The 72,089-nt window shown below is 45.8% G+C and overlaps 2 protein-coding genes across 4 annotated transcripts in view; one reads left to right on the plus strand and one right to left on the minus strand.

Moving 5' to 3' along the window:
* Positions 1 to 3,908: 3,908 nt before the first annotated feature.
* Positions 3,909 to 44,087, plus strand: AGPAT2 (1-acylglycerol-3-phosphate O-acyltransferase 2). The gene is made up of 6 exons (XM_077284792.1): positions 3,909 to 4,659; positions 22,701 to 22,834; positions 23,861 to 24,036; positions 24,943 to 25,038; positions 32,441 to 32,513; positions 41,949 to 44,087. The coding sequence occupies exons 1-6, from the start codon at positions 4,472 to 4,474 to the stop codon at positions 42,110 to 42,112; spliced, it is 831 nt and encodes a 276-aa protein (XP_077140907.1). The 5' UTR covers positions 3,909 to 4,471; the 3' UTR covers positions 42,113 to 44,087.
* Positions 44,088 to 56,312: 12,225 nt separating this feature from the next.
* Positions 56,313 to 72,089, minus strand: part of EGFL7 (EGF like domain multiple 7) — an 18,993-nt gene continuing 3,216 nt past the window's right edge. For 2 of the 3 annotated variants that reach the window (XM_077284793.1, XM_077284794.1), the window contains exons 3-10: positions 69,680 to 69,842; positions 67,246 to 67,368; positions 66,969 to 67,075; positions 66,136 to 66,231; positions 63,117 to 63,299; positions 62,176 to 62,240; positions 60,573 to 60,732; positions 56,313 to 56,919 (exon numbers count right to left, since the gene is read on the minus strand). In XM_077284793.1, coding sequence (XP_077140908.1) covers positions 56,897 to 56,919; positions 60,573 to 60,732; positions 62,176 to 62,240; positions 63,117 to 63,299; positions 66,136 to 66,231; positions 66,969 to 67,075; positions 67,246 to 67,368; positions 69,680 to 69,842 — 920 coding nt within the window. In that variant the 3' untranslated portion in view covers positions 56,313 to 56,896. Of the gene's footprint in view, positions 56,920 to 60,572; positions 60,733 to 62,175; positions 62,241 to 63,116; positions 63,300 to 66,135; positions 66,232 to 66,968; positions 67,076 to 67,245; positions 67,369 to 69,679; positions 69,843 to 71,233; positions 71,401 to 72,089 lie in introns of those variants that run through there. The other variant, XM_077284796.1, reaches the window with a different exon arrangement.

Genomic DNA, 72,089 nt, shown 5'->3' on the forward strand with positions numbered 1-72,089 from the left:
GGCACACAGGCCCACTTGCCGTATGGTGGTTACACACTAAGGCTAAGTGCACACGTTCAGGATTTTTCACGTTTTTTTCATGTATAGATAACGCGAAAAAAATGCTTACATTAAGCATCCTATTAATTATTATGCAATCCACAATTTTTGTGCACATGCTGCGTTTTTTTCCAGGGCGAAAAAACGCATTCCGGAAAAAAATGCAGCGTGTTAATTATTTTGCGGAATCGCAGGGATTCCAAACACATAGGAATGCATTGATCTGTTTATTTTCCTCATGGGGCTATGTCCACCACGCGAGAAGTAAGTGGATCATGTGCGGTTGGTACCCAGGGTGGAGGAGAGGAGACTCTCCTCCACGGACTGGGCACCATATCCCTGTAAAAACAAAAAAATTAAAATAAAAAATATTGATATACTTACCTTCCGATGGCCCCCGGAGTCCTCCCACCTCTCAGCGGTGCACGCAGCGCCTTCTGTTCCCAGGGATGCATTACGCGAAGGACCTGGGATGACGTCGCGGAGGTGTCAGTGCACGCTTAGTGGAGTAGGGATTTCATAAAATCCCATCCACTATGCTGTAACATCTGGCCGCTGCGGATAGGACACTGCATCAAATCCACAGCAAATCCGCCAAGTGGAAACATACCCTCAGCCATAAGATCCCACAGGTGCCATCTATGTCCCATGGTTGACTATTAGGCTATGTGCACACGTTGCGGATTTTGCTGCGGATCCACAGTGGATCTGCAGCTGCGGGTCCGCAGCAGCTTTCCATGCATTTACAGTACCATGTAAACCTATGGAAAACCAAATCCGCAGTGCACATGCTGCGGAAAAAAAACGCGCGGGAACGTAGCGTTGTTTATTCCGCAGCATGTAATTTCTTTGTGCGGATTCCGCAGCGGTTTGCACCTGCTCCATAATTGGAATCCGCAGCTGTAAAACCGCAGGTGGAATCCGCACAAAATCCGCATAAAAACTGCGATAAATCCGCGGTAAATCTGCAGGTAAAATGCAGTGCCTTTTACCTGGGGATTTCTGAAATCTGCTGCGGAAAAATCCGCAGCCATCAAAACTACGTGTGCACATTGCCTTTTCCCAGCTTTTGAGAACTATAACTCCCAGCATGTACAGCAGCTCCTATGGCATGCTGTGAGTATAGTTCACCACAGGAGTGGTGATTTTTTGAGGGAAGAAGAGTGGACACAGCATTTTTTTCTTAATTCTATTAGAGCTTGCCTCTTAGCTAGCTCCAGGTACAACTCTGGGCTTTCTGTGCTTCTAATCTGCTCCATGCACTCAGGGTAAAGTTATCAGCAGCTCGTAAATCCTTTCTCTCCCTGCCGCCTCGCTGAACAGGAGGAAGTGGGCGTCTGATGTCCAGACTCCTGACCCCAGGCTGCAGTAAGTGGCAGGGTCCCAGCAGCACAGAAGAGCAGAGCGCGCCTCTCCCTCTGCTACTTGCCCTGTGTCTATGTTACCTCATCACAGCTGGTGTTCAGAACATCAGACCGCGGCCATCAACTTCATCCTGTCTAGTGTGGAGGCCGCAGTGATTTTAGAAGTGCAGCGCGATCCTGTGCGCAAGGCAAGCTGATGCTGCCTAGTGTGCTGGCTGCAGAAAACAGAACGCCGGCTGACAGCATGAAGGGGGCGACAGATCGAGCGGCCCTCTGCAGGCACCGGCCCTTCTGGCATTTGCCAGAAATGCCCGATAGCCAGTCCGGCCCTGGGTCTGGTATACAAAGGGGTTGTGGTGGTTGAACAATGAAGACTTGCCTTGTTTGGTCGATCTTATTTCTAAAGTGTGTGGCAAAGTCCTCAGCAGAGATGAGGGAGGTTGGAGGGGGCAGTGGGGGGCGGAGGAGGGAGTTGAAGGTTTTGAATAACTGTTTGGGATTGTAGGATAGGGAAGATACGAGGGTTGTGAAGTAGGCCTGCTTAGCAGAGGTGAGAGCAGATTTAAAAGCGAGTGTTGCCTGTTTGAATGCAGTGAAGTCGTCTTGCAGGTGTGTTTTTTTCCAACGCCGCTCCGCAACCCTGGACACTTGCTGGAGCTTTTTAGTGGTGTTATTGTGCCAAGGTTGTCTATTGATACGTCGCACTCTGCCATGGACGAGAGGGGCAACTGTGTCAATAGCTGATACAAGAGTGGCATTGTACAAAGCAGTGGCAGTGTCTGTGTCGTGGAGTGAGGATATGGATGCCAGTGGTAGGATAGAGTCAGAGAGTGTGTGGGCTTCTAGGTGTGCAAGGTTTCTGCGGGGGTGCGCATTTTGCTGGACATGGATGACCAGGTGAGGAGGACAGGGATGAGAAGGTGAGCAGGTGGTGGTCGGATCGAGGGAAGGTGGTGTAGATAGAGAGCAGAGACGGGTGAATACCAATCTAATGTATGTCCGTCTGTGTGGGTGGCTGCGGAGGACCACTGAGTAAGTGCAAAGGATGAGGTAAGGGACAGAAGTTTGGAGGCTGTTGACTGAAGAGTATCAATGGGGATGTTGAAGTCACCCATGATGATGGTGGGAATGTCAGCAGAAAGTGAAGAAGCCAGATGGAGAATTGGTCAATAAAGGCAGTGGCTGGGCCTGGAGGTCGGTATATGACGGCCACTTGGAGGTTGGAGGGAGCGTAGATGCGGACAGAGTGGACTTCAAAAGAGGGGAGGATAAGGGAGGGTAGAGGTGGGATTGGGTTAAAGGTGCAGTTAGAAGAAAGGAGAAGACCCACTCCTCCACCATGTTTGTTGCCGAGTCGAGGGGTGTGGGTGAAGTGGAGGCCTCCGTAACACAGCCCAGCAGGGGAAGTGGTGTCAGAGGGTGTTAGCCATGTTTCTGTGAGGCCAAGGAAGGCAAGATTGCGAGAGAGAAAAAGGTCATGAATCACGTGAAGCTTATTGCAGATTGAGCGGGCATTCCAGAGTGCTCCAGAGAGAGGGAGCAGGGGGGTGGGCATCAGGGGCATGGATTTTATGTTGGAAAGATTGCGGTAGTTCATATTAGATAGGGAGCGATAGGAGGGGGTAGGAGTGGGAGGTATGAGCTGTGGGGGTCCCGGGTTGGTAGATCTGTCTCCAGCAGTGAGGAAAAGCAGAGAAAGGGAGAGCAGGTGGGAGAAAGAGTGGCCGACTTGTTTTATGTTTTCTTAGGACAGATTTGAAGTTGAGGAGCAGGTCAGCAGAGGAGGACAGGTGGAGAGGTAAGAGGGAAGGGGAGATAATTATTAGGTTAGAGAGTGCTGGGGTTTGTTTGGGAAAGGAAAGAGAGGGTTAGTGGAGCAAACACTGTAAGGGCGTAGGTAAACATGGTGAAGGAGTAAGATGGGTTAAAAGAAAAGCTAGATCCAAGTAATAAGACGTGCTTACTCAGCAGACATGCCCAAAAGAGACAGATCATAGAGGTTGCTGCTCTTTGGAAGCACACATCAGTCTGTCTTATTAGACTTCTCCCAGACACTACCTCAGGACATCATGCTCTCAACACAACTAAACTGCACCCTCTCTTATTAGACTGCCCCCAACCTGTCTCTTATGGGATGGCATGGTCTAATTACATTTTATGGTCTCTCTAATTGTACTGCACTTTCTTTTACTAGACTGATCCTGTCCACTCTTAAGAGATTAGGCTCTCTATAAAGACACTGGACTTCTCTCATTAGACTGCTCCCAGCTTCTCTCTAATTACACTGCACTCTCTTATTAAACTGCTCCTAACTTTAGTTATGAGCCTGCCCCCAGCTTCTCTCCTGAGACTGTACTCTCTCATTAGGCTCAGGCCTTCATGACTCATGTGACTGCTGCTACATGAGCTCAGTCCTGTCAGGCTTGTGTCACTGTCCTGCTCTTGACTCTCCTCTGTTGCTGACACTCCCCATGTGACAGTTTGCAGCCTCCCTCTCATTAGACTGCTCCTCCTCCTCCTCCTCCTCATGCGTCTTCCTGATCTCAGCAGCACAACTTTTCCTTTCTTGTGTTTTATGTTTTCCAGTCCCAGAGTCACTGGAGATGAGAGCAGTGCCCCCTTTATGCCAGAAGCCCACCCTGACCTTCATCTGACAGGTGACAGTTATTCTGCTGAGTGGAGAGGGGGCCTGCACCAGCTACCTGACCAGTCTCCCACCTTGTTCTCCACCCTGAGGCTTACTTTCCTGCGGACTTTATACTTGCTATCTTTTTTGCTAACACCAGTACCCTAAATCCTCTGCCAGCCCCCAGCACTATTATAGTCTGTAGTGCCTCTCTGCTTGTACAGAGTGCACACACCTTTCCCCTGCATTCCTGCCCCACCTGCCTGCAGATTTCCATCTCTCCTCCCAGCTGCCCCTAATCACAACTTGTAACTGTCAGTGGCCAGGCTCTGTCATATGACAAGCCTTTACTGCCTGCTTCCTTCATTGTGCCAGCTCCTAACTCCTCCAGTCCATACACTTGCACCTTACTACCCCTTCTCCTGTGGGTTCAGGTCCCAGGATGGATCTGTGGTGGGTATTTTTGTACACCATGGTCATCCTCGTCCCCTTCCTACTGATGCAAATCAGCAGCACCTTTAAATTCCACTTTAAAATCATCTCCTATTGCATCTTCTGTCTTACCCTGTCTGCGCTGGCAGCGCCCGTGTGTCTGCTGAAAAATGGAGGCCGAACAGTGGACAATATGAGGTGAGCCAGTAGAAATAATGTGTTGGGTTTTTTTTCACAAGGAAAATGATTTAGTTTGCTCATGTGTAGAAGAAGGTGTAGGGTTTTACATACAGTGTTATGGAGGTAAACATAAGAATAGGATCAATATCAGTGGACAGGTGAGCAAGTGATGCCTTTGGTTTGTCATCTCCATGCACATTGATATTTCATGATGATGTGGACACTGGTTAGTTTATTGCTATGGTTAAACAGGGCAGCAACTTTTGGTGATAACTTGTGAAACAGTAGGTGATCCAAATGCTGGGACCTCCACTGTTCCTATGAACGGGGCTCTGAAATGCCCCCCCTCAGGATGGAGCTCTGTATTCTGTTATACTTGGCAGTCCCACTGTCAATAAATGAATGGTGAAGTGCCTTATCATAGGGCATTCCAGAGCCCCACTTTTGGTGTCAGCAGGGGTACCATTGTTTGGACCCCACAAGCAGGGCCGTCTCCAGGTTTTTGAGGGCCCCGGGCGAAAGAGTCTCAGTGGGCCCCCCCTTTAACACATACCACGATTCATGATCGCATATAACACAGCCATGTAGTATATAACACAGCCCACATAGTTTCTAGCACAGCCACGTAGCATATAACACAGCCATGTAGTATATAACAGCCCACGTAGCATATAACACAGCCACGTAGTATATAGCACAGCCCACGTAGCATATAACAGCCCATATAGTATATAGCACAGCCACATATTATATAACACAGCCCACGTAGTATATAGAACAGCCATGTAGTATATAGCACAGCCCACGTAGCATATAACAGCCCAAATAGTATATAGCACAGCCACATAGTATGTAACACGGCCCATGTAGTTTATAGAACACTCATGTAGTATATATCACAGCCCACGTAGCATGTAACAGCCCACGTAGTATATAACACGGCCCACGTAGTATATAGCACAGCCATGTAGTATATAGCACAGCCATGTAGTATATAGCACAGCCCACGTAGTATATAACACGGCCCACATAGTATATAGCACAGCCATGTAGTATATAGCACAGCCATGTAGTATATAGCACAGCCCATGTAGTATATAGCACAGCCCACGTAGTATATAGCACAGCCCATGTAGTATATAGCGCAGCCATGTAGTATATAGCACAGACATGTAGTATACAGCACAGCCCCCCTCCCCCCAAGAATGGCCCCATAATCTAGTATTCACTGTTATAGTTAAAAAAAAAACACTCCTCACCTCTCTCAATGTTCCCGCACCGCGCTGCTCCCTCCCTGCTCCGGTCTCGGCGACTGCCGCTACACTGCCTGACACACAACGAGTGCGCGATGACGTAATCGCGCACCCGCAGTGTCAGAAGCAGAGTGGGGAATGATGGGAGAGGGAGCGTCAGGTGACGCTCTCTCCTCCATCATTTGCTTTGAACTTTGAATTTGCGTCTGCCGGTAAAGTTCAAAGCGGCAGCGGGGGAGTTGGCGCTTGCCACAGGCGAGCCCCCCCTGCCTCACAGGGGCCCCATAGCAGCTGCGTGATGTGCCGCTAGCTGAGGGCCCCTGGGGGAGCGGAGCCCTAGGCACTGGCAGCTGCCCCTAACGCCGGCCCTGAATGGTCCCCCCTGTCTCGCCAGGGCCCTGGCACTTGCCCGGGTACGCCGGGTGCTGACGCCGGCCCTGCCCACAAGCTATTACTTATTCAATGCACATGTGATATGTTTAAACGCTGCAAATAGCCCTTTTACCCCTTTCCCAGGTACAGATGCATGGCACAGGCTCAGGAACTGTTATACAACCAACAACTGTATGCATGCTCTGATTTCTGCCATCAACCCCTTCAGTGCTGCTATCAGTCCCTGACAGTAGCATTTAAGGCATGCAGTCTAGGGGACATGCCATTCCAGGAGCCCACTGACTCCCTCATGACATGAATGAGGGTTGCTGATGGGTTTTACCTGTGTACTGCAGTACAGCTCTCACTGAAATTTTGCTTGGTCGTCGAGACCTTATCTTGACCTCTACTATTCCTATTAACCGACTTTTCATAATTATATTTCGAACTGAGGAGAGGGCAACTTAAGGTACCGTCACATTAAGCGACGCTGCAGCGATAGCGACAACGATGCCGATCGCTGCAGCGTCGCTGTTTGATCGCTGGAGAGCTGTCACACAGACCGCTCTCCAGCGACCAACGATGCCGAGGTCCCTGGGTAACCAGGGTAAACATCGGGTTGCTAAGCGCAGGGCCGCGCTTAGTAACCCGATGTTTACCCTGGTTACCAGCGTAAAAGTAAAAAAAACAAACAGTACATACTCACCCAGCGTCCCCCAGCTTCTGCTTCCTGACACTGACTGAGCTCCGGCCCTAACAGCACAGCGGCTTTCACTTTCACTTTAGGGCCGGCGCTCAGTCAGTGTCAGGAAGCAGACGCTGGGGGAGGTATGACGCTGGGTGAGTATGTACTGTTTGTTTTTTTTACTTTTACGCTGGTAACCAGGGTAAACATCGGGTTACTAAGCGCGGCCCTGCGCTTGGTAACCCGATGTTTACCCTGGTTACCAGTGTAAAACATCGCTGGTATCGTTGCTTTTGGTGTCAAACACAACGATACACGGCGATCGGACGACCAAATAAAGTTCTGGACTTTATTCAGCGACCAGCGACATCACAGCAGGATCCTGATCGCTGCTGCGTGTCAAATTAAACGATATCGCTAGCGAGGACGCTGCAACGTCACGGATCGCTAGCGATATCGTTTAGTGTGACGGTACCTTAAAAGACGCTTTGCTATCTTCTTGTAGCCTTCTCCTGCTTTGTGGGCCTCTATCATTTTCAGAGTGCTAGGCAGCTGCTTAGAAGAACCCATGGGCCATGGCTGCTGTTTTTTTGGCATAAGGTTAGGAGGCTTTTATCCACTTAAAAGTCCAAATATTAAAACATTTTTAAAAATATACATTTTTGGTATCATCACGTTCATATAAATGTGAGCTATCTAAATATCCAGGCTCGCATGCACGGATGGTGGGCCTTATGCAGTTGTCCTATTCTGATTGATAGTATAGGTATGCTCTCTCTGCTGAGCTGAACCTAAAACAAGCGAGTTGCCATTGCGAAAGTTGCGTGTTTGTCCAGATCTCCAGGGTGAATCTAAATACATGATTGTGGCGCAGTAATAGTGCCATCAGCAGCAGGTGTCATCCCTACTATACAGCTGCCATCCTGCCGTGTCAGCCGCTCTGCCTTAGGCTATGTGCCCACGATCAGTATATAGTGGCGTTTTGGACGTAGTATATTTTCTCTGCATTCAAAATGCTGCGTTGTCATCATGCAGGTAAATCTGCATGTGTTCATTGAACCATGTGGATTTACCGCATCTAATGAACAGCTAGGGGTGCCACTACTAAGCGGAGACTATTGTCTCCTCTGCAGATAATTGCCATGCTGCTGCCTGTTAAGCCGCACCGCAGGTGATTTTCCACAGCGTCAAATAGATGCACAGTGACCATGGGATTTGTATAAACCCCATCCACTGTGCTTGTAACCTAGAACGCAGAGTTTTGGTCTCAGTGCAGGTAAGCTGTTTCCAAAACGCGCCCATTCTGGATTGTGGGCGGCACATACCCTTAGTCTGCAGCATGTAAGTATTGCAGAAGTATTGAACTCATTATTTCACAACCAAGAGATCAGATGTTAGTTTCCTCATAAGACTGAAAAATATAAAGAAAAAAAAAAGTTACAAATCTGAGAAGATAGAGCCACTTATGAACAACCTGATGGCAAGCACTACCTGGAAAAGGGTGGTGTGGAGTCACAGTATAAAATAAAAAAGAAAAAAATTACAGAAGGTTTTTCACCTTCATCAAGTTTTGTGATAAAAAAGAAAAAAACAGTTATTTATAAAAAAAAGTATTCCGACGAAACAACCAGGAAACTCTCACAAGTCGGCAAAGCCATAGAGCAAATTTTTGATGCACAACATCCTCCAAAAAACGCCATTTAGAAAAGTAGGGTTATCCGACAATAAATAATATTAAAATAATAAATATCTAGAAATTAGGCCTAATTCACATTTCTTTTAAAATGTCCTATTCAATTAGAAATTACAAGTGTAATACACACTGCTCAAAAAATAAAGGGAACACTAAAATCCCACATCCTAGATATCACTGAATTAAATATTCCAGTTGTAAATCTTTTTTCATTACATAGTGGATTGTGTTGAGAACAGTAAAACCTAAAAATGATCAACGTAAATCACAACTAATATCCCATGGAAATCTGGAGTTGGAATTATGCTCAAAATCAAAGTGGAAAATGAAGTTACAGGCTGATCCAACTTCAGTGGAAATGCCGCAAGACAAGGAAATGATGCTCAGTAGTGTGTGTGGCCTCCACGTGCCTGTATGACCTCCCTACAACGCCTGGGCATGCTCCTGATGAGGTGGTGGATGGTCTCCTGAGGGATCTCCTCCCAGACCTGGACTAAAGCATCCGCCAACTCCTGGACAGTCTGTGGTGCAATGTGACGTTGGTGGATGGTGCGAGACATGATGTCCCAGATGTGTTCATTCGGATTCAGGTCTGGGGAACGGGCGGGCCAGTCTATACAAACATTTTTCCCAAAGTGCATTGAATCCATATTTAAGGCCGGTTTCACACGTCAGTGGCTCCGGTACATGTAGTGACAGTTTTCTCACGTACCGGAGACACTGACACATGTAGACCCATTCAAATGAATGGGTCTATGCACATGTCTCCGTGTTTTCACGGACCGTGTGTTCGTGTGCAAAACACAGAGACATGTCCGTTTTTCTCCGCAGCACGGTCCGCAAAGCGTCCCGCACACGTGCACACGGAGAACAGTGTGCACTCTCCTCCATGTGCACGTACCGCCGCAGGAGAAACAGCGCTACAGTAAGCTTGTGCTTGTGGTGCTGAAGGCAGCATTCATCCCTTCTGTCCTGCTCGGCTGAAAGCAGCGCTTGCAGAACAGAAGAGATGAAAAATTACGTTTTGCTTTTTTTCTTTAAAAATAAAGTTTGGGGGTCACCCCCCACCCCCTGTGCGCCCGCCCGCTTGCAGAAAAATACTCACCAAGCTCCCGCGATGCCTCCTCTCAGCGCCGGCTGCTTGTCCTGTGTGAGCGGTCACGTGGTACCGCTCATTACAGTGATGAATATGCGGCTCCACCTCCCATAGGGGTGGAGCGGCATATTCACCACTGTAATGAGCGGTACCACATGACCGCTCACACAGGACAAGCTGCCGGCGCTGAGAGGAGGCATCGCGGGAGCTGGGTGAGTATTTTAATGCAAGCGGGCGGGCGCACAGGGAGGCGGGAGGTGACCCTGAACTTTATTTTAAACACAAAAAAAATAACAAAACCTTGATTTTTCATTCCTTCTCTCCAGCGAACGCTGCTGGGGAGAAGGAATGAATGCCGGCTTCAGCACCAAAAGCAGGGGACAGCACTTAACTCTAGCGCTGTCTCCTGCACGGTCCGTGTGGTCCTCAGTCGGCACACGGGCGGCACACTGCTGCCGCACGTGTGCCACACTGATGTGCCACGTGAGCACACGGACACGGATAACTCTGGTACCGATTTTTCCAGTGCCGGAATTATCTGGACGTGTGAGACTGGCCTCACTCTGCGCAGTCAAGTGTCAGAATTAGCATTTTAAAAATCGTATTCCAGATGTTCTTTTTCAGTATTTGCTTTTCTTGTCCATAATAATAATAATAATAATATTATTTATTGTTATAGCGCCATTTATTCCATGGCGCTTTACATGTGAGGAGGGGTATACATAATAAAAACAAGTACAATAATCTTAAACAATACAAGTCATAACTGGTACAGGAGGAGAGAGGAGCCTGCCCGCGAAGGCTCACAATCTACAAATGAAGAAGTCTGTAGTACTTTGAAACTACAGAATAACCGCATGTACTTTCTCTCTGGATTTGGATTTATTATATGGGATACCAGATTATCCACAAATCCTCCTTATCTGTACTTTTCAGTATTTGACGTATGCTATTGGTCTGCGGACCCGCTTTCTTCTGGGTGTTTCCCGGATTTTTTGCCAGATTACTTTTTTGTAATTGTAAAAGAACCTGATGAAGGAGCAAAACCCACACTGATGCGTTTTTGGTGTGTTTTATTCTATGAATAAATCCTTTTTCTTTTATGCCACGAGTCCATGCCAACCCCATCCAGGCATCACCTGCCATTGGGCCATCTACACGTTGCTCTATTCACTCTTGAAACACCTTCGGATCCCAACGGCAGCGGGAAGTGGAGAATTACAACCTTACGGGGCAGTTGTGACTATTTGTGCACAACTGGGTAAGATTACTGCCACTTATCCACTTTTCATGCGCGCCAGTCCTAGATGATATTGTACAAGGCAGTGCCCCCTCTCTCGAGTTAGAAATCTATATAAAAATTGTCATCGCCTCCTTACTAACCCAAAGCCAAATCTGCTCTACAAAAGTGAATGGTGCGCCTCCAGAATAAGCCCCCCACATTACAGCCATAGATTCTGTCCAGAATGGTGAATCCCTTCTTATCCCCCTAAAATCATGACATAACTTTGGGAAAGTGGTGGATCACTAATACGGAGGACTGTCACAGCCAGTCTCTTATGAAAGATACGGCATTATTTATGGTGTGTGATTTTCCAGTGGCACATTCCGGACACAACATATTGGACACTGAAAGGGTATAGAAGTTGAAAAATTGATTTTTTTTTTAAATTATTATTTCACTTTAACAATGCTGTGTAAATAACTAAAGGGATGTTCCCATCACTGTCATTCATGGCTGGGATGTGAATATTTGTGTCTATTTCCTACAGAAGGGCTGTGTTAGGGTATGTTTCCACTTTCAGTTTTGCTTCAGGCTTTGGTCAGGATTTTATGCAAGTAAAATCCTGACCAAAACTGCACCTGAGGTCACTGGCAGGTCACCTGCGGTGTGCCTGCGTGTTTTGCTCATTGTAGCAACATGCTGCGTTTCGAAAAAACGCACCACGCATGCGTTTTCGCGGCAAAAACGCATGCGTTTTTTAACGCATAGTGGAGTCTGGATTTCATGAAATCCCCTCCACTATGCTGTAACATCTGGACGCTGCGTTTTTGACGCAGCGTCAAAAACGCAGCGTCAAAAACGCAGCGTTTCCTGAACGTGGACACATACCCTTACTCTGCTTCCACAAGTCCCATGTTACCTGGATACACCAGAATCACTGGGATAAGTCCATGCATTCCATAAAGTCACACATGGCAGCTCCAAAACGTGCTGCACCCATAAGGGGTTACGTAGGATGTATAAATAATTAGTCAATGACAGATTCTCTCCGATTCCTCTGCCCTGGCAGTGATCTTACTTATGGCAGGTGGTGTGGAGGCTTCCATATGGAAATCATGATTATTATTACTTCTACACCTCTCTCGTCATCTCTCTCATATACGTCTGCTTTCATTTCCTGACTATTCTCAGTGACTCCAAAAGATCTAGTTCACCCCATCAGGCTGTCCTGACCAGGTCCTGCTCCCACAGCTGAGGGCATGTTTCATTGTGTCGGTGCGGAGAATCCTGTCTGTTTTGTTCTCCTACAGGACTATTCCTAACTGTGCAATTTATCATCTACCCAGGGGATTGCTGGGATTCGACTGCAGGGATCCCATGGTCCCGGAATTAGAGTGGTGGCCCTGTGTTAGGATCGGTGAGGATAATTGACAAATATTTAAAGGGAACCTGACAGGTGATCCATGCTGCCCAAACCGTAGGCTGCGGCGTTTCAGAGAAAAACCTACCTTTTAATAGCTACACTGTGTTGTAAATGCGGGTTCCTGGCAGCTTCTCCCCGCCGGCTGACAGTGACTGACAGTTCTCTGCCTATACGCCTGTACAGCCAGAGAGGAGACTTGTCAGTCACTGTCAGCGGGCGGGGAGAAGCCACTAATGCACAGTGCGGCTCAGCCCCCGGCAGCTAGTAACACTATGTTTTTCCTCTGAAATGCTGTGATTGTACAGCCAGTGGCTGATGTACGGAGCCCACGGATTGTGCGGCAGGTATCCGCTCAGCTGACAGGTTCCCTTTCACCCCTTTTCCCTACAATGACACATTATAACAAACCCAATTGCTGTTGAAAGTTTTCTTCATGTGTATGCCTGATGTCAGCTCTGACTTTCCCACAGAACGAGCAGAAAGAATAAGCGATGACAGAAAATCGACAGTCTTGAATGCAGCTCTGGATGTGTCTGGAGTATAAGATGTGATTTTTTTTTTTAGGGTTGACTCATGTCATTGGCAAATAGAGACTCTTTCATGCTGATGGTGTTCACATGACGAGCAGGTATTTGTACAGATATGTGGGTGGACCAAGGGGGCGAATAAGTGCATCTGCCCATCCCGTGTGATGCGTCCCATCCCAGCGAGACTGGTGGGAGATGACTCACAATGGCAGCCTCCCTGATGTCACCTCATAGCTCCAAGGCCTTATGCACAGGAAAGCCCTGTGGGCAGTCACTCTGTATGTTCTTTCTCCTTAGATTCGGCATGAACCTTACACTAAGTGACGTTAGTTATAGTGTGACCCATCAATGTAAGCCATGTATTGCAGCCATAAGCTCTGTCAATGTTGGGCACCCCTACTTAAAGGGATTGTTGAATCTTCTGTATTCTGGAGCACACCTCTCCTCCACCTCACAGCTTCCTGTTCGCTGAAGGGCGGTGCGCTCATATAGATTTTATTACACTAGGATGTCTCTTAAAGGGGAAGTCTGCCACCTTATAAACTAGTCAGGAATTTAAAAAAAAAAAAAAAAAAAAAGAATGAACACTTATTACTAGAATAACCCCCCTCCAGTGTTGCAGCTCTGGTGATCTCTGACATGACCACTGCAACCTCACCCTGCAGCCAATTGCTCCGTAGCAGTCGGGTGACTGGTTTCAGGATGTTCCTACTTCCTGTCCCGGCAGAGACTACCGATGGAGGATTCTAGTTTCATTAAATAATCAGCTGTATCTTCTTAACATGATCGTTATCTTATCTAAAGTTTTGAAAAGTAGTCAACAATCCTTTTTAACAATTTTTTTTTTTTTGCACACAATCAGTATTTGCTGTGGGTTTGACGCAATGTACTTGTGTAACGCCAAACCCGCAGCGGTCTGATGTTTCAGCATAGTGTCCAGAGACACCTGCGGATCACCCGTGGAGACGGACATGTGGCGCGACTCTCCAGATTGCAGCATGTAAATTTCACCCATAGAATGTATTGGATCTGGTGAATCCACACGGTTCAGTGAACACATGCAGATGCACCTGTGTTCAATAGACGCCAGTTCTTTGGATGCAACGACCATGCATTGCGTCCAAAGCGCTGCTACCTCCGGATGGCTTTCACACCATTTCTCTTAGGCCAGCAAAAGCGTTCGGCAGGGCTGCGGATGGCAGCCTTCTTCCTCCGTGATGCCCTGCCCACTGTCGCGCCTCTTCCTTCAGCTCTGCCTACGTCTGCATGCGTCCTGCGTACCCTAGCTTTAACATTGGGTACGCAGGCCAATTATGCCCACCTGGTTATCCCACTGATAAAGCTGGCCATCGTACTACTGGCTAATACATGTGAGATTCCTGTCCTCTGGCCGACAGCTAGCTCTTGCGACTCCCCATGTACATGAGTGCTTGGCCGAACATCTATGTATTTTTCACGGGAAGAGAGGAAGAAGCCATTGCATAACTCATCTGGCAGAGGCACATCTCCCCTGCAAACAATAGGCTTCTGTACACAGTCGTTCAGTCTCCCCGAAATTGGTGGGTTTGATCATTGTTCATTTAACGTGTATGGGGGGCCTTCAGTGTTAGAAGGGAGAGGTGATACAAGTAGCATCAGTGGGAAAACTAGGCCAACAACACTCTGTACAACAGATATAGAGATGCCAGATATTCCAGGAGAAGCCAAGTAGGCTATATTCACAGGATCAATAGAGATCAGTAAGATCCAGCAGCAATGCAGTTGGCAAAAAAAAGTTTTTTGAAGTCTATGGAAAATAGATCCATTAATTAGGCACATGTTTTCTTCCATTTGTAATGTATCTAGCAAAAAATAGATCCTTTAAAAATTAAAGGAAAACGGATGGCAAATTAACAGATCCATTTTCCACAGACTTTATGTTAACAAAGCAGCTATGTTCCCATGCCCAGTAGTGATCAGAAAGGATCCTGCAGCAATCAGTTAGCAAAAAAGTTGTGTAGACACAACTTTTTTGTCCAGCGTAATAAAAAACCCGTTTTCAAGTGAATTTTTTTTTTTACATTGAAGTCTATGGAAAAATGATCCGTTACGTAGTCATCAGTTTTTCTTTCATTTCACTGTCAACAAGAAAATGAACCCAAACATAAAGCAAAATCCACAATGGAATGGTTCACAAATGTATCCAGATGTTAGAATGGCCAAGTAAAAGTCCAGACCTCAATCCAATCGAGAATCTGTGGAAAGAGCTGAGAACTGCTGTTCACAAACGATCTCCATCAAACCTCACTGAGCTCGAGCTGTTTGCCAAGGAAGAATGGGCAAGAATTTCAGTCTCTCGATGTACAAAACTGATAGACATACCCCAAGAGACTTGCAGCTGTAATCGCAGCAAAAAGTGGCGCAACAAAGTATTAAGTTAAAGGGGCAAAATAATATTGAACGCCCCACTTTTCAGTTTTTGAATTTCCACAAAAATTTAAAATAAGCAATAAATTTCATTAAGCTTCACAATTGTGTTCCACTTGTTGTTGATTCTTCACCAAAAATTTACATGTGGTATCTTTATGTTTGAAGCATGATATGTGGGAAAAGGTTGAAAAGTTCCAGGTGGCCGAATACTTTTGCAAGACACTATATCTGGCTCTCCTGTCGGTGGTGCGATTGTTTGATCTTATAATTACTATTCTGCTATAAGGTGGGTCAATTACAGAAGGAAATGTATTGATTATTGCACAAGTTTGTACCAAAATCTGACTTCTCCCAACATTGCCAAGGAGTTTGGCTAATGGGCAATGAAGGAAATAGTCGCGATGTGGCTTCCAGTTGAGATACGAATATTATCACTCAGTTCCAGTTAGGTCGGCTCCATGCCTTATAGCGACTCCATGCCTTATAGCGGCTCTATGCCTTATAGCGGCTCCATGCCTTCTAGCGGCTCCATGCCTTATAGCGACTCCAAGCCTTATAGCGACTCCATGCCTTATAGCGACTCCATGCCTTCTAGCGGCTCCATGCCTTATAGCGGCTCCATGCCTTATAGCGACTCCATGCCTTATAGCGACTCCATGCCTTATAGCGACTCCATGCCTTATAGCGAATCCATGCCTTATAGGGACTCCATGATAGCGGCTCCAAGCCTTATAGCGACTCCATGCCTTCTAGCGGCTCCATGCCTTATAGCGACTCCATGCCTTATAGCGGCTCCATGCCTTATAGCGACTCCATGCCTTATAGCGGCTCCATGCCTTATAGCGGCTCCATGCCTTATAGCGGCTCCATGCCTTATAGCGACTCCATGCCTTATAGCGACTCCATGCCTTATAGCGAATCCATGCCTTATAGCGACTCCATGATAGCGGCTCCAAGCCTTATAGCGACTCCATGCCTTATAGCGGCTCCATGCCTTATAGCGACTCCATGCCTTATAGCGGCTCCATGCCTTATAGCGACTCCATGCCTTATAGCGGCTCCATGCCTTATAGCGACTCCATGCCTTATAGCGGCTCCATGCCTTATAGCGACTCCATGCCTTATAGCGACTCCATGCCTTATAGCGGCTCCATGCCTTATAGCGACTCCATGCCTTATAGCGGCTTCATGCCTTATAGCGACTCCATGCCTTATAGCGGCTTCATGCCTTATAGCGACTCCATGCCTTATAGCGACTCCAAGCCTTATAGCGACTCCAAGCCTTATAGCGGCTCCATGCCTTCTAGCGGCTCCATGCCTTCTAGCGGCTCCATGCCTTCTAGCGACTCTATGCCTTCTAGCGGCTCCATGCCTTCTAGCGACTCCAAGCCTTATAGCGACTCCATGCCTTATAGCGGCTCCATGCCTTCTAGCGGCTCCATGCCTTGTAGAGGCTCCATGCCTTCTAGCGACTCTATGCCTTCTAGCGGCTCCATGTCTTCTAGCGACTCCAAGCCTTATAGCGGCTCCATGCCTTCTAGCGGCTCCATGCCTTGTAGCGGCTCCATGCCTTCTAGCGACTCTGTGCCTTCTAGCGGCTCCGTGCCTTCTAGCGACTCCAAGCCTTATAGCGACTCCATGCCTTATAGTGGCTCCATGCCTTCTAGCGGCTCCATGCCTTCTAGCGGCTCCATTTCTTATAGCGGCTCCATTTCTTATAGCGGCTCCATGCCTTATAGCGGCTCCATGCCTTCTAGCGGCTCCATGCCTTATAGCGAATCCATGCCTTATAGCGACTCCATGATAGCGGCTCCAAGCCTTATAGCGACTCCATGCCTTCTAGCGGCTCCATGCCTTATAGCGACTCCATGCCTTATAGCGACTCCATGATAGCGGCTCCAAGCCTTATAGCGACTCCATGCCTTCTAGCGGCTCCATGCCTTATAGCGAATCCATGCCTTATAGCGACTCCATGATAGCGGCTCCAAGCCTTATAGCGACTCCATGCCTTCTAGCGGCTCCATGCCTTATAGCGACTCCATGCCTTATAGCGACTCCATGCCTTATAGCGACTCCATGCCTTATAGCGGCTTCATGCCTTATATCGACTGCAGACCTTATAGCGGCTCCATGCCTTATAGCGGCTCCATGCCTTATAGCGACTCCATGCCTTATAGCGACTCCATGCCTTATAGCGGCTCCATGCCTTATAGCGACTCCATGCCTTATAGCGGCTCCATGCCTTATAGCGACTGCAGACCTTATAGCGGCTCCATGCCTTATAGCGACTCCATGCCTTATAGCGGCTCCATGCCTTATAGCAACTCCATGCCTTAGAGCGGCTCCATGCCTTATAGCGACTCCATGCCTTATAGCGACTGCAGACCTTATAGCGGCTCCATGCCTTATAGCGACTGCAGACCTTATAGTGGCTCCATGCCTTATAGCGGCTCCATGCCTTATAGCGACTGCAGACCTTATGGCGGCTCCATGCCTTATAGCGGCTCCATGCCTTATAGCAACTCCATGCCTTATAGCGACTGCAGACCTTATAGCGGCTCCATGCCTTATAGCGACTGCAGACCTTATAGCGGCTCCATGCCTTATAGCGGCTCCATTCCTTATAGCAGCTCCAAGCCTTAGAGCGGCTCCATGCCTTATAGCGGCTCCATTCCTTATAGCAGCTCCATGCCTTAGAGCGGCTCCATGCCTTATAGCGACTCCATGCCTTATAGCGACTGCAGACCTTATAGCGGCTCCATGCCTTATAGCGACTGCAGACCTTATAGCGGCTCCATGCCTTATAGCGGCTCCATGCCTTATAGCGGCTCCATGCCTTATAGCGGCTCCAAGCCTTATAGCGGCTCTTGTCAGTCACACGTCTCTCCCCATTTCCTTCGCTCCTGCCATGGCGCTGTATCCTAATAGCAGGGGTGTCAAACTGCATTCCTCGAGGGCCTCAAACCATGCGTGTTTTCAAGATTTCCTTCTCATTGCACAAGGTGCTGGAATCATTCTGTGCAGGTGATTAAATGATCACCTGTGGAAAAAAAAGGAAATCCTGAAAACATGACCTGTTTGCAGCCCTTGAGGAATGCAGTTTGACACCCCTGCTAATAGCCTCCTGGGCCTCTTGAATATTTACTGCATAGCTGTGGGCGTCCATAGATTAAACTCCACCTGAAGGTGAGAGGAAACAAGCAGTAGTTACAAAGGTCTAAAGCCAAGGCTGCTGCTCTAAGAATAGTCAGGGCTGGAGATAAGCAGCAGAGTATTAATGATCTCCGCTCAACTATGCCGCGTCACTTTACAATTAGTGGGGCTGATCACGTGAGCGCTGACTTCACAACTTCTCCGCACACTCTGCAGACTTTATATCGAATTTCTGCATTTTATAGGTTTTGCTAGAGCTCTGGAGCTGGACGAGATAAGACACCAGGATGATGCGAGTTATCCTCAGTGAAATTGGAGCATTCAACCTGAAATTGGTTCCTGTTCTTGTTAAGTCACCCAGCTTTCCCAGAAACAGATAGAAATGCCATCCAGAAGTTTCTTTGTTATAGCTATTAAATGAGCACACATGCCTCACCACCTCAGGATCAGTGGGGGTCTCCATCGTGATTTGATGTGTGATTGGCATTTTGGTGGCAGCCGCTTTAAGTACATCTCATGCCAAAGCCACTTCCTCTATTGGCTTCTTATCAGGCCCAGTGGCTTTATATTGAGTTTCTAAGCAGTGAACACACAATCCACTTATCTGCCTTTGTCAGCCATTTGCTGTGCACTCTCTGCAGGAAAGCAAATTCACATCCAGTGTAGTCTGTGGTGATTGTTTAATGATAAGATTGTGGCCAAGTGTCATCACTGGACAATAAAAGGTTCAGCATATTGTCCTGACTATTTCTAAAGGCCCCGTCACACATAGCGAGATCGCTAGCGAGATCGCTGCTGAGTCACAAGTTTTGTGACGCAACAGCGACCTCAGTAGCGATCTCGCTATGTGTGACACGTACCAGCAATCAGGCCCCTGCTGCGAGATCGCTGGTCGTGTCGGAATGGCCTGGACCTTTTTTGGTCGTTGAGGTCCCGCTGACATCGCTGAATCGGTGTGTGTGACACCGATCCAGCGATGTCTTCACTGGTAACCAGGGTAAACATCGGGTTACTAAGCGCAGGGCCGCGCTTAGTAACCCGATATTTACCCTGGTTACCAAAAAAACAAACAGTACATACTCACCATCTGATGTCTGTCAGGTCCCTTGCCGTCTGCTTCCTGCTCTGACTGAGATCCGGCCGTACAGTGAGAGCAGAGCGCAGCGGTGACGTCACTGCTGTGCTGCGCTCTCACTGTACGGCGGCAGTCAGTCAGAGCAGGAAGCAGACGGCAAGGGACCTGACGGACATCAGATGGTGAGTATGTAGTGTTTGTTTTTTTTGGTAACCAGGGTAAATATCGGGTTACTAAGCGCGGCCCTGCGCTTAGTAACCCGATGTTTACCCTGGTTACCCGGGTGCTGCAGGGGGACTTCGGCATCGTTGAAGACAGTTTCAACGATGCCGAAGTCGTTCCCCTGATCGTTGGTCGCTGGAGAGAGCTGTCTGTGTGACAGCTCCCCAGCGACCACACAACGACTTACCAACGATCACGGCCAGGTCGTATCGCTGGTCGTGATCGTTGGTAAATCGCTATGTGTGACGGGGCCTTAAGATCTCTGCTTCATGTCAATGAATGGGAGTTTGTTTCTAAACCTGCCCTGTCTACATCCTGTTTACCCAGCACCCGAACAAATCTCTGAGGCGGCCACTAATACCTCATCCTCTATAAAGGGCTGCCGAATCCCATAAATATAGGACACCTCTTGCTCACTGTCTGGGCAGATGTGGAATGGGTACACGTTGGCTTTATAGGCATTTCTTATGCAGCAAGTGAGAAATTCTCTAAGCTGCTTTTTCTCGTCCAGGGTAAAGCCCAGGAAAAATCTACTATAAAGTCATCAACTTGGTAGGTGATTATGATTATCCAAGGATCCGTATAGAATCGGGTCAAGTCCAGTCGCTGTTCACCCATTGTTTGCCAAGCTCCCCACCTGCCAATGTGCTCCTTTGTGAGTGAGACATTTTCCTGGAATAATCTAAAGAGGTAACGGAAAATATCCCGTCAAATGACAAATTGCTGGAAAAATACAACTTTCTCACATCCTTGTCTCCAGAAATCAATTCACAGTTCGAGAAGAGAAAAAGATGAAATATTTAATGGTCATTTACTGAAAGTAATTGGGCAAACATTCTTCTGCCGAGTGTCTGCAAATTTACACAGCGTGAAGGAAATTATTTGGAAGGCAATTAACGTTCCAGGCTTTATGCAGTTCTGTAAGAGCTCAGTGCCCAGTTCTTCAGGGATCTGAGTATGACATAAAACAAGTTGAGAAGTCACCGGTGGCAGTGAGCCGTCACAGAACTGGTGGTCAGGGGCAGGTAGGTGGCCCAACAAAGTGTCCTGATAGTTGGGTGCCACTAAACGTTTCAGTTAAAGCCAAAAATTAATTGAGATTTCTGTTTTCTGCAAATGAAGTTTATTCAAAGTATACTGAAAAGATATAAAAGTCATAAACATAAATGTCATGTGCCTCTGATACTATCCTACTCCAGAAGCCAAGTACCTATGTTATCATCTTACCCTAGGAGCCAAATGTCTGATACCATTGTACCCAAGAGCCAAGTGTCTGATACCATTGTACCCGAGAGCCAAGTGTCTGATACCATCGTACCCGAGAGCCAAGTGTCTGATACCATCGTACCCGAGAGCCAAGTGTCTGATACCATTGTACCCGAGAGCAAGTGTCTGATACCATCCTACCCCCAGAGCCAAGTGTTTGATACCATCCTACCCCCAGAGCCAAGTGTCTGATACCATTGTATCCGAGAGCCAAATGTCTGATACCATTCTATCCCCAGAGACAAGTGCTTGTGATACCATCCTACTCAAGGAACCAAGTGATGGTGATACGATACTACCCCCAAAGCCAAGTGTCTGATACCATCCTAACCTAGAAGCCAAGTGTCTGATACCTTACTTACCCCAGAGCCAAGTGTCTGATACCATCCTAGCCTTAGAACCAAGTGCTTGTGATACCATCCTTCTCTAGGAGCCAAGTGCTTGTGATGCCGTCCTACCCCCAGAGCCAAGTGTCTGATACCATTGTACCCGAGAGCCAAGTGTCTGATACTATTTTACCCCCTGAGACAAGTGCTTGTGATACCATCATGCTCTAGGAGCCAAGTTATGGTGATACGATACTACCCCCAAAGCCAAGTGTCTGACATCATCCTAACCTAGGAGCTAAGTGTCTGATACCATCCTACCCCCAGAGCCAAGTGTCTAATATCATCCTACCCCAGAGCCAAGTGTCTAATATCATCCTACCCCCAGAGCCAAGTGTCTGATATCATCCTACCCCAGAGCCAAGTGTCTGATATCATCCTACCCCCAGAGCCAAGTGTCTAATATCATCCTACCCCAGAGCCAAGTGTCTAATATCATCCTACCCCAGAGCCAAGTGTCTGATATCATCCTACCCCAGAGCCAAGTGTCTAATACCATCCTAACCTGGGAGCCGAGTGTCTGATACCCTCCTCCCAGAGCCAAGTGTCTTATATACCATCGTATCCTAGGAGCCAAGTATCACTTATTCTTAAAAGTGCCCTTGTTTTATCAGGTTGCACATTGTGCATCCCTACCTGTATTGTGAAGAAAGCCCTCAGTATATCAGCCTTACTGTCCATATAGACACCATTTAGTCCTACCTGGGTTCATATAAATGCCAGATACAATTATCTCTGGTTATTGAAGGTTTTCCTCATTACTCCTATGTGAGGTAACAAAAGTACCAAGGAAAAACAGTTGTATCAACGGTTACTTTTTATCCTTTAATAGTGCAGAGAAGATGTGTTGTCTACTTTACCTAAAGTATTCTAATGATGAGAATTATTATTTATTATTACAATGTGATACATATGTACCACACTGGACCACCAGGTGGCAGCAGAGATGACTTCTTTGTCATTGATGTCATATGGTTATTATTGTACAGTGCACACGAGTCCTGCATATATTCATCACCAATGAGCCAGGATTTACCATTTGAGAATTCCAATATTCCTTTTGGGAATACCGTCTATGGGAGGAGTTATGCCTATTATAATAATGGTATAACGTCTGATGATGAATTATTAATGCGGGCTTATTCTATTACATGACACACGTGCAGATTTCTCTTGATTGGATTATTTAATTTGGGCAAGAAGCATCTGGTAAATGAGACCTACAATACTCCGATACTGAGATATTGAATACTCGGACTTGCTTCCTCCCATAGGATAATCCGGGCATTTGTTCGTACCATGAAGTATGCGTTTGGCGTGCGCTTTGAGGTGAAAGGTTTGGAGAACTTTCAGATTGATGAACCCTGCGTTATCATCTCCAATCATCAGAGCATCTTGGACATGATGGGTAAGACTGGAGACTCTGATATAACTTCCAGACATTACATCATACATCATATATGACTGATATAAGATCTCTTATAACGCTCCAGTACTGATATAATTGTAAGTTGCAGTACCGCTTATCACCACTATCAATAGTCATCACTTTTTATAAACCGCTATACAACAGTGTCCCCATCTCTGTCTTATGACTAAGCACACATTTATGGAATTAAGGCTCCTATGTGTCCATATAACAAGTCATAAATAAACCCTTTCCATTCCACATCACTGCACATTTCCCGTTATCCTGCAGGACGAGCAGAGCCAACTCGCATCCATCTCCGGACCTGACGTGTTTTTCTTTTCTAAGTGCATTTGCAGTATCCATTGCCCTTGTTTTCAGTTCAATGCTTCACAACCAAAAAAATATTGGTCTCCTATTCCCCAGTATTATGATTGTGTCGCCTTCTCTGGTATTTAGTAGATACATTATGTGCCCCCTCCCCATCATTTCTGCCCCTACTCTCGCCCCATTTTATTAGATTGTGCTGATTTATACGGGCCACAACCAACATTTTAAGATATTATCTGTCCAGGTGATTAAAATGAATGCGTCTCCGGAGGGCGCAGCTGCTGTAATCGCTACATCCTGGCTAGGAAATTATTGACTTTATTTTCTGAGTTTTGAAGGGTATTTTGTTTTTAGCAAGAAGGAAAACAAAATCTAACGGGGCTGCACTAGGCAACATGCAGGGAAGACCTGAGGCAGAAGGCACCATTTTATTAGGTTCTGCGGAGGATGATACATTGAGGACTGGATCGGTTTCACAGCTGGATATGTTATGGTAGCAGTACTCTAATCCAGAAGGCCGGGTAAACCGATAACGGGTAAAATATAAAAAATAAATAAGAAAATAAAATGATGACAGTGTTGGATCAGCTCATTGATTTTTCCATCATGATATGCTGTAATCGCGACCTGATAGGTGACGAGGATGTAAATGTGTCTCCTGGAGGAACTGATATTGTATCTTTATGTTTCATGTAGGTCTGATGGAAATCCTGCCTGATCGCTGTGTACAGATCGCCAAGAGGGAGCTGTTATTTGCTGGCTCTGTGGGGCTGCTCACCTACCTCGGAGGGGTCATTTACATCAACAGGAAGCAAACGCGTGATGCCAAGTCAATCATGGCCGGCGTAGCGAAAGCCATGACAGATGACAATGTAAGCGAAGGGTTGATTTGCTCTGTACAGCTGTATATTCAAAACACTCTCCACCATGTGGGGAACATGAACTGTGGCGACACAAATCTTAACATGGCATAATATGTCCATGTAATCGCCACACACTGACATCTGCCTCTCAGCGCTCTTGACGTCTGCCTCTCCGCGCTCTGACGTCTGCCTCTCCGCGCTCTGACGTCTGCCTCTCCGCGCTCTGACGTCTGCCTGTCTGGGCTCTGACGTCTGCCTCTCCGCGCTCTGACGTCTGCCTGTCTGGGCTCTGACGTCTGCCTCTCCGCGCTCTGACGTCTGCCTCTCAGCACTCTGATGTCTGCCTGTCTGGGCTCTGACGTCTGCCTCTCCGCACTCTGACGTCTGCCTGTCTGGGCTCTGACGTCTGCCTCTCCGCACTCTGACGTCTGCCTGTCTGGGCTCTGACGTCTGCCTCTCCGCGCTCTGACGTCTGCCTCTCCGCGCTCTGATGTCTGCCTCTCCGCGCTCTGACGTCTGCCTCTCCGCGCTCTGACGTCTGCCTCTCCGCGCTCTGACGTCTGCCTCTCCGCGCTCTGACGTCTGCCTCTCCGCGCTCTGACGTCTACCTCTCCGCGCTCTGACATCTGCCTGTCTGGGCTCTGACGTCTGCCTGTCTGGGCTCTGACGTTTACCTCTCCGCGCTCTGACGTCTACCTCTCCACGCTCTGACGTCTGCCTCCCGCGCTCTGACGTCTGCCTCTCCGCGCTCTGACGTCTGCCTGTCTGCGCTCTGACGTCTGCCTCTCCGCGCTCTGACGTCTGCCTGTCTGCGCTCTGATGTCTGCCTCTCCGCGCTCTGACGTTTGCCTGTCTGCGCTCTGACGTCTACCTCTCAGCATCATCTCAGCACTTACACTTCTGTATTTCCTGCAGCTGAAGGTCTGGGTGTATCCTGAGGGGACCCGGAATAACAGTGGAGATCTGCTGCCATTCAAGAAAGGAGCTTTTCATCTCGCTGTTCAGGCGAAGGTAAAACCCGGTGATAATCTCCATGGACACTTTATAGGATTCAGGATGGAGACAGTTTATGATCAAACCTATGAATGGGGTGCGGACAATGTCATGTATTATGCAAGTAACACAGGGACAGAGAAGACAGGCTGGTGTTATGACCCCAATGGCGAGGGTCTCAGAGGAACGTGGAAGTCTGCAGAATACAAAAATCCAGCTCATAGGGCAGTGGTAGCTGGGTTGACCATATATCTACTCCTAACGCCAACACTAGAAGTAGCCGGGGATCATTCCTACGTTGATTCTAGATGACACGCTCCAGCCGGAGAATCTAGCTACCCCTAGTAGAGGAAAACAAAAGACCTTTCTTGCCTCCAGAGAAGGGGACCCCAAAGCTGGATAGAAGCCCCCCACAAATAATAACGGTGAGGTAAGAGGAAATGACAAACACAGAAATGAACCAGGTTTAGCACAGAGAGGCCCGCTTACTGATAGCAGAATAAAGAAAGGTAACTTATATGGTCAACAAAAACCCTATCAAAATCCACACTGGAAATTCAAGAACCCCCGAACCGTCTAACGGTCCAGGGGGAGAACACCAGCCCCCTAGAGCTTCCAGCAAAGGTCAGGATATAGATTTGGAACAAGCTGGACAAAAATACAAAACCAAAACAAATAGCAAAAAGCAAAAGGCAGACTTAGCTGATATAACTGGAACCAGGATCAGTAGACAAGAGCACAGCAGACTAGCTCTGATAACTACGTTGCCAGGCATTGAACTGAAGGTCCAGGGAGCTTAAATAGCAACACCCTTAACTAACGACCCAGGTGCGGATAAAAGGAATGACAGAAAAACCAGAGTCAAAAAACTAGTAACCACTAGAGGGAGCAAAAAGTAAATTCACAACAGTACCCCCCCCCTTAGTGAGGGGTCACCGAACCCTCACCACGACCACCAGGGCGATCAGGATGAGCGGCATGAAAGGCACGAACTAAATCGGCCGCATGAACATCAGAGGCGACCACCCAGGAATTATCCTCCTGACCATAGCCCTTCCACTTGACCAGGTACTGAAGCCTCCGCCTGGAGAGGCGAGAATCCAAGATCTTCTCCACCACGTACTCCAACTCGCCCTCAACCAACACCGGAGCAGGAGGCTCAGCAGAAGGAACTATAGGCACAATGTACCGCCGCAACAAGGACCTATGAAATACATTGTGAATAGCAAACGACACAGGAAGATCCAGACGAAAAGATACAGGATTAAGGATTTCCAATATCTTGTAAGGCCCAATAAAACGAGGTTTAAATTTGGGAGAGGAGACCTTCATAGGAACAAAGCGGGAAGAAAGCCATACCAAATCCCCAACGCGTAGTCGGGGACCCACACCGCGGCGGCGGTTGGCAAAGCGCTGAGCCCTCTCCTGTGACAACTTCAAGTTGTCCACCACATGATTCCAGATCCGCTGCAACCTATCCACCACAGAATCCACCCCAGGACAGTCAGAAGGCTCCACATGACCCGAAGAAAAGCGAGGATGGAAACCAGAGTTGCAGAAAAAAGGCGAAACCAAGGTGGCGGAACTAGCCCGATTATTAAGGGCAAACTCAGCCAACGGCAAGAATGTCACCCAATCGTCCTGATCAGCAGAGACAAAACACCTCAAATAAGCCTCCAAAGTCTGATTGGTTCGCTCCGTCTGTCCATTAGTCTGAGGATGGAAAGCAGACGAAAACGACAAATCAATGCCCATCCTACTACAAAAGGATCGCCAGAATCTGGAAACGAACTGGGATCCTCTGTCTGACACAATATTCTCAGGGATGCCGTGCAAACGAACCACGTTCTGGAAAAACACAGGAACCAGATCGGAAGAGGAAGGCAGCTTAGGCAAAGGAACCAAATGGACCATCTTTGAGAAGCGATCACATATCACCCAGATAACGGACATGCCCTGGGATAGCGGAAGATCAGAAATGAAATCCATGGAGATATGTGTCCAAGGTCTCTTCGGGACAGGCAAGGGCAAGAGCAAACCGCTGGCACGAGAACAGCAAGGCTTAGCTCGAGCACAAGTCCCACAGGGCTGCACAAATGACCGCACATCCCTTGACAAGGAAGGCCACCAAAAGGACCTGGCCACCAGATCTCTGGTGCCAAAAATTCCCGGGTGACCTGCCAACACCGAGGAATGAACCTCGGAAATGACTCTGCTGGTCCACTTATCCGGGACAAACAGTCTGTCAGGTGGACAAGACTCAGGCCTATCAGCCTGAAATCTCTGCAACACATGTCGCAGATCCGGAGAAATAGCTGACAAGATAACTCCATCTTTAAGAATACCAACAGGATCAGCGACTCCAGGAGCATCAGGCACAAAGCTCCTAGAAAGAGCATCGGCCTTCACATTCTTTGAACCTGGTAAATACGAGACAACAAAATCAAAGCGGGAGAAAAACAATGACCAGCGGGCCTGTCTCGGATTAAGGCGTTTAGCAGACTCGAGATACATCAGATTTTTGTGATCAGTCAAGACCACCACACGATGCTTAGCACCCTCGAGCCAATGACGCCACTCCTCAAATGCCCATTTCATGGCCAACAACTCCCGATTGCCCACATCATAATTTCGCTCGGCAGGCGAAAACTTCCTAGAGAAAAAGGCACAAGGTTTCATAACAGAGCAACCAGGGCCTCTCTGCGACAAAACGGCCCCTGCTCCAATCTCTGAAGCATCCACCTCAACCTGAAAGGGAAGTGAGACATCGGGCTGGCACAAAACAGGCGCCGAAGTAAACCGGCGTTTCAACTCCTGGAAAGCCTCCACGGCAGCAGGAGCCCAGTTAGCTACATCGGAGCCCTTCTTGGTCATATCCGTCAAAGGTTTCACAATGCTAGAAAAATTAGCGATAAAACGACGGTAGAAGTTAGCGAAACCCAAAAACTTCTGTAGACTCTTAACTGACGAGGGCTGAGTCCAATCAAGAATAGCTCGGACCTTGACTGGGTCCATCTCCACAGCAGAAGGGGAAAAAATGAACCCCAAAAAGGGAACCTTCTGTACACCAAAGAGACACTTTGAGCCCTTGACAAACAAAGAATTTTCACGCAAAATTTTAAAGACCAACCTGACCTGCTCCACATGCGAATCCCAATTATCAGAAAAAACCAAAATATCATCCAGATAAACAATCAAAAATTTATCCAGATACTTCCGGAAAATGTCATGCATAAAGGACTGAAAAACTGAAGGCGCATTGGAGAGCCCAAAAGGCATCACCAAGTACTCAAAATGACCTTCGGGCGTATTGAATGCGGTTTTCCATTCATCACCTTGCTTAATGCGCACAAGGTTGTACGCACCACGAAGATCTATCTTGGTGAACCACTTGGCACCTTTAATCCGGGCAAACAAGTCAGACAACAGCGGTAAAGGATACTGAAATTTGACAGTGATCTTATTTAAAAGCCGATAATCAATACAAGGTCTCAAAGATCCGTCCTTTTTTGCCACAAAAAAGAATCCCGCACCAAGAGGGGAAGAAGACGGACGAATATGTCCTTTCTCTAGAGACTCCTTGATATATGAACGCATAGCGGTATGTTCAGGTACCGACAGATTAAACAGTCTTCCCTTAGGAAATTTACTGCCTGGGATCAAATCTATAGCACAGTCACAGTCCCTATGAGGAGGCAGTGCACTGGACTCAGACTCACTGAAGACATCCTGATAATCAGACAAATACTCCGGAACTTCCGAAGGCGTAGAAGAAGCAATAGACACAGGCAGGGAATCCCCATGAATACCACGACAGCCCCAACTTGAGACTGACATAGCCTTCCAGTCCAGGACTGGATTATGGGTCTGTAACCATGGCAGCCCTAAAACAACCAAATCATGCATTTTATGTAAAACCAGGAAACGTATCACCTCGCGGTGTTCAGGAGTCATGCACATGGTAACCTGTGTCCAATACTGCGGTTTATTTGCTGCCAATGGCGTAGCATCAATACCCCTAAGAGGAATAGGATTTTCTAATGGTTCAAGAGTAAAACCACAGTGCTTAGCAAATGACAGATCCATAAGACTCAGGGCAGCACCTGAATCTACAAACGCCATGACAGGAAAAGACGACAGTGAGCAAATCAAAGTTACAGACAGAATAAATTTAGGTTGCAAATTACCAACGGTGACAGGACTAACAACCTTAGCTATACGTTTAGAGCATGCTGAGATAATATGTGTAGAATCACCACAGTAGTAGCACAAGCCATTCCGGCGTCTATGAATTTTCCGCTCATTTCTAGTCAGGATTCTATCACATTGCATTAAATCAGGTGTCTGTTCAGACAACACCATGAGGGAATTTGCGATTTTTCTATCACATTGCACCGAATTAGGTGTCTGTTCAGACAACACCATGAGGGAATTAGCGGTTTTGCGCTCCCGCAACCGCCGGTCAATTTGAATAGCCAGTGCCATAGTATCATTCAGACCTGTGGGAATGGGAAAACCCACCATAACATTCTTAATGGCTTCAGAAAGGCCATTTCTAAAATTAGCGGCCAGTGCACACTCGTTCCAATGTGTCAGCACGGACCATTTCCGAAATTTTTGGCAGTACACTTCAGCCTCATCCTGCCCCTGAGACATAGCCAGCAAGGCCTTTTCTGCCTGAATCTCAAGATTGGGTTCCTCATAAAGTAAACCGAGCGCCAGAAAAAACGCATTAATATCAGCCAATGCCGGATCTCCTGGCGCCAGCGAAAAAGCCCAATCCTGAGGGTCGCCCCGTAAGAACGAAATAACAATTTTTACTTGCTGAGCAGAGTCTCCAGATGAACAGGGTCTCAGGGACAAAAACAATTTACAATTATTCACAAAATTCCTAAACTTAAACCTGTCTCCGGAAAACAGTTCAGGAATCGGTATTTTAGGTTCTGACCTAGGATTACTGATAACATAGTCTTGTATGCCCTGCACACGAGTAGCCAGCTGGTCCACACTTGTAATCAAGGTCTGGACATTCATGTCTGCAGCAAGCATAGCCACTCTGAGGTAAAGGGGAAGAAGAAAAAAAAAAAAAAAAACTCAGAATCTTCTTTCTTATAATCCCTCTTCTGCAATGCATTAAACATTTAATAAGGGCCTGGCAAACTGTTATGACCCCAATGGCGAGGGTCTCAGAGGAACGTGGAAGTCTGCAGAATACAAAAATCCAGCTCATAGGGCAGTGGTAGCTGGGTTGACCATATATCTACTCCTAACGCCAACACTAGAAGTAGCCGGGGATCATTCCTACGTTGATTCTAGATGACACGCTCCAGCCGGAGAATCTAGCTACCCCTAGTAGAGGAAAACAAAAGACCTTTCTTGCCTCCAGAGAAGGGGACCCCAAAGCTGGATAGAAGCCCCCCACAAATAATAACGGTGAGGTAAGAGGAAATGACAAACACAGAAATGAACCAGGTTTAGCACAGAGAGGCCCGCTTACTGATAGCAGAATAAAGAAAGGTAACTTATATGGTCAACAAAAACCCTATCAAAATCCACACTGGAAATTCAAGAACCCCCGAACCGTCTAACGGTCCAGGGGGAGAACACCAGCCCCCTAGAGCTTCCAGCAAAGGTCAGGATATAGATTTGGAACAAGCTGGACAAAAATACAAAACCAAAACAAATAGCAAAAAGCAAAAGGCAGACTTAGCTGATATAACTGGAACCAGGATCAGTAGACAAGAGCACAGCAGACTAGCTCTGATAACTACGTTGCCAGGCATTGAACTGAAGGTCCAGGGAGCTTAAATAGCAACACCCCTAACTAACGACCCAGGTGCGGATAAAAGGAATGACAGAAAAACCAGAGTCAAAAAACTAGTAACCACTAGAGGGAGCAAAAAGTAAATTCACAACAGGCTGGTCTATGACCATAATCATGTTCTAGAGCCAAATCGACAGATAGATGACAGTATTATTTACTGTTCAGTGAGCGACAGTGGCAGCCATATTGGTTGTAAATCTGCTTTCTTTTGAACACATAGGTTTATTTGTTCTGTCATAAAATTCATTAACATTTCATGATGGGGAATGTAGTACTGTGTGATTCTCCACAACTGAATCTTCCATGCAGGTACAGACTGGGGCTGAAATTCAGTCCTGGCATTTGAAATCACACAGGCCCATGTTGTCCCCGTCCCCAAGCACTAGATGGGGATATATTACTAACTAGATGGTGGCCCGATTCTAACGCATCGGGTATTCTAGAATATGTATGTCCACGTAGTATATTGCCCAGCAACGTAGTATATTGCCCAGCGACGTAGTATATTGCCCAGTCACATATGTCACGCCACAGGTTAAAAAAATAAAAAATAAACATATATTTACCTTCCGCAGGCGTGTTGTAGTTCTGTTGCCTGTGTGGGGTGCAGGCGGCTGCTTCCGGTCCCAGGGTGTGATGACGTCGCGGTCATGGCAGGTCCTTTTCGCGCAGGACCTGTGATGACGTCGCAGTCACATGACCGTGACATCATGGCAGGTCCTTCTCCCAGACCATCCTTGCCACTGGCACGTGCCGCTTGCATGGACCGGCCGGTGCATCGCTAGGAGCAGGAAAGGCGGCGGAAGGTGAGTATCTAATGATTTTTTAATTTTTTAAATTATTTTTAACATTAGATGTTTTTACTATTGACGCTGCATAGGCTGCGTCAATAGTAAAAACTTGGTCACACAGGGTTAATAGCGGCGGTAACGGAGTGCGTTACCCGCGGCATAATGCGGTCCGTTACCGCTGGCATTAACCCTGTGTGAGCGGTGACCGGAGGGGTGTATGCGGGCGCCGGGCAGTGAGTGCCGGGAGTATGGAGCGGCCATTTTCTTCCGGACTGTGCGCGTTGCTGATTGGTCGTGGCAATGGTCGTGGGCGTTTTGCCACGACCAATCAGCGACTTGGATTTCCATGACAGACAGAGGCCGTGACCAATGAATATCCGTGACAGACAGAAGGACAGACAGACGGAAGTGACCCTTAGACAATTATATAGTAGATATTACCCTGGATGGAGGAAAGCAAGATTTACTACAAGACCAATATTTCTAATGATACCCATGGCCTGCTGGGGTAAGTGACGAAGTCAGCAACTTTGTGCTCCATCACAACTCTTAACAGTATGGGTGTCTTGAGAACACCGATTCTGTTAACATAGCAGACAAGGCGGCCCATGAGCAGACAGGCCCATCTGGCATTTGCCAGATGGCCAGTCCAGCTCTGCTTCCATGGTTGGATTAGATACACGGCTCAGCAGACAGTATCACACAATAGGATTAGATACAGAAGTTAATTAATATTGTATCACACACTTTCTTGTTTTAGATTTCTAGTCACTTTAATTCTTCCTGGTTCCTTGTGCTTTTCTAGGCTCCCATCATCCCAGTGGTTTATTCTTCCCTCACCAGCTTCTATGACAGGAAGAAGAGTTTATTCACAGGCGGTATGTGACAAGACGCCAAGATTGTATGTGACAAGACGCCGAGATTGTATGACCAGATTGTATGTGACGAGACGCTGAGATTGTGTGTTACCAGATTGTATGTGACGAGACGCTGAGATTGTGTGTTACCAGATTGTATGTGACGAGACGCCGAGATTGTGTGTTACCAGATTGTATGTGACGAGACGCCGAGATTGTGTGTTACCAGATTGTATGTGACGAGATGCCGAGATTGTGTGTTACCAGATTGTATGTGACGAGACGCCGAGATTGTGTGTTACCAGATTGTATGTGACGAGACGCCGAGATTGTGTGTTACCAGATTGTATGTGACGAGACGCTGAGATTGTGTGTTACCAGATTGTATGTGACGAGACGCCGAGATTGTGTGACCAGATTGTATGTGACAAGACACCGAGATTGTGTATTACCAGATTGTATGTGAAGAGACACCGAGATTGTGTGTTACCAGATTGTATGTGACGAGACGCCGAGATTGTGTGACCAGATTGTATGTGACAAGACACCGAGATTGTGTATTACCAGATTGTATGTGAAGAGAAGCTGAGATTGTGTGTTACCAGATTGTATGTGACGAGACGCTGAGATTGTGTGACCAGATTGTATGTGACGAGACGCTGAGATTGTGTGAACAGATTGTATGTGATGAGACGTTGAGATTGTGTGTGACCAGATTGTACGTGACGAGACGCTGAGATTGTGTGTTACCAGATTGTATGTGAAGAGACGCCGAGATTGTGTGTTACCAGATTGTATGTGACAAGACACCGAGATTGTGTATTACCAGATTGTATGTGACGAGACGCTGTGATTGTGTGTTACCAGATTGTATGTGACGAGACGCCGAGATTGTGTGACCAGATTGTATGTGACAAGACACCGAGATTGTGTATTACCAGATTGTATGTGAAGAGAAGCTGAGATTGTGTGTTACCAGATTGTATGTGACGAGACGCTGAGATTGTGTGACCAGATTGTATGTGACGAGACACTGAGATTGTGTGTTACCAGATTGTATGTGACGAGACGCTGAGATTGTGTGAACAGATTGTATGTGATGAGACGTTGAGATTGTGTGTGACCAGATTGTACGTGACAAGGTGCTGAGATTGTGTGTTAGGCTACTTTCACATTAGCGGCATGCACTGCACTTCGCAATGCGACGTTGCAGCGCACCGACGCATACTGTGCAAGCGCCGCACAACGGGGGCAGCGGATGCTGTTTTTCAACGCATCCGCTGCCCCATTGTGAGGTGCGGGGAGGAGGGGGCGCGGCCGGAAAAGACGGGCACAACGCACAAAAAAACGTTACAAGCAAAGTTTTTTGGTGGCGACGGTCCGACGCAACCATCGCACGACGGTTGCGACGTGTGGCAATGCGTCGCACTGCGTCACTAATGCAAGTCAATGGAGAAAAAACGCATCCTGCAAGCACTTTTGCAGGATGTTTTTTTTCTCCAAAACGACGCATAGCGACGTGCAGTGCACAACGCTAGTGTGAAAGTAGCCTTACCAGATTGTATGTGAGGAGATGCCGAGATTGTGTGTTACCAGATTGTATGTGACGAGACGCTGAGATTGGGTGACCAGATTGTATCTGACAAGATGCTGAGATTGGTTTGATCGGATTGTATGTGTTGAGATGCCGAGATTGTGAGTGTTTGCATTTGATGAGACGCTGAGATTTAGCTCCTCAGCCTGTTTTGTGGGTGGCATCTGTTCTCCATCTTCCCTGAGGAGGTCTGGGGGATTTATCTGCATTCTGCAGCTTGTGGGGACATGATCACTGGAGGGACCTGCAGAGATTTATCTCACTCTGATACAGAATAATCCCAGGCTGTGGAGCCCTGGGGGATGAGCGGAGGATGATGGCTGCCCCCTGCTGGATTCTCAGACATATCACACATCCTTGTTTTCTTACCTGCATAAGATCTGCCCGGAATCTTTAACATTGATATGAGATTTAATTTCTGAAAAATTATTTGTTTGAGGTGCTGGTCCCATAAGAATGTTTGGGCAGTTAATAGGAGCACTACCCTAATGATGGCTGTAGATAGTGAACACATGATTGTGCAGCTCACAATTTGTTTTGCTTATATACAGTATATGTCTTCATCCTGCACAGACAGATCATCAGATGTAAACTCCAATCGTCCATAGAACTGTTGGATCCAAGGGTCATTACGGTCTGATAGTCCCCTGATGTACGAGTCAATGTCATTAGATATGTCGGCGGCACAAACCCAGGTCCATTTATAACTAGAAAGATGTCAATGTGTGTCCAGCTTCCCTGTCCATGTGGTGACTAAGCTGTGCAGTCCCTATTATTATTAATTGGCCTTTGGCTTGAAGCTGAGCTATGGCAACTTGAAGGGTGAACGATCTGTAGGAAGATCGATCTTATGCAAACCTAGACAGGTCCACAAGGGTCTTCTCCAATATTATCAAGCCATCAGGTTGCTGTTCTTCCTCTTCTCCTTGTTCCTTCTATTCTTACGACCATGATGTCCATCTCCAGTGATTGCTTTCTTCGTATGATGTGTCCAAGATAAGCAAGTCGTAGCTTGGTGATCCTTGCTTTGAGTGACGTCTGGCTTGATTCATTTCAATATTGATTTGTTTGTCCTTCTTGCCATCCATGGTATTGATGGCATCCTTCCCCAGCACCTCATTTCAAAGGCATTGATTATTCTTCTGTCTTGTTTCTTTATTGTTCAGGTTTCGCATCCATATGTTATTACAGAAAAGACCAGACTATGTACGAGCCGGGTCTTCATCATCCGTGAAATGTTTCTCGATTTGAAGACCTTGTCCAGTGACTTCATTGTTGATTTTCCCATAGCTATTCTCCTATTGACTTCCAGTGTTGTCGCTGCAATTTGAGTGATCATTGATCCAAGTAGGTTGAAGTCCTTTACAACCTCCAGTTCATGACCGTCGTTCTCAAATGTGTCTCGGTCATACCTGGCAGTAGTCAAATTCTTTATCTCCTTTGTGTTGAGTAGCTGTTCCATGTTCGAACTTGCCATCTTAAAGCTCCGTTAATATGTCCTTCATTCCATCTACGCTTCTTGGTATTAATGTTGTATCTTCTGTGTATTTAAGATTGTTGATGATTCGTTACGCCTTCTTTTTCTGCAAATCTAACCTTCCTGAAAATAGCATCTGCCTAGAAATTGAAGATAAATGGTGACAGGATGCAGCCTTGTCTGATGTCTCACTTTACTTTGAACCATGTCGTGTCGCCATGTTCCGTTCGAACTGTTGCTTCTTAGTCGATGTGAAGATTCTTAATGAGGCTGATCAGGTGGTTCGGCACATCCATATCCTTCAAGGTATTCCAATGTTTCTGGTGATCAATGCAGTGGAAGGCTTTGTGGTAGTGGATGAAACAAAAATAGATCTCCTTGTTGTATTTTTTGGTCTTTTCCATTATCGATCTGTTAGCAATTATGTCTCTTGTTGCTTTGCCTTTTCAATGTATCTGGGTGTCCACCCCCAGTGAAAATGATGCACAATAGACCGCACTTTAGCTCTGCCGGCACCATTCCAGTCTATGGCCCTGTCAGCGCATACTTCCAAAACGCATTTTGCGGGGGGGGGGAATGCACGAAGGTGTAAAACAGTGCAATGCGCAGGCGCCCTAAGGCCATATCCATGTTTGTAGGCTCTTCAGTAGTTACTTTGCTGCTATGATGTGACCCCTTTTTTCATGTACAGCACCATGGAATTAATGGTGCTATATAAATAAATAATAATAATAATGTATGAGCGCAATAGTCCGATCATTTCCATATTTGGTAGCATCTGCCTTCTTCCGAATAGGAATAAACACCGATCTTGTCCAGTTCTTGGGCCATTTACCAGTTGTCTATATCTGCTAACGCAGGTGTGTGTTGACGTCCACTGCTGTTTCATAATTATTGGGTCTATTGGAAAATTTAGTTTAATAAATGTAATAAATCTAAGAATTTATTAGCTCTATTGGAATATTGTCACATTCAGACGCTTTGTTGTTTTACAGAAGCTTTATTGCAGCAATGACTTTGGCTCTCTATCATTTCCAGTCTCCGTTTCTTCTAGTCCATTTCCACAGCTTGACTCTAATCTTTGCGGTCAAAAGTTCATGATCAATTCCAGAGTCAGATCCTGGACTTGTTTTCATGGTAATGTTTGGCAAACTCCCTCTTTGGTGAACACATATGTAGTCAATCTGATTCTTAGGGTTTCCATGTTCAGGAAACGCTGCGTTTTTGACGCAGCGTTGAGCAGCATGCATAAAAAACGCAGCGTCCAGATGTTACAGCATAGTGGAGGGGATTTCATGAAATCCCGTCTCCACTATGCAGTAAAAGACGCATGCGGCAGACCCGAGAAAACTCACATGCGGCGCGTCTTTTAAGAACGCAGGATGTCCTTAGATTGCAGAAAAAACGCAGTGACAGGTGCAGATTTGGTCAGGATTTTACCTGTATAAAATCCTGACCAAATCCTGAAGCAATCCTGAACGTGGACACATACCCTAAGGGTATGTGTCCACGTTCAGGAAACGCTGCGTTTTTGACGCTGCGTTTTTCCGCAGCGTCAAAAACGCAGCGTCCAGATGTTACAGCATAGTGGAGGGGATTTCATGAAATCCAGACTCCACTATGCGTTAAAAAACGCATGCGTTTTTGCCGCGAAAACGCATGCGCGGTGCGTTTTTTCAAAACGCAGCATGTTGCTACAATGAGCAAAACACGCAGGCACACCGCAGGTGACCTGCCAGTGACCTCAGGTGCAGTTTTGGTCAGGATTTTACTTGCATAAAATCCTGACCAAAGCCTGAAGCAAGCCTGAACGTGGACACATACCCTTATAGGCCCCATTCAGTGATGTCCATGTAGAGTCTCTGTAATTTTGTTCATGATGGACAGCTGATTTGTAGCACAAAAGTCAATGATTCTTCCTCCAGCCTCGTTTCATTCACTAAGTCCAAAGTATCCAACAATGATTCCATGTTTGCTGTGGCCCACTTTGGCATTCAAGTCCCTCATGATAATGAGTACAGTAGGTACGGAAAGTATTCAGACCCCTTTAAATTTTTCACTCTTTGTTTCATTGCATCCATTTGGTAAATTCAAAAAAGTTCACTTTTTTCTCAGTAATGTACACTCTGCACCCCATCTTGGCTGGGAAAAACAGAAATGTAGAAAGTTTTGCAAATTTAATAAAAAAGAAAAACTGAAATATATCACATGGTGAAAAGTATTCAGACCCTTTGATCAGACACTCATATTTAAGTCACATGCTGTACATTTCTTTGTGATCCTCCTTGAGATGGTTCTACTCCTTCATTGGAGTCCAGCTGTGTTTAATTAAACTGATAGGACTTGATTTTGAAAGGCACACACCTGTCTATATAAGACCTCACAGCTCACAGTGCAGGTCAGACCAAATAAGAATCATGAGGTCAAAGGAACTGGCCAAGGAGCTCAGAGACATAATTGTGGCAAGGCACAGATCTGGCCAAAGTCACAAAAAGAATGTCTGCAGTACTCAAGGTTCCTAAGAGCACAGTGGCCTCCATAATCCTTAAATGAAAGACATTTGGGACCACCAGAAGTCTTCCTAGACCTGACCATCCAGCCAAATTGAGCAATTGTGGGAGAAGAGCCTTGGTGAGAGAGGTAAAGAAGAACCCCAAGATCACTGTGGCTGAGCTCCAAAGATGAAGTAGGGAGATGGGAGAAAATTCCACAACTGCAACTGCAGCCCTCCACCAGTCGAGACTTTATGGCAGAGTGGCCCGACGAAAGCTTCTCCTCAGTGCAAGACATATGAAAGTCCGCATAGAGTTTGCTAAAAAAAAATACAAGAAGGACTCCCAGACTATGAGAAATAAAATTCTCTGGTCTGATGAGACGAAGATAGACCTTTTTGGTGATGATTCTAAGCGGTTTGTGTGGAGAAACCAGGCACTACTCATCACCTGCAAAATACAATCCCAACAGTGAAACATGGTTGTGGCAGCATCATACTATGGGGGTGTTTTTCAGCTGCAGGGACAGGACGACTGGTTGTTATTGAAGGAAACATGAATGCGGCCAAATACAGAGATATCCTGAATGAAAACCTCTTCCAGAGTGCTCTGGACCTCAGACTTGGCCAAAGGTTCACCTTCCAACAAGACAATGACCCTAAGCACACAGCTAAAATAAAAAAGGAGTGGCTTCAGAACAACTCTGTGACCATTCTTGACTGGCCCAGCCAGAGCCCTGACCTAAACCCAATTGAGCATCTCTGGAGAGACCTGAAAATGGCTGCCACCAATGTTCACCATCCAACCTGACGGAACATGGAGAGGATCTGCAAGGAAGAATGGCAGAGGATCCCCAATCCAGGTGTGAAAAACTTGTTGCATCATTCCCAAGAAGACTCATGACTGTACTAGTTCAAAGGGTGCTTCTACTTAATACTGAGCAGAGGGTCTGAATACTTATGACCATGTGATATTTTTCTTTTTTAATAAATTTGCAAAAATTACTACATTTCTGTTTTTTTTTTTACGTCAAGATGGGGTGCAGCGTGTACATTAATGAGAAAAAAATGAACTTTTTTGAATTTACCAAATGGCTGCAATGAAACAAAGAGTGAAACCTTTAAAGGGTTGTGAATACTTTCTGTACCCACTGTAAGTCTTGTTTTGGTGTCAGGTCGATTTTTTTTTTTAACTTGATTGTAGAATAGTTCAACATCCTCCTCGACATCTGTTGTTCGTGAGTGGACTTGTATAACTGTGACATGGATTGGCGATCCTTGCAGTCGAGATGACTGTATCACAGACTTCATTGTACATCAGGACAGTGCCGGACAATCTTCTGTTGAGAATAAAAGCAACACAGTTTCTTCTTCAGCTATCATAGCCAGAATAGTAGACCCAATATTCGTTTGACTGGAAATGTTTGGATTGAGTCTATTTTAGTTCGCTAACTCCTGCCTTGGTTCATGGTTCGTACTTTCCAAGTTCCGAACTATGATATATCTGCAGCTTTTGATCTTCCCTTTCGACCAAGTGATATCAGCACCAAGACGTCTTTGCGGCTTTGATTATGGCCCGTCATGAGCATTGCTCATACTTAGGTTGACCATCAGCTTTTCCATAGTTTACTTGTTATTTTTTTAAATTTATCTTTCTTACGTTTTGAAAAGGGAATACAAATGCGAACAGCAGGTACTAGTTGTGCCACAAGTAGTAGGTCAAACATGACCACATAACCATAACAATAAACAGTATTTCCAAAACATTTGAAAATGAAATGAAATAAATAAACGCAATCCAAGGTAGAGTCGCTGGTAGTACATTGGTTCACCATATTTTAGGATATGCTGGCGTGGTGACTCACACTTAAACATTAAGTCATTACATATTCATGGGAATTAACAAATATCATGTGAATTAACAAAGAGGGGTAATAAAAGAAAAAACGAGATGTTAAAACCAAAAACACAAATACACACAAAGACAAAGGAAAGTGGGGAAGGGTAAGAGGGCAAGGGTAACGTCAGAGAGGCTCCTGAAGTATAAACTTAGTTATCCCCTATAAGGTCAAGGTAATCAGCGAAAGATTAAAAACTCCAGCCAGTAGAATCATGTTTTCTAAAATTTATTACCGGAATTATTGATCGTGGAGTTAAGCTCCTCCATTAACATAATCTCATTTATTTTGGAGATCTGAAGTGAGATTGTCGGGATAGTGTTATTTTTCCATAGCAAGGGAATATTTGCTCTAAAAGACGTGATCAAGTGTCCCAGTATCAAATTTTTATATTTTTTTAAAGGGATGTTGCTGTGATGGAGAAGGACGAGAGCTGGGTCAAGGTCTGAGATAAGATCGGTGAATTTAAAAATCACTAGTTGTACTTTTCTCCAGAAAGGAGTTTACAGGTCCAAAAAATATGTAGTAGGTCACCCTCCTCCTCCCCACATCTCCAACTCTTTTGACTAGCATCTGGAAATATAGAGTGGAGGCGAGATGGGACCCTGTACCACTGAGAAAGCAGTTTATAGCTGGCCTCTTGAAATTAAGAGCTGATGGATGATTTATGTGTCAAGGTGAATATACGCCTCCAGTCATCACTCTTTAAGGTGCAGCCCAGATCTCTCTACCTTTGAGATTGGAAGCATGTTTTAGACTGGTCCAGCGATTCAATCAGTAGAGAATACGAGAATGACAAAGTATGCCTTAATTAGTCGGTATATGAATATTCAACTTCAAAAATTGGTTTATCGTTTTTTATAAAAGTTGGCCAATTCTCCAGTGTCCCAAGGGAGAAGTAGTTAAGAGACCCTGAAGATGTTCTTTTGAAGGCCACAAGTTTCCTTCTCCAAAGTCTGTCACTCTGAAATTACCTTTATTTAACCAGGACCGAAAAATGTCATTATTTAAAAAGTGGATTACCCAAGATATGGTACATAGAGGAATATAGGGGCAGAATTTATGAACGAACCGATTGATTATTGCATCATGTCAGAGTGGTCCCAATTAACGGATGAGTTTTGAGTGTAGAAATTGTAGATAAATCAAGCCAAGGGGTAGTTATTAGAGGGACGTTTGTAAAACTTTGTTGAATCAGAACCCATGCTTTCCCAGATCCATTCCTGTACCAATCCAGAGCTCTAGAGAGGTGATAGGCAATATAATATGATCTGAAGTAAGATAGCCCTATACCCTCTAAGGACTTTGGACGATACAGCGTGACCCTAGCGATACGTGGAGGTTTAAGCAACCATATGAATTTGGTAGGATCCACCACGAGACTCCTAAGGACGGACGAGGGACTGCCGATCAGAGGAGCCTGAATGACGTATAAAATGCGAGGCCTAGTTGCTTGTTGCGTGCCTTCCGACCTGAGGGTGCATCGTCCAGCACTATATCAAATTCCTTTAGTAGCACTCTCCATCATATCTTGGCATAACACAGAAGTAGATTTTCAGGCCTTTCTTCCGTGCAGTAATGTGGCACCTGTGAACAAGAAACACTAAATCAGTGTTTTATGTTGTCAATAAAAGCTGTCTCATTGCACAATGTCCAGCTGCCCATGCTGGGCAGTATGCTTAGCTTGGCACCTCAGTTTAAACCTGTCCACCCGGGGTGTCCCTATATATGCAGTCTCTATAGAGGTGCAATTCCTTTTCCATGGTCTGCAGACTTTGTTATTCTCCTTATATTCCTGCATCCGATCATGCCAGACACAGGGATACCAGCCTAGTCTTTACACGGGGCCTTGCACAAACCCATCTCTATCTTCTATAGCATGTGCCTGTTTTATTGCCACTTTTAAGTAGACCAGTCCCCTGGAGACTTTAGTTTCTATAGTTATTTACCCCATGACATGCTTGTTTTTTTAATTTTAGTTGCCTTATATTTTCAGGAATAATCAAAGTAGAAATCCTTCCGAAAATAGACATTTCAGGAGTGAAGGAAGAGGACATTGCAGACTTGACGGAGCGATGTTTCCATGAGATGAGGCAGGTCTTCTTCAGACTCTCGGGTAAACCTTATACTCCCATCAAACATGGCAATTCAAGCCAATAGATACAGTGATAACAGACTGAGACCCAGCCACCCTAGGACTAAAAATCAGAGGTGCCACCAAGGTCTTATGTACTACGGAAGGTACAAAATAATCCAAGCTGCTTCATTGCTTTGTGTGGAAGAAACATTGAAGACTTCATAATCTCACTGTGGTCACCGATCTTGGACCTGTTCCCTTCTGCAGGTAAAATATTTGGGACTTGACTGTAAGTCTGTATCTGTTGTATCAGCCATAGGAAAGGTTAGTACTGGTACCGTTATTCTGAAGTATTTTGGAGACTGAACCAATTTTGTGCACAAGTGGCCAAAAGTCACATTTCACCAGATCTGAAGACCTGCCAAACATTGATGCTGCCTGAAGACTGAGATCTCTGTGATGCCAGATGTTCCCTGGAGGAAAGCGGGGTTATCCCTTATAGTGTCAAATGTACATTTAGGGGCATGATTACAAGCACTGAGCGGAGTGAGGGAATCTCCAGGCACCAACCATTTATCTATGTTTTATTGTTTATTTAATAGACTATGTCATGGAGGACATAAACTTACTGAATAAGGCGCTGCTCTCTGCAGCGGCCACAGATTTAGACCTGTAACCCTAACCCCAATAAGACAAGTATGATTCAGTACTTGGGACTATGATTGCAGTGGCATTCACACCAATAGATAGCCATTTCCATATATGTACAAATATTTATCAAGGCTGAATGTTTATGACAAAAGTTTGTCACCCATTGGACCATTCACTACTAGTCATTGCCTTGTGTGGGCACCCTGAGCGTCTGCTGTACAGGCAGAGCCCTTCCCCGTGCGGAGGCATACATGCTTTATTTACAGTGAACCCGCGGCCCTAATGACAAAGTCTCAAGAGTAATGGTTTCTAATTACAGAATGAAGCTGTATTCTGTGTATCGTGATATTAATTGATTCCAAGTTATTAAGCTGTCTGCACTGCTCGTGCCAGTTCTTCTATACTTTATATATATATATATATATATATATAATGCCAAGGATTTGTTATAGTAATACGATCTTAAAGGGGAAATACACACACAGGAGACCATTCACATGTCAGACTGTACGAGTGGCCATGCAATGGGACTTTATTTTTTATGGTTATGGTCACACGAAGCAGGCTTGTTGGAAAATAGTCTGCAACCCATATCCATCCCATACATGTAAGCAGGGGTGTTACGCCAGGGCAGAGAGATGTTTGGTGTCTTACGCAAAGGGAGAGGTGAGGAAACAGGTAAAGGGGAGCCCTGATGATAGCACTCGCCTAAGGACCTTTCCTTCGTGCACCCTCACCTGCCTAAGCCCTGGCTGACCTGACATAAAGGGATCCTACAGTCTGCCTTCCTCAACCTCGCAGCCAAAACAGACTACCCAACCATCATCAGGAGCCAACATCATCAGGAGCCAAACATTAAAGCTTCACTTTTATGTCCAATGCAAGGACAGAGGTGCCCAGAAGTTCAGGCTTCCTTAACCCCTTTACACAGATGGGCAATCTGCGCTTGCTCCCCCAACATGCAGTGGATGCCAGCTACAAGCAGTGGCTAGAGCGGGGCTCTGATTGCTGCACCTAATCATATACATGTCTCTGTCAATCACATTTATATGATGCACTGGTTCCCCATTCACCCCGGAGGTATTTTTTTCACCATTTCATCTTATTTCATCTTATTTGCAGTTTTTTTTCTCCTTTTTCAGTACATTATATGAGAAAATTAATGCAATGTCAATAGGAAAATCAAAAGTTACAACTCTTGGAAGAAAGGGAGGGATAAACTAAAATGTGCCTGGTCCTAAAGGGTTTAATGGCTTCAAGGTCTGTAATGACATTACTAGTGGGGGCCTGTGGAATTGGGATACTCCACAATGGTTTCTGATAATTTAGTGGAGTCGATGACTTGTTTGTTGTTTGTAGAAAATGTTCATAAAACCAAAGTGCCTTTATTAAAGCAAACCAAACGCCGTTCTGTACTTTGTGTCTGCCTCTGTACATTGTCTCTGCCTCAGTACTTTCTCTAGGAGTATGTGCACATGGCACTTTTTTCATTCAGATCCGATCCATAATCTGCCTGAAATAATGTTAAAGAAACATTACAAAGAACAGACTATAGGCATTATAATATGAGGACGACTTGCTGGGCACATGTTCAAGCGTTGAAAAGCTTCTTTAGACAGATTAACATTTCCAAATACACAAAGTGGTAAAAGGAAGCGATGAGAAAAAGGAGATGTGTTCCCGCTTCTTTGAATCCAAAAATGTATTAAAAACTGCTTCTTAAAAAACCACGTGAATAGCAAAGTTCACATGACAAGATATAGTTACGTGTTTCAAACGCTCGAGGCGTCCTTTATCAAACTATACATGAACAGGTCCTATACAGCCTTTGTACAAAATGTGACCAATAAAAGAGTGATTTCATATCACATGACAAACATGCTAATCACATTAAAATTCCATGTGCAAAAAAAAAAAAGGGAATACGGGAGGGGACGCAAAGGAAGGGGAAAGAAACAAGAGAAAAAGTGTGAAATACTGTACATGAAATCATGTCATTACATGCATATACTTAGACACAAAAAGAAACAAATTAATAATGGAACATAAATTCCTTGTGACCATTCAGTCCCACAGGAAGGCAGGTTCCCAAATAAAAAAAATCCAAAATGCCTCTCTGGTCATTAGAAGTCTCTTGATGTTTCGTCCTCTCAATAGATGTGCAATGTGTTTTATTCCAGACATCCTAAATGAAGCAGTAATTCTTTGATGATAATGAATAAAATGCCTGGAGGCAAATGAAATGGCATGATATGAACCGGAAAGAGAAACAATGTCAGTTATGTGTTCAGAAATTCTGACCTTTAAATTGCGGGTGGTGCAACCTATATACATCAGATTGCATTCAATGCACTTAATAATGTATACAACATTGCCAGAGTTGCAGTTTATATATTGTTGAAGTTGGAGAATGTAAGGGTTGTTGCAGAATGTTTCCATGTTCTATATCTAGATCAGTGTTCCCCAACTTTAGCCCTGAAGAGCCACCAACAGGTCATGTTTTCAGGATTTCCTTAGTATTTCACATGTGATGGAATTATTGTCTGTGAAGGTGACGCAATTATCACCTGGGCAATACTAAGGAAATTTTGAAAACATGACCTGTTGGTGACTCTTGAGGATCGGAGTTGGGGAACACTGATCTAGATACTCCCAACCAAAGAAACCCGAATGGTTTAACCCCTACACCCCGAAGCCTGTTTTCACCTTCCTGACCAGACAATTTTTACAATTCTGACCACTGTCAGGTAATAACTCTGGAATGTTTCATTGGATCCCACTGATTCTGAGGTTGTTTTCTCGTGATATATTGTACTTTATGATAGTGGTAAAATTTCTTCAACATGACTTGCGTTTATTTGTTATGACTTGCGTTTATTTGTGAAAAAAACGGAAATTTGGCAAAAATGTCACAATTTTAAAACTTTTAATATTTATGCCCTTAAATCAGAGAGTCATGTCACACAAACTCGTTAATAAATAACATTTCCCACATGTCTACTTTACTTCAGCACAATTTTGGAAACATGATTTTTTTTTGTTAAAGTTATAAGGGTTAAAAGTTGACCAGCAATTTTCCATTTTTACCACAAAATTTGCAAAACCATTTTTTTAGGGACCGCCTCACATTTGAAGTGACTTTGAGGGGCCTATATAATAGAAAATACCCAATAGTGACACCATTCTAAAAACTGCACCTGTAACGGGGTCTACCGTGCTGGAGTACCTCTTTCAGTACCACCCCGTGGTTCAGGAGGTCCACTCAACTTTGGCTGGAGTCTGAATGAAGGACGCTGGCTGGAATTCCTTGGTTACATGGGCGCATATAAAAGATCACTGCTTCTCCACGTATTTCGAGTGTGACAACACTACTCACAGGACACAGAATATATCACACAGATAGAGGGCAGGCCAATTGAAAAGTGGCAGGCCAGACATACATTACAATCCGCAGGTGGCCGGAGCCTGCCGATATTTACTGTGAGAATTACAAAGGTGGGGGAGGTCAGAAGGGGGATATCTTGTCCCCTCTGCCCAGCGGCGCAGCCTGTGGGCTGATGCATTAGGGACATGCATCTCACATGGAACCTATTATGACTGCACAACATATTCTGGGTGCTGGGGGGTTCCGTAACAGCACCTGTCAAGGTACTCAAAATATTAATCCTTCAGGTGCAGTGGAAACCCCCACAAGTGACACCATTTTGGAAACTAGACCCATCAGGGTACTTATCTAAATGTGTATTGAGCACCTTGAACCCACAGGTGCTTCACAGAAGTTTATAACTTATAAATTTAACATTTTCATAAGGGTGACAGAAGAAATTGCTCCACACAATTTGTTGTACAATTTCTCCTGAGTGCGGCGATATCCGATATGTGGAGGAAAACACCTATTTGGACGCACGGCAGAACTTGGAAGGGAAGGAGCGTCATTTGATTTTTTGAATGCAAAATTTGCCAGAATAATTAGCGGACGTCATGTCGCGTTAGGAGAGCCCCTGATGTGCCTAAACAGTGGAAACCCCCCACAAGTGACCCCACTTTGGAAACTAGATCCCTTTGGAACCTTATCTAAATGTGTATTGAGCACCCTGAACCCCCAGATGCTTCACAGAATTTTATAACGTTAAGCCGTGAAAATAACATTAAAAAAATCACATTTTCCCACAAAAATCTTTTTTAGCTACAAATTTTGTATTTTCACAAGGGCAAAAGGAGAAAATAGACCCCAAAGTTTGCTGTGCAATTTCTCCTAAGTTCACTGAAACCCCACATGTGGTTGAAAACTACCTTTGAGGCACAGTGCAAAGCTCAGAAGGGAAATAGCGCTATATGACAGTGCAGATTTTGCTACACTTGTTTGAAGGTGAAGAAAAGACCCAAGGTCACTGGGACGCTGAACCACGCACTCCAGGCCGCAGACTACGCATGCGCACCACCAGAAGGAAGCATAGGAGGTTACATAGCAACTAACCGCTGTGCAAAACCCGGTGAATCAAAAGACCGATTGCTCCAATCAATCTATACATGGGTGGAGGATATGTAACACTCCTCCATGTATATTAAACAATAGGTCCATAAATACCGCTGTAAATAATCATATCCTACCAGAGCCTGGTCCCTGCATTATAGGAAAAAGATTAAAGGGACTCACTTACATCACCTTTAGTGGTGTTAATATAACTTAAATGATATTCAACTATTATCTATCTGTGTATGTTGAATGAAATACAATTTAAATAAAGTTCTCTGTCTTAATAACCTCTGGTAATCCATATAAGGGTGTTTGGGTCTTTTCTTCCTCTAGGTGGCGGTGGTCACCAATATACACAGTATACCAAGAATTGGTTATTTTTTGTATTGGGAATAATATATATGAGGTATATTCTCTGTATTTGTGGTATTACTGTGTTCTAATCTTATATAAAACTTGTTTGAAGGTGCCATGTTACCCTGGCAGAGCCCCTGAGGTGCCAGAACAGCAGAACCCCCCCATATCGCCCAATATCGCTGCTCCCATTCGCTTTCAAACTCCTGGAGCAGCACGTCCATGCTGAACTTTCCTCCCACTTCTCATCTAAATTGCTCTTTGACAATCTACAATCTGGTTCCCCCCCCCCCATCACTCAACTGAGACAGTCCTGACCAAAATCACTAATGACCTACTTACAGCCAAAGCTAACGGACAATACTCTGTACTCCTCCTTCTAGACCTGTCCTCTGGTTTTGACACAGTTGGCCACTGCCTCCTACTACAGATCCTCTCCTCCTTTGGCATCAAAGACCTCACTCTATCCTAGATCTCCTCATACCTTTCCAACCGCACATTCAGCATCTCCCACTCCCACACTACCTCCTCATCCCACCCTCTCTCTGTTGGAGTCTCCAAGGCTCTGTTCTAGGACCCCTACTCTTCTCAATCTACACACTTGGCCTGGGATAGCTCATCAAGTCCCATGGATTCCAGTACCACCTTTATGCTGATGACACTCAGATCTACCTTTCTGGCCCAGACGTCACCTCTCTGCTGTCCAGAATCCCGGAGTGTCTATCAGCCATATCCTCCTCCTTCTCCTCTCGCTTCCTCAAACTCAATGTGGACAAATCTGAACTCATCATCTTTCCTCCATCTCATAGATCTTCCATACCTGACCTATCTATCGCAATTAATGACATCACACTTTCCCCCGTACCGGAAGTCCGCTACCTCAGAGTAACCCTTGACTCTGCCTTGTCCTTCAAACCGCTTCCAGCTCAAAAATATCTCCAGAATCCGTCCTTTCCTCAACCGTCAATCTGCTAAAATGCTTGTGCATGCCCTCATCATCTCCCGCCTTGACTACTGCAACATCCTTTTCTGTGGGCTCCCTGCTAACACCCTTGCACCTCTCCAGTCCATCCTTAACTCTGCTGCCTGACTAATTCATCTCTCTCCTCGCTACTCCTCCGCTTCCCCCCTCTGCAGATCTCTTCACTGGCTCCCATTCCCTCAGCGTATCCAGTTCAAATTACTAATACTGACCTACAAAGCCATCCATAACCTGTCTCCTCCATATTTCTCTGAACTAATCTCCCGATATCTTCCCTCATGTAATCTCCGGTCCTCCCAAGACCTCTTTCTCTCCTCCACACTTATCCGCTCCTCACCCAACCGCCTCCAAGACTTCTCCAGAATATCCCCCATCCTCTGGAATTCTTTGCCCCAACACGTCCGACTATCAACCACATTCGGATCCTTCAGACGGAACCTGAAAACCCACATCTTCAGGAAAGCCTACAGCCTGCACTGACCCCGCTGCCTCCTCACCACTACTGAAGCTACCGCCTCACTAACACCAGAGCTCCTACAACCCTCAACCTACTGTCTCTATCCCCACCATCCTGTAGCATGTAAGCCCGCAAGGGCAGGGTCCTCGTCCCTCTGTATCAGTCTGTCATTGCTAGTTTGCTTACTGTAAGTGATGTCTGTAATTTGTATGTAACCCCTTCTCATGTACAGCACCATGGAATCAATGGTGCTATATAAATAAATAATAATAATAAGTGACATCATTTTACCAAATAAACCTCTCACTGAATTCATCTAGGGGTGCAGTGATTATATTGACACCATGGGTGAGTCACAAGACCCGATTGTCAAGATTGTGCATTAGCCCCAAATTTTACATTTTCATACTGGGAAATGGGTACAAATGGCACCAAAATTTGTACCACAATTTCTGCTGAATGTAGAAATACCCCATATGTGGCTTTACAGTACTCTGCACTGCAAAGTATCACATCAGGATCTGACAAGCAGGGAAGGAGGCATGTCAGCGCATGCTCTTGGCAGGCGCTCACAAGCCACCTTCCCTGCAGGACTCGAAAGGACCCCACAGCTATCTTAGGACCGGAGTCCTCCATGGAGACCATCAGGACAGCGCGATCACATTGCGTTGTCCTGATGGAAGCGGACAGGGAATGAGTTCCCTGCACGATGATACTCTATGCCGCTGTCAGTACTGACATCGGCATATGAGGGGTTAAATGCCCGCAATCAGTGCTTAATCATTGGCGCTTCTCCGGAGTGTCAGTTCTCACACAGAGCGGACACCCGCATGCGATTGCCACAGCAATCAGCGTGAGGCCACGCAATTGCTGCTGCGCACATATACTGCTGTTTGTGGGAACGCAGCTCCCTCAGTGCAGTATATGTACGGCACATGTCGGGAAGGGGTTAACCATGTCTTTTGTCTGGCTGCGGGATTAACCCCTTTCTGCCATCGGACGGAATAGTATGTCCGATGGCAGATCCCCTGCTTTGATGCGGGCTCCGGCAGTGAGCCCGCATCAAAGCCAGGACATGTCAGCTGTTTTGTACAGCTGACATGTGCCCGCAATAGCTGGGGGTGGAATCGCGATCCACCCGCCGCTATTAACTAGTTAAATGCCGCTGTCAAACGCTGACAAGCGGCATTTAACAAGCGCATCCAGCTGGAAATGCGCGTCTCCTGAAGACTTCTATGGTTGTTGATGCCAGATTCCTGTGAGCGCCACCCTGTGGTTGGCGCTCATAGCAATGCAGTAATTCTATTACACAGGAGCGATCTGAGCATCGCTCCTATGTAGCAGAGCCAATCACGCTATGCCAGCTTCTAGCCTCCCATGGAGATTATTGAAGCATGGCAAAAGTGAAAAAAAATGTTTTAAAAAATATGAAAAAAAAATATATAAAAGTTTAAATCACCCCCCTATTGCCCCATTCAAAATAAAAATAAAAAATCAAACATACACATATTTGGTATCGCCGCGTTCAAAATCGCCTAATCTATCAATAAAAAAAAAGAATTAACCTGATCGCTAAACGACATAGCGAGAAAAAAAATTAAAAACGCCAGAATTACGTTTTTTGGTTACCGCGACTTTGCATTAAAATGCAATAACGGGCGATCAAAAGAACGTACTGTATCTGCACCAAAATGGTATCATTAACCCCTTTCTGACCTCGGACAGGATAGTACGTCCGAGGTCAGATCCCCTGCTTTGATGCGGGCTCCCGCGGTGAGCCAGCATCAAAGCCGGGACATGTCAGCTGTTTTGAAGACGGAAAAATAAAAAACTTATGGCTCTGGGAAGGAGGGGAGCGAAAAACGAACACGGAAAAACGGAAAATCCGAAGGTCATGAAGGGGTTAAAAACGTCAGCTTGGCACGCAAAAAAATAAGCCCTCACCTAACCGAGATCCCGAAAAATGGAGACTCTACGGGTCTCGGAAAATGGCACAATTTTTTTTTAGCAAATTTGGGAAAAAAATTTCACCACTTAGATAAAAAATAACCTAGACATGTTTGGTGTCTATAAACTCGTAATAACCTGGAGAATCATAATGGCAGGTCATTTGTAGCATTTAGTGAACCTAGCAAAATTGTTAAACAAAAAAACAGTTTGGGATTGCACTTTTTTTGCAATTTCATCGCACTTGGAATTTTTTTCCCGTTTTCTAGTACAGGACATGGTAAAACAAATGGTATTGTTCAAAAGTACACCTCGTCCCGCAAAAAATAAGCCCTCACAAGGCCATATTGACAGAAAAATAAAAAAGTTATGGCTCTGGGAATGAGCGGAGTGAAAAACGAAAATGCAAAACCGAAAAAAGCTCCGGGGTTGAAGGGTAGGTGAAATAATATTTCCCAATGTTGCAGCTCTCTTAGCAACTATGTGACAACCCGATTCTAAAATGGTAGATAAAGTAGAATCCTCATAGGAATATGTTTCTGAATTATCAGTTTAATTTTAGAGAACTAAGGGATATAGTGAATAGAAAGAATTGCTTTGTTACCCATTGGGGACTTGATCCTGTCCTTTCTGTGTACTATGTCCTCTGCTCTATTCAAAGACCATTGAGGATTTTTTTTATCACAGCATTTTTTCTTTTCTTCCTCCAGAATGGCATCCTCATTGCAATTTCTAGTGAAGCGAGTTAATTCCCCTACTGCAGACCTGGGCACACATGCGGCTCTCTGGCTGTCTCAGTCCGGCCCATGGACCGAGACAGTGGGGCTGGAAATCGGAGGTCCACGGGCCACATAGTGCCCGCCCGCTCACTGTTTCCATCTGCGCTGTGCCACTGACTCCATGGTCAGAGGCATATCTTAGGGGGGGCAGCCAGGGCATAGGCTGCATCATTCTACCACCCCCTGGACTAGGAGTCGGCTGTTTTCTGTACTGGCTGTCAAGCTGACAGCCGGCACAGAGAAGCTGCAGCGCATCGGATCCCAGGGATCAATTGTACTCGCAGATACCAATACAATTGAAGCTCTGACCACCGGGTCAGAGCGACGCGAGCACCGTGATCAGATCATGTGATCACGCTGCCGACGTCACTTGCCGCCCTGCGGAGGAGCACATTGGTGGTAAGTGCTCCAGTGGAGCTGAAGACACCGAAGGTTAAGTGCACAGGGAATGATTTAGCTTGGGGATGGGGGGATTTAATGTGTGTGCGGACTTTTGGAGTGGGGATGGGGGGGGCCTTTAATGTGTGGGGATATTTGGAGTGGGGATGGGAGGATTTAGTGTGTGGGTGGAGATTTGGAGTGGGGATGGAGGATTTCATTTGTGGGGGATTTGAGAACACAAAATGAATAGCAAATGAGGAGTTGCAGAGCATGTATAAGTAAACAGTACGGGGGCATGTATGAGGAAACGGTACGGGGGAATGGGGGCATGGATGAGAAAACCGTATAGGGAATGGATGCAGACACAGTATGGTGAGTGGGGGATGGGTGCAGACAGTATGGGAAGTGAACTGGATAATGTATGCAGACAGTATGAGTATCAATGGGAAAATATATGTGGACACAGTATGGGGAGTGAGGGTGATCAGATGTGTGTAGACACAGTATGGGGAGTCAGGAGTATATATGTGTGTAGGCAGTATAGAGAGTGAGGGGGTAAATATATGAGGAGACAGTATGTTGAACAGGGGGGGATATGAGAGGAGACAGTATCAGGAGGGAGGGTAATAGTGTGAGTAATGGGGGGAGAAAAGTGGGTGGGCACAGAATAGAGACTGAGCAGTGTGGGGGGACAGTGTAAGTGTACAGCCAGGAGGGGACAGTATATCAAGGAGAGGGGGAGTGGGATGAGAGGGTACAGTATAGAGACTGGGCCCTATAGGGAGGACACAGTGTGATAGGACAGTGTGAATAGGGGGTCAGTATGGAAAGGAGAGGTCAGTGTGAAGAGCATGTACCATAAGAGGGACAGCATTGGGTCATATTTTGTGCAGACAATATAGTGAGGGGCAATTAGTCATGCGCTGACTAGACATGTGCGGCCTCACTCAATGAAAATAAACTGAGCGAGGTCAGACATGCCTAGTCGGAATGTGGCCAGAAGGATACAAATTGCATGCTTGTGCTGATGGAGCGCCCCCACTGCCGCAGGGCCGAGGGGTACCCGGTACCGGGCCTCTCTGTCTCAGTTCTGGGGTTGTCACGGTGGCTAGAGCCGGCCCGTGACCCTGCTGAGGGTCGTCCAATGAAGGTGGAGAGTAGTGCTGTTGTGGTATGGTGCCGGTCGCAGTAAATAACGAGGACACCAGGTTGCAGTCTCTTTACCTCTTTACTGAAGGCTTCAGGATCCTCAGTCCGGAATACGGTTAACCGGGCTGCGTGAGTCCAGCCGGTCCGATGGCACCTCCAGAGTTCCCTTTGCAGGTGGAAATCTGTGCCTACCTTCTAGCGCTTGTGTGTTGTAGTCCTTCCCTGCTTAGCACCACGGGATAGTCCTCACAACTGTTGTGTCTGTTTCTGAAGTTCCCTCACAACTCGATTCTGATGTTCTGTTTGGTCCCCCCCAGATGATATGGCTAGGACGCACCCGTATGACGGGTAGGCTTGGAGGTCTTCGGGACCCTAGAGTCGCCCCTCTCCAGATGTTGCCCCCTATGTCTTCTTAGGTGATTTGAGTGAGACAGCCCGCCTATAACTGACTGTCCTGCCGTAGGTTTGAAGTAAGGCCTGGAGCTCAATACTTCCTCGGCGTTCCGGCCACCGGCTACGCGCCTCAGTAAGATGTTGCCTCGTCTTACAGCACGACTCCTACTGGTGTTTCTCCTTGTTGCGTTGATCTCGTTTCTCACTCAGCACAATAAACCTCGCTTCTTGTCCTTTCTTGGGGTACCGCCGCGATGAAGTGCAGGCGCGGTCCCGTAACGTTCTTTCTGTTCGCTAGGCCTCTGTCAGGATCCCACCCCTGACAGGGACCCCCCCTGAATCTTCCCCTGCAACACCCTCTGCCACATTATGTTGCCTGGTTCCAACCCAGTCAGCTTCTGACTAACTTCCTATCTAACCCCCAGTTTTACCAGATTGTGAGGAGTGGCCTAATACATAGCACCCTTAGCTCCCCCTGGTGGCCAGACTGTGAAGTGTATTGGTGTCTGTGATACCTGGTCAGGTGAACTCCTTCAGTGCCATAAGACGTACCATAGCCCCCCTTAGCGGCGGAGCATCAGTACTGCAACGACCAGGACTCTGGGGCGCTGCACTGACATGACTGTCCACTCTTGCCACCGGCAAGGGAGAATCCTAAAAGTGTGCAGTGCATGGGTTGTGAGAATTCAGAAGCCTGCAATGTCAGGATTCAGCTCTGCAGGTTCCAGTAGTCGTCACATGAACACTTCACTCATATGTGATTTTCATACTTATGGTCCTGTGACAACGAGCTTCTCTTCCTGCTTCTCTTAAGTTTTTCACTGAACTTTGAGAGCATTAGGGAGAGGAGCTCAACGGTACATGACTAAGTGAGCAAATTGCATATGTATAGGGGGCCGTCTAACTGAATTCTTGCCCTGGGAGCCAGAAAACCTAAATACACCTCTGCCTTTGGTGGAGGAGGGACCTCCGGCCACTTCCTCCACCAATCGGCATGTGAAACAGCTGACGCGATAATGTCATTTCATGGCGTCAGCTGTGCACTCTGGAAAGTCCGCGCATCGGAGACAGGGAGAGAAGCAGAGTCTCAAGATATGGGACCGAGGAGAGTATGTGGTGGTCTTTTTTTTCTCTTGTGTGTGGGCTGTTTGTGTGGGAATGGGGAGGCTAAGGGGGTGACATGGTGCTGCACATGGAGGCTATGGGGGTGATATGCTGCACATGGGGGAGGCTGTGTGGGACTCATGACACATATGGGGAAAACTGTGGGGCTCATGTCGTATATAGGGAGCCTGTGTGGGGCTCATGATGCATATGGGGGAGGCTGTGTGGGGCTCATGACACATATGGGGCAGGCTGTATGGGGCTCATGCCGCATATAAGGGTCTGTTGGGGGGCTCATACGATATACAGAAGAGGCTGTACTCAGGTTCAGACGATGTATAGAGGGATGTCAGCATATTTAATTCTGCTCAATATTAAGTGATTCAATCAACATTAATATTTTTCTATCTTCATGCCACATGGCGTCTTATTGTCATTATAGGTTAATGTGCTTTCTATAGCAGCAGACCATATATATGGTTATTTTACACAGTAGTCTCCGTCCACAGCGCACACCGGTGGGTTGTATTCCACTCTTCTTTTTAACCTCCTTGAGCACTGTATTCATCTTTTGTATGCTTTTATGTATACTGCTGCTACTAAGCATGTAAAATATACTATTTAAATAAAGTATTTTCTATTTTGTTAAAATACCTATTGTCTCCTACTGTTCTCCTTTCTTTAATGCCTCTCATGGAGCTGGTTTTCTCCTTTGGTAGGGGGTTATGCTGCACCACTTAGTGCTCTCACCCTCCCTGTATCAAATATGCTGCCTGGTTTTGTTCTCATTAATAAAATTATCAATGATATAATAATTATAATATAGCGATATTAATATTGAGCAGAATTATTTTCGGCCCATTGGTTCAGCCATCCACAACAGTCTGGTATAGATTTAGTTGTATGTTGGGGATGAATGCTTTCACATGTAAAAAGGTATTGCCGGATAGGTAAAACGTAGATGTGATAATATTCCTTCCATGCACACCTTCCAATTGTAAATCTAAAAATGACATTTCTAATAATGTTTTTGATTATAAGAAGCTGGAACACGTCTCCTTTTTCTCATCAGTACCACACGTGTGACCGCACAAGATCCGTGCTTCAGCAAGCCGTGTGCTTCTGTGGGTGAGCTGTTCATTCTTTTTTCTTGGTAAAAGGAAGTGACCTGACTATTGCTCAGGCCTGTCATTATTTTATATTTAAAAGTTAAAAAAAACCTTCTTGTGGTGCAAAATTTATCCGCAAAGACGCTTAATAAAAAAACAACTCTGGAGTTTTCTTGAAGTGTCTTCTGATGTGCACATGCCTAAAGGGTAACCCCACACTAACCACACCACACCGCTGGACAGAAACTTGCGAAACGTCTCTTACCTACTGGACTCCCCGGCACCTCTTCTGAGTGGTAGGCATTAGGTAATATCATTATGTCATGACCCACACATGACGTCTTGCCAGCCCTACTAATCAGAAGAGTCTGTTCACAGGGCTCTCGTCCAGTGACCATGGATTGCGGACGTGGCCGTCAGACCAAGGTCCTGTGAATCGATTCGCTTATCCCTACTTGTGACCATTCTCCGCTTGTTGCTGGATACTAAAGAGCCACATCCATGGGTGCAGATTTATTATTGAAACAGTCTTCATAAAATATTTTTATTTTACAAAAATGTATCAAGTACCGTGAAGAGTGTGACACCCTCCAATGATCACAGTTCTGTCCTTCATGGATTCGGTTGTGATGTGTTTGCTGCCACCATTGCTCACTTTTCCTTTTTTTGCTGCATCATTCTGAATCAATCCAAGTAACATTTTGCGGACGCCAGGTTTTTTGTTGTTGCTTGTAATTTAAAAAAGCTAACTATGCCATTCACAGCGGCAGGGCCCACCTGTAGTACAGGACCCCCGGAGCAATGTATGAGGGGTCTAGAGGCAGTGATAGGATGTAGCACTGCTAATATCCTTATAAACATTAGCTTATTGGTGTATCATATACATCTATAACACAACATCACATGGTACCAGCACAGAAGCGTGAACCAGCCACATCTGTTCTTCTGCACAGTAAATGTCCGATATTCTTATTACAAAGGTTGCTCGGTTCATGCTGAGCCGGACTGTAAATCATGTACATAAGTGATTGGCGAGACAGACCGCTCATCCACGTTCTTGGCATTTCCCATTTTTTTGTGGACATCACAGATCATTCTTGCAGGAGCCTAAAAAATAAACAAACTAAATGTTAATACAGGAAGAATTTCAGAAAATAAAGGGGTGCTGGAACCGTACAGCCTCCGAGCCCCATAATGAATGCTGATCCATATTAAAGTAGTTGCATAGTGATATAGGGATCAGGCTACTAAACTGTACAGTACTGGTATGATTTTATAGGGGCTTGGGGTGACAGACTCCCTTTATTTTCCTATTATTTCATTATTCTTCAGCTCCTTCAATTCTCTTGACGCCATAACGTTTTGGCTCTCTAAGGGTATGTGCACACGTTGCAGATTTGCCTGTGGAATTTTCTGTGCAGATTCTGCATCTCTTGGCAGAAAACGCAGGTAAAAATCTGAGCGGTTTAGATGTGTTTTTGATGCGGATTTTTATGCGTTTTTAAAAGCTAAATAAAGATCTATTATTAAACAACAACAAAAATTGAGATGTAATTTCTTGTCCAACCTCTTTATTTACAAACTGCATTGAAGAATAATGTTTACACCATCAGATAAATAATAGATAGATAATTGATAGGTAGATAAGATAATTGATAATTGACGATAGATAGATATATCTATAGATAGATAGATAATACCAAGCCTGATGTTTAGTAATTAACTCTTTATGTACCATTCTATTATGTTTAAGACACAAACAAAATCTGCATTAGTCCGGGGTCACACTTGCGAGAAACTCGCACGAGTCTCACACCTCAATACCCGGCACTGCCGCCGACACTCGGGACAGGAGCGTTCAGCTGCATAGAAATACATGCAGCTGCACGTTCCGGTCCCGAGTGCCGTTTAATGATGCGAGAGACTCGTGCGAGTTTCTCACAAGCGTGACCCTGGCCTTAAATGCAATATCTGTTTAATTTATAAAAAAAAAAAAAAAAAAAATGGCGTGTGCTCCCACGCAATTTTCTGCACCAGAGAGGGAAAGCCAGCGACTAGGGGCTGATGTTTATAGCCTGGGAAAGGTTGATACCCATGGATCTTACCAGGCTATGAATATCAAAAACATGGGGTCCCCTTATAATTGATAGCCAGAAAAAGCTATGCAGACAGCTGCGGGCAGATATTCATAGCCTAGGAAGGGTCCATGGATATTGCCACCCCCCCCCCGGCTACAAACACTAGCTCTCAGCCACCCTAGAAATGGCACATCTCTAAGATGTGCCAATTCCAGCACTTAGCCTCTCTCTCTTCCCACTGCCCTGTAGTGGTGACATATGGGGTAATAGTTGGGGGTTTAAGCCACCTTTGAATTGTAAGGTGACATCAAGCCTGCTTAGTAATGGAGAGGCGTCAATAAGACACCTATCCATTACTAATCCTATAGTTGTTGTTGGGTTAATTAAACATACACACATGCAGAATAAAGTATTTTAATTAAATAAAACACTACACAGTTTTGCCATCTTTATTTTTCTGCCAATCCATGCGACGCCCTCGATCTCCTGGAAAAAAGAAAAAAAAATAATAAACCAACACAAATACTCCCTGGTCCGACGCAGTCCATTTAATAACAAGTGTCCCACGACTATCTCCCCTATAGAGCTGTGACATCAGGAGATGTGACAGCTCTATAGGCCTCCAGTGACACACAGACAGGAGACAATGGTTCCTGCAGTGTTATCACTGAGGGTTCAATGTGCTCTCACTTTACAGCACTGCTGCGTGAGAATTTTCCCACGCAGCGGTGCCGCAAGTGACAGTATGAACTCTGCACTCACAGCGGCGAAGTGATACCTTCCGTCATTGTATCCCGGAGCCCCTGGACAGTGGTCGCATCTGTAAGTGGATTACATCGGATCAGGGAGTATACTGTTGGTTTATTATTTTTATTTTTTACAGGTAATCAAGGGCTTCAGGGATTAGCTGTATGGTGAGTATGTACTGTATGTTGTATGTACTGTATATGTGTGTATGTGTTGTGTTTTTTTTTACATTTGAACAAAGCAGCCGGATGATGGGACTACTACTGTACAGCCCCACACACACACAGCCCCGCAGACCCACGTGCACACACACACAACTGCGTGCGCACACACAGACACACACAGCCCCGCAGACACACACAAACACCCGCGCACAGCACCACACATCTTCTCCGCGCACACACACACAGTATCCGCCCACACACTGACACAATGGAAGTCAATGGGTGCAGAAACGCTGCAGATCCGCAAAAGGAATTGACATGCTGCGGAAAAAAAAAAAAGCTGCGATTCCGCATGTTGTTTTCCGCAGCATGTGCACACCAAATGTCAATTTTACATAGACTAACATTGCTTGTGCACTACACCGCAGATTTGAGTCAATTCTGTGCGTCCAAAAACGCTGCGGATCCACATCTAAATCTTCACCGTGTGCACATAGCCTAAATATGGATTTCCATAGCTCACGTTCAGCTCAGGCAAACAGGGACTTTGTTGTGCCAGGCACAAAGGTGAGGAGCCTTGTAATCTCTCTGTAAGAGATCCAATTGCCTTTTCTGTGTCATTTTTGTATGACTGGTAATTACCAGTGAGCCTGCACTCGGCCGCTCTCCCAGGAGGAGAGAATCTATTGTAGATGTGATGTATTCCAGGAGTTTATGGTTTCCAGCCCCATGGAGATCACTGTTGGGAAAATATTCATTAATTGTCACGTCTAATGGGATATTTAAACTTGTGCTATGAGCAGCCCTTACATCCTCTCAGACGGCGAGAGTCAGACGCTTCATTAACCGTGACGAGATTTGGATTAAGATCAAGGACAGATTGTGATTTCCCATTATTGGACGCTGTCCTAATAAGCACAAAAACCTCACCGTAATGTTCGGCCAGAAGCAGAGTGTAAAACTGGATGTGAGGAGAAGATTGTAAAAGCGGAACATAATTACTAAGCAAACGAACATTGCAGCCGTACTCACCACTGTGTATAGTCATCCCCACACCAGGACAGATGGGTGATTTTATATTAGTCGCTCATGAGCCACCAGACAGGAGATTTTATAGTGTTCACTCATTAAAGCGCAATAATAAAGTGTCCAGAAAAAATAAACTGAAGTGAACCGACCCACTAACGTAAGAAGCACTTACCCCACAGGACAGGGAGGAAGTGGCCGATTTAAAGGACTCTGAGGATATTAGTAAAATGCCCCTAAGAATAAGGAGTAGCTGAACTTTCCCCCAGTATAACCCACTCCCAACTTAGGATGGTGGAGAAGGGTTAACGGGCTACGGCATTTAATTTTTATGGCTATTAACACATTAAGGTAATTAATAGGAGGAGCCCACTATGGTCGCTGTGACCATGCCCTTCCCACTATCGACAATGGCTTTACAACTTCAGCCAAGGAAATATCGACGAATGAAATGTAAGTTTCCCCTAACGGAACATAAATATTCATTTTACAGCAGTTGTAAAATGAGGTTGCAGCTTTGCTTTGTCCTAAAATATATGGGCAAAATGCTTAAAATGACAATTCCATAATATTCTCTGGGTTTTTGGGGAGGCATTCAAATGCTGGACTATTGGACAATTCCCACCTTTCCTGCTGTGTGTATCCATGATGTTCTTGGGGGGCAGGCAGGTAGGTGTGACCACCACGTGTGAGCAGGGCAGTCTCTGAACCTTTGTGTTTGCAGGTCACAGGGAGTCGTACTTACAGGTCTCCAGACGCTCTTCCAGGAATGAGATCTGCTCGCTGAGTGAGTCTATCCTGTCAAGCTGCTGGAAGGAATGGGTCAGGAAGGTGACGGGGCCCAGGCCATCTTCAGGGGACACGGTCGATAGACTATGAAATGGAGCCAAAACCAACTGCAGTTTCTGCACGGAGAGAACACAGGGAATTATTCAGAGCGACAAGTCTGTCTGTCCTTCTATCATTTACCTTTATATTTTGGATTATGGGTTAGTCAGTTGTTCATCACTTAGGGTACAAGCAACCAGGAGCAGGAATACTCAAATGACCGTCCCTCATCTGAGCCCCAGTCCTGTCTCTCTAGTGGTGAAATGGTCACACTATAAATTACCCGTGCTTCTCCATCATGTCAGAAACTGCGCCCTCTACTGTTTATACTGGTATAACACGTTTGATGTAAAGTGTGAGGGAGGTTTCTGCAGTGGGAATTTAAGCCACCAAATTTGTACAGTGATCAGACCGCTGAGGGTTTCTGTGTACTCTCATGTCACATAAAGGTAAAACACATGGTGTGTTGTCCCAGTGGCATTCTGGATAGGATATTCAAAATGCCGACAATTCCGCGCTCCTCCAAAATCAGGCAAGGGAATCACAGAGTTCAGAAGAGTTATAAAACTATGTGTTTTGTGGACATCCTGTCCACTTCCTCAAGTACGCTACCCATGGCAAGCGATAGTACAGAAATGTGGGGGAAGTAGACTGTATGTATGAATGACAATTATGTCGTCTTCAATCACAAAAACACCAGCATTGGTGACAATGTTAGGCATGTATTGCTTCCTTTTCTGGAAAACCCACAAACAGTAAGGGTATGTGCACACGATGCAGATTTAGTGCAGAATTGGTGCACAAAGCTGTGCACATGGTGCAGAAAAATCTGCGCAGAAACGCTGCAGATTTCAAAGAAGTGCATGTCACTTCTTTTGTGCAGTTCTGCAGCGTTTCTGCACCCCTCCACTATAGAGATAAAATCTGCACAAAAAACGCACTAAAAACGCATAAAAAAACGCAGCTGCGGATTCTGCCAGGAGATGCAGATTTTGTGCAGAAAATTCTGCACCTCTTTTCTTACGTGTGCCCATAGCCTAAGGAGTCTAAGGGGTAACGTTTCTCCTTATGGAGAGTGATATACCATCTCTGGCTTGTCAAGGTAAGGAGGCTTATTCGCCGTGCAATGCTCCTCTTGGAAATATAATATGCAAATTGCCTCTTCAGAGAAAAAGAGGACTTAAACTCTATAGCGCCACCTGTTGGAAGCAGCGATCCTACAAGTCACAATCAACCCTTTAACGAGTCGTGCAATATGATTTAGGATAAAAGCCAAATCAGTATCTCAATTCTCAACTACTACTTCCAACAGGTGGCGCTATAGAGTTAAGTCCTCTTTTTCTCAGAAGAGGCAATTTGCATAGCCTAAGGATGAATTCACGTGCAGCACAGATACTGTAAACAGGTTTGGATTTTCTGCATAAAACTCGTGGTCAGAAAGTTCCGACAACTGGAGGCTCTGACTACACAGGGTCTTTGTGGTCCGTAGCCATGGAGGCCGGGCAGCACAGGGCTCTTACCTGCTCCAGAACCTCAATCTTGCTCCTAAGTTCTAGCATTTCTTGCCTCATGATTTCGGTTTCCACTGAAAGACAAAGAAAAGAAGTGAATAAATATCATCCATTAATATTCAGCTTTTTTGGAAAGGAGAGAGAAAATGGCAAAATTGTTGTCATTAGAGCAGTTGTCACCCAGCTTTCCCAGATGTCTGCAGGGCATATTAGCCTAGTTATGAAGTGCTTAATTCCACTGCTCATATAGCCTCACAAGAAAGGTTGGGTGAGGTGCTCAGTTAATGGTCTATTCCTTTTCTAAAATTGGCAACATAAACCAAATACTGATATCAGTTGCTATCTACAATCAAACCAGTAAAATCTATACCACCATGTCCTTCTCTGGGAAAGATTAGTGACAACCAGTAGGGCCGCCTTCACTGTGTATTACAGAGGGATCTGCTGCCATTAATATTATCGGTGATTGGTGCCGCAGGAACTTCCTTTAAATCGTGGATGGTTGTGCCAGCAGCAGCGCATTATTACTCACGGTACGAGTTTGATGTGTCACAGCGCGTACCAAAAGTAATAATGTGCGGCCACCAACCTGACGTCTCTCGGGGATCTTGTGCTGTAAATATGCCCAGCTCTGGCGGTAGTACAACTCTCATTATCTCCTCTCACTCAGGTGGGAAGCTGTAACCCAGAAAATGCAAGTATCACATTTTACTCCAGTTCTGAGACATTATGTATCGAGTCTGCGATATTTATGTGAGGAATCTGTGAATATCAGCCTAATAATCTGCAACCTGCATCAAAATAAAAATCAAATGCATCAAAAACGCAAAATACAAAAATCACAGATGGATTTATCATTTGTAATGAAGCCGTGCTATTTTCTGATCACATTTCGTGTACATGAGGCTTATTACACAGTTGTCCATCTACAAAGGTGGCACAATACTGACCTGTCCCGTTTGCTGATGACTGTGCAGGTGGCGGGGAAGCAGTCGTCACCTTTTCCACTTTATGACAAGATTTCCCATCACTGGAAAGGCTGAATCCTTCATAGCAGCCGCAGCGGAAGCTCCCATGGGTATTGGTGCAGCTTTGTGAGCACCGCTGCTGTCCACTCTCACACTCGTCCACATCTAGAGAAAAAACTGAATTATTCTTCTTGGTATAACAAGGAGAAGGATTTACAATTATAAAGGAAAATCCAAAAAAGTTCTAATTTTCTCTGGGAAAACCCTGAAGTTTGTATATACTGTTGTGCTCAAAAGTTTACATACCCTGGTAGAATTTTTGGCCTTTTTTCAGAGAATATGAATGATAACACCAAACCTTTTTCTCCACTCATGGTTAGTGGTTGGGTGAAGCCATTTATTGTCAAACTACTGTGTTTTCTCTTTTTAACACATGACAACCCAAAACATCAAAATGACCCTGATCAAAGTTCACATACCCTGGTGATTTTGGCCTGATTACATGCACAGAGGTTTGAATGGCTACTAAAGGTGACATCCTCACCTGTGACCTGTTTGCTTGTAGTCAGAGTGTGTGTGCGGCACCCCAGGGTCCTGGTCGTCGCAGTGGTATTGCTTTCCTCTCGGGGAGAGTGATGCTACGTTTGGAGGCAAAGAAGGATAACTGCATCCAGAAAGAGACATTGAAAGGCATTACTGTATTGCAGCGAGCGTGAAGGAAGTCGTAGCAAAGGCGAGGATACCAGAAGGGGACCAGCCCTGCACAGGCTTCCTCCTTCTGAGGCGCAGAAGCCCGGTAGCCGGAACACCAAGGGAGTAAGGACCTTTATGCTTTGCTCCAGAGACCGGCAGGACAGCTAATTGCAAGTTACCTGTCCCCCCTACACCCAGGAGGCACGGTGACACCTACAGAGCCGGGTTATCTAAGAGACCCTTTAAACAGGCTCAAGTCACCAGTCATACGGGTATTGTCCTATCCTATATGGGGGACAGAGAGAACGAAGCACCACATCTGTGAAACCCTTATGTGAAGCCATAGGCAGTAAGGGACTACACCACCACAGCGCAAGGGAAGGCTACTGATTTCCACCTGGACAAGGGAACTCTGGACTTGCTTCCAAACCGGCCGGACTCTGCCTGCCCTGTGGTCTGGTGCCCTGGACTGTGGGTGCTGAAGTCTTCAGTAATGGTAAAGAGACTGCAACGTTGTGTCCTCGTTCTTCACTGCGCCATTCACCATACCATCATCTACACACCGGGAAGCCCTGGGGATACACTTCACCTGTGGGAAGGTATACCATCTAGCTGCCATAACATCACCCCAGCGGACCCCTTAAAGCAGCGTCGGTCACCCTGACAGAATACCACAGGTGGCGTCACGAACATTCCCCTTAAAGACCTTTCCCTTTTACACGGACGTCCCAGGGCCACGGACCGGGTCAGCCACCGTGACATCCCCCTGTAAACCGAAGGACCCGGTACCAAGTACCCCACGCTCCATGTGCATAAAAGCTGAGTGAGTTTCTGGGATCCAGACAGACTCTTGCATCTTTCATCCAGCCACTAACCTTTCCAGATTGAGAGTCATGGGGGAAGCAAAATAATTGTCAACAGATCTACGGGAAAAGGTAGTTGAACTGTATAAAACAGGAAAGGGATACAAAAAGATATCCAAGGAATTGATAATGCCAGTCAGCAGTGTCAAACTGTGATTAATTAATGGAAAATCAGGGGCTCTGTAAAAACAAAACCATGGACAGGTAGACCAACAAAAATGTCATCCACAACTGCCAGGAAAATTGTTCGGGATGCAAAGAAAAACCCACAAATAACATAAGCTGAAATACAGGACTCTCTGAAAACTAGCGGTGTGGCTGTTTCAAGATGCACAATAAGGAGGCACTTGAAGAAAAATGGGCTGCATGGTCGAGTCACCAGAAGAAAGCCATTACTGCACAAATGCCACAAAGTATCTCACCTACAATATGCAAAACAGCACTGAGACAAGCCTCAAAACTTCTGGAACAAGGTAATTTGGAGTGATGAGACCAAAATTGAACTTTTTGGCCACAACCATAAACATTACATTTGGAGAGAGAGGTCAACAAGGCCTATGATAAAAGGAACACCTTTCCTACTGTAAAGCACGGAGGTGGATCGCTGATGTTTTGGGGATGTGTGAGCTACAAAGGCACAGGAAACTTGGTCAAAGTTGAAGGAAAGATGAATGCAGCATGTTCTCAGCAAATTCTGGAGGCAAACTTGCACTCATCAGCCCGGAAGCTGCGCATGGGACATACTTGATAATGTGTGCAAAACTGTAAAGCGCTGTGGAATATGTTAGCGCTATATAAAAATAAAGATTATTATTATTATTATTACTTGGACGTTCCAACATGACAACAATCCAAAACACAAAGCCAAGTCGACCTGTAATTGGCTACAGCAGAACAAAGTGAAGGTCCTGGAGTGGCCATTTCAGTCTCCTGACCTCAATATCATTGAGCCACTCTGGGGAGATCTCAAGTGCGCAGTTCGTGCTAGACAGCCCAGGAATTTACAGGAACTGGAGGCTTTTTGCCAAGAGTGGGCACTTTACCATCTGAGAAAATAAAGAACCTCATCCACAACTACCACAAAAGACTTCAACTGTCATTGATGTTAGAGGGGGCAATACACGGTATTAAGAAATGGGGTATGTAAACTTTTGATCAGGGTCATTTGGATGTTTTGGGTTGTCATTATGATTTAATAAGAGAAAACACAGTAGTTTGACAAAAAATGGTTTCACCCAACCACTAATCATGAGTGATTCTGCCAGGGTATGTAAACTTTTGAGCACACCTGTATCTGTCAGATGGGTCACAGCGTCTTATGTATGCAGGCAGGTTTCAGATCCTGTATACGTGTGTAAATGTCGGGTTCTCACCCGCAGAACATGTCATGTGACGTTCAGCTGTCACCGTGGCCCAATAATACAGCTCAGACACCCATGTCCTACCTGTCTGGCAGTGATTCCCGCTCCAGCCCTCGGTGCACTGACACCTGTTGTAGCCAACGCATGTTCCTCCATTCTGGCATAGAAGCCGACAAGACACTAAAGGAGAACGACAAGTGGATATTGAGTGATACGTAAGTCACCAGAGCCCCTTCTCATCAGAGACCCCGATGGCCAGTAATTCTATTCTAATGCCAATTGTTAACACAGCTCAATAAATGGCCTCTAGGTGTCGCTGTTACTGCCGTAATCTGAGGCAGATGACCAGACTACATTCAGCTGCTGCAGAAGCTCTTGCAGACACCTGTCAGTGAATGTAGCTGATGTCACGGCTGCCGTTATCACACACAGATTATTTTTCATTTTCACAGCATGCACTGAAGACCTTGAAAGCTGAGTATTTCCCAGAGCCCTCCCTAATATCCCTGGGAAGCTCCTGCCAGTTCTGCCCCTTCCCTCCCAGGTCGGATGGAGAGCTGCTTTACTGCAGACTCTACGCTGTAATCATCCACTCTTGTCGGCTCAACATCAAACACTTTAAGACCGAGACACTTTGTAGCCATTTACATGGGGCTGAATCTAATTGGCCGTGACGCAATAGGACACATCGTGGACCCTCGTGGCCTGCAGCAAAAATATAAACCCAGGAATATGCAGATAATCCGCAACAGATGTACTGATGTTCTGCACAATGGGAGAGATCAGTGCAATGTGGAAACGTGATGCCCATACTGTACAAACAGATGTGCCGGATTACCAGCCGATATCACCGCCACAGAATGAGCGGGACCTACAGCGACAGCTGCCCCCGCATACAGCGACAGGACTGTGGTTACCATTATCACAGCTGTGCACATTCATCCTCCTCCAACCCGGGCAGCATGTGTACAGTGGCAGCGATGTTTTCTTCGATACTTGTCTGTAGGAAATCTTGTACGTTGTTCTACCAATGGAAAAAAATGGCGCATTGGATCATTGGTGCAACACAGAAACCCTACGGTATTTTCACAAGCTATTTTCAGCATAAAATATGTTTTATGCTATTTTGTGTATGTTATTGATCAGCTTTAAAATCAGGCGCTCGGGTGCTGCGTACACTGAACGGTCACTGACCTGTATGTACTGCAGACTCTGTGCCCCTCACACATGGTGATTACCGGCTTGTGAGCCGGCTGCACGTACGACTGCGTCACAGACACAAAACCAGTATGGCCGCCGGAAGAACAAATCCTCCTCCTGGAAGAGAAGACAAACATTTATCAGTAGCCAAAAATGATTATATTCACCATCAGAAAACACAGGCTGGCGCTGTAAGAAATGTACAACAAATATCAGGGTTATCTGGTGATACATAGGACTGCAGGTAACATCATCTACATTATCTGTACTCAGTTATCACTTTGCGGTGTTACATAGGACTGCAGGTGACAGCTACTGCAGTATCTGTACTCAGTTGTCACTTTGTGGTGTTACATAGGACTGCAGGTGACAGCTACTGCATTATCTGTACTCAGTTATCACTTTGTGATGTTACATAGGACTGCAGGTGACAGCTACTGCATTATCTGTACTCACAGTTATCATTGTAATCTTTGGTGTTACATAGCATTATTTTTTTTAAGTCTTCTCAGTGGCAAAAACAAGATAATCTTGTAGTTATGATACCTTTTAATGGCTAACAAAAATAAAATAAATGATATTACAAAGCAGCTTTGGAGACTTATACCATGCCTGAGGAAGGGACCTGAGAAGTCGCGAAAGCTGCTTTGTAACATCATTTATTTTGTTATTGTTAGCCATTACAAGGTATCATAACTACAAGATTATCTTGTTTTTCACAGTGAGAGCATTATTTTTTCAACTGGCTAACATGGTACCAAACCCCTTTTTTTCTTTTAACTAAATATCTACTACATTACCTACTCAAAGTTATCATTGTAATCGTTCATGTTACATAGGACTTCAGGTGACATCTACTACATTAGCTGTACTCCTGTATCACTTACCTTTGGTGTTACATAGGACTTCAGGTGACATCCACAGCATTATCTTTACTCATGGAGTATTCACTGTGTCACCTGCAGTCCTATGTAACACCTTCAGTAATCGGTACACCGCTACGTCAGTGAAGTGCTGCTCTATCTGCGGCTGCTCACACAAGGTGCATTTCATCAATAATTAAGTGTGACCAAAGCTCAAAGGCAACACTTGTGACCTGGTGAGAGACGCCTGCAGGGCCCCCGCCAGAAACACAGATGATGACGGATTCTTTTTGTTTGTTTTCTAGTTTCTCATAAAAATGTTATTTATTCTGAAAAAAATTTTTTTTTCTAAATTAATATGTACCTCAACTCCTAGCATGGCGTTCTGGAAGTTGTAGTGTCAGTACAGCAGGGCTATAATCTGATTCCTAATGAATAATTACCAGTAACTAAGCAGCAGCATTGTGGAGTTAGCGATGACCTGAGCGATCGCACAGATGATGTGAGCTTTGTAGCACAGGGCACATGGGATTTCTGAGTACTTTGCAGATGTTGGTGATCAGTAAAGCCCTGCAGCGCCTCTTTGTTAAGATCGGTTGTGTTATCATGAGAGCCTATGACGGAGGGGCTGTGGCGGAGTTTGGGGTTTATGCAGCATCACGTACAAATTACAATGTATTCTGTAGGTGTGTTTAATATTGGCTGAAAGCCGACACGACCGCAAATACTCTGAGCACGGCCGTGACCGCCTCCTCTGTGCACGCCGCTGCAGACCTCGCGTATGGTTCCCCTTAACATCCTGTCCAATCACACGTTTATAAAAATTGAGATTTCCCATAAAGCCCCTTTTACAGCCCCCGTCACTCCTGTCCCTCACTCCGGATTACATTCTGTGCCAGGAACAATCCCCCAATTGGAATGTGAACCCCCTCTCACTGCACTCGGTATCTCAGCAAACCTGATACCCCCTTACCTTCTGTAGGGGGTCCGCACTGCAATCACCCAGATTTATATGGGCTATAAAAGCTAAATTGTGAGACTATTAATTATAAGGAAGAAGGTGCTGAGACACAGCGAAGGTTAACCCCTCACCTCCCAGCAGCAGGGCATCCGAGGTGACAGATCTATATGGATTACATGTAATGGAAACCACATGTGAACCCTGGACCGAGGGAAGAAACAGAGTAGACTCTGGGAGAAGATGGCAACAACTGACTGGGGAAAAACAAGTATTTAAGGAGTCTGTGTGAGATAACAACATCCCCAGTGTCTGGAGTACTACAACCCTCAGCAATTCTACCAAAGATGTGGAGAAGAGACAGCAGGGTTTATAGACTTCAGAGATAAGTACTGCATGGAGAAAGTAAGAGCCGGTCCCTAGGGCGGCGTGAGACGGGCAGATGTCACTTCCCACCATTGCAGTGTCTTCTGTCCCAGGAGTTGCTGAGCCTCCTGAAAAGCATCATGGTCCTGACTTTCCAGTCACCAGTGGTTGGATGTTGGGGATGGAGCAGTCCCTGTGAGAAGAGGGAACCCCTGATATTAATGCAGTACGAGGGTCTTACCCTGGGCGGTACAGGAGATCTGCAGCCGCGAGGTCTAGGATTAGCAGGCAGCCCATGAGCACGCAGCTGACTCCCCACATGCTTCTCTTGGGTCCTGCTGAGAGTTCTCGTGGAGAGGATGAGGTTCCTGGATGCTCGGCTGCTCCCGGCTCTGGAGGAAATCCTGAAACACAAAGTGCACGAGACATCGGTACAATCACATTCACCTCCGAAACAAGAGCAACAAACCGAGCCGATCCCCCCACGTGTAATGGAGGGACCCTCTAAAGTGAGTGCAGATCTGTATCGCCACTGCAAGACCACCCAGCCCTAACTCCACACAGGATTGGATACACAGCTCAGCAGACAGTATCGCACATAAGATTAGACACACAGGGCACTAGCTAGTATCACACGCAGAATAGGTTTAGATACAGCTCAGCAGACATGGATGAGATTAGATACACAGCTCCGCGTTCTCAGCACTGGTAGATGACACATTATGGGGCTGTGTGGGTCCGGCCTTATTGTAGATGTGTGATCAGTTCTGCCAATCAGTCTGCAAACTTTATATATAACCAACAGTGGCCAGAGACAGCGCCCCCCATGGGATCCCTGTACCACATGAGTGATGTAGCCCACCCAATAACTGGGATGCCTGTGCCACACTGGTGATGGAACCCACCCAATACTGGGGATGATGGTGAGAAGAGGGAGTCCCTTGCTTTCTGTGTTGGGGTCGGGCAGAGAGACGTTTATTAACAGCAGAATTTAGACATGGAAATCATTGAGAAGAACTAACCCCTTGCTGCCTGAAGATGTAATCCCTCCTAGCAGCCAGCAGGTGGCACTGTATTGTCAGGAGCTGTGCTCTGTTCTGCTGGGGGCAGCACATTCCTCTCACACAATGTAAGGATACAATGCATCCCATAATGGCAGCACACAATGAACCATACACACATACACGCCGTATATAGATTTCTATTATTGTACAGGGCCTGGACACTGCAGGTTTGGGGCAACTTCCTTCCCCTCCAGCTTCTGGCTGCTTTCACCTTCATCCTGACAATGGCAATGTTTAACCTCTTCACTCCCAGACGACTTAGTCAAGTACAACCCAGCAGTGAATCAATCGCCTCCTGATCAGGACATGAGAAGACGGACACTTTAGCTGTTTTCACTTTTCTATGAATCGGCGTGTGGCCTTGCTATTAATGTAAGACCCCGGGGACGTGATATATTAGGGTGGGGGTGTATATATTATCAGAGGTCAGGACAGCGCAGCGAGAGAGTTCAGCTCTGAGGGAATAAACTAGAAGCAATGACAGAATATGTGTGAAATTATCTGACTCCTATATGGGCGGTGGATCCAGTGGGTCTGTAACCCTTGGGGGACCACAGGTCCCAGCATTACCCCTGTCTGACTAGTTGATCTATTATTGGACTACACATCCCACCATACACTAGTGAATGCTGGGTCTTGTAGTTTGAGAGTCAGTTCATGTGTCGTGACAGGCTGTTTAACTCTTGCACTGCTGGCTTACATGGAGATATATAGGGGAAGATTGTACTCACTGTTACTCCTGGGGTCAGGAAGGGGCGCAGCTCTGACACCCACAACACAACACTTTCCTCTCTGGACCCAACACAATCAGTAATCCATGGGGCTTAGGTAGAGGCGGGTATTTTCCCTGCAGATGGGAAATCTTTGGTTGCTGGTTGTATTGAGTTCATGGACAGAACTATACATTGATGTGTAGTGGGAAAGTGACAGGGAGTCCTGGGGCCCCCTCCCCCGCCTGCCCCCCTTCCTCCTCCCTTTTTCCCATTGGATGGGGCCCAGCACTTGCCTGACATCACACAGATGCGATCACCTGGGCTCCCTCCTCCGACACTTCCAGGGATACTGAGCAGCCTGGACCCGCGCCTGAGACAGCGCAAAGGATGGCAAGAGGGAGAACAGGAGACCTGGAGCCCCCAACCGGCAGGGGTCCCCAGCTATGGAGGATAATGGACACCACGGGCCACATATAGCAGGGTATGTGCAACTGCCTAGTACCGAAACACAGATATTGTCTGCAGAGGTCACTGGTGCAATGATCTGCAGCATGTATCACAGGAGTGAGAGGGGATGGAGCAGTGGTCTGCCGACAGGTCACTGGTGCAACAATCTGCAGTATTTATCACAGTCAGGGGTTAGAGGTGACAAAGTGATGTTCTGCAGACAGAGAGGTCAATGGTGCAATAATCTGCAGCATTTATCATAGTCAGGGGTTAGAGGAGATGGAGCAATGTTCTGCCGAGAGGTCACTGGTGTAATGATCTGCAGCATCTATCACAGTCATGGGTTAGATGAGATGGAGCGATGTTCTGCAGAGAGGTCAGTGGTGCAATGATCTGCAGCATCTATCACAGTCAGGGGTTAGATGAG

This window comes from Ranitomeya variabilis, chromosome 2, assembly GCF_051348905.1.
Source record: "Ranitomeya variabilis isolate aRanVar5 chromosome 2, aRanVar5.hap1, whole genome shotgun sequence".
NCBI classification, from domain to species: domain Eukaryota; kingdom Metazoa; phylum Chordata; class Amphibia; order Anura; family Dendrobatidae; genus Ranitomeya; species Ranitomeya variabilis.

Bases quoted from the DNA above. Each gene is read 5' to 3' on its own strand.
- AGPAT2 (XM_077284792.1), top strand. From the start codon at position 4,472: ATGGATCTGTGGTGGGTATTTTTGTACACCATGGTCATCCTCGTCCCC. The intron at 4,660-22,700 runs GTGAGCCAGTAG...TTCCTCCCATAG, and splicing joins CGAACAGTGGACAATATGAG to GATAATCCGGGCATTTGTTC. The intron at 32,514-41,948 runs GTATGTGACAAG...TTATATTTTCAG, and splicing joins GAAGAGTTTATTCACAGGCG to GAATAATCAAAGTAGAAATC.